This window comes from Ambystoma mexicanum, chromosome 7p, assembly GCF_040938575.1.
Source record: "Ambystoma mexicanum isolate Mex_15411 chromosome 7p, UKY_AmexF1_1, whole genome shotgun sequence".
NCBI classification, from domain to species: domain Eukaryota; kingdom Metazoa; phylum Chordata; class Amphibia; order Caudata; family Ambystomatidae; genus Ambystoma; species Ambystoma mexicanum.
The window spans coordinates 914,647,617-914,719,705 of record NC_090939.1 but is presented as its reverse complement, the minus strand read 5'-3'; positions in this window follow the sequence as shown (position 1 = coordinate 914,719,705).

Genomic DNA, 72,089 nt, shown 5'->3' with positions numbered 1-72,089 from the left:
GAACGAGAATGGACCTCTGGGTCCTCCATTCACTGTTCTATAATGTAGGCCTATTAGGCCAGAATCTAAGAGAAAGGAACAGGGTGACTATACGCTCACTGTACACTATACATAAGTATCACAACCAACACTGGGGTAAAGACAAGAAAAGAGGGAAGCCTTGTAACATCAAGACCACTATCTCCTTTGCACTGCGGATCAAGACCAATATGACGATTTACCAGAATTCATGGTGGAAGAAGCATATGGATTGAATGAGTATGAACCATGTCTAAAGAAATTAGACAAATACTAGGTGATGAAAGTGAGCACCATTCTGGAGAGATACCACTTTGGAAAGAGATTTCAGGAGGAGGGTAAATCAGTTGAACAATTCATCATCACACCCAGAGAACTTGCTAGAATACGAGCCCAGGATCTCAAAGTGAAAAGATAATGAAGACGTTGTTGAGTACATTGGCCTGCGACAAGGATGCTATTTCGAGAGATAAAGGCAAGGTACAAAGGGAATCCAACGAGCAGACCATGTACGAAGGACATCTTTATCAAGATTAGGAGGAACAAGAACATTTACAGTTGCCAAATATTGGACAATGAAAAGTACATAAAGTTTATAGGAGATAGAGTGAGCAAGTCTCTAAAAGCCAAGAGGAGCCATTGCATCCAGTATAAATGATTCAAATAGTGCTAAATGCACTGTTGGAATGGACATATTTGTGGTCTCTTGACACATGACAAAGAGCTCAGAAACAAGGGCTATTCATTAGGCTTCAAACTGGTGTGCCTACGCCCCCTGAATGTTCCGAGACAGTGCAGACTTGGCAGGGTCAGTCTTCAAACAGAGGACACTGGCATGAGTCCTACCGATGAGAGAGGGTAGACTAATTGGGAAAATAAGGTGAGAGTTCACGTTTCTCCAAGCACCTCGGTTTCATTTCTATGTACATGCTGCTAGCGAGCCGAATGCCTAAGGGTGGATTTGTGTGAGAAACCTGAGGTGTTTCTCCCATGCTATTACCGGGGATCCCTGACTCGGGTGGCTAGGCGAGGGCCATCGCTCCTGGATCCCAACCCTGGGGGCGGACAAGTGAGGCAGGATCACCTGGCAAAGTGACTCTTGGAGACTGTGGGAGGAATGCCCTTGGGAGAAACATGGTATGCCCCCCATTCCAATACATCCCTACCCGACATCCCCTCAGTCATTATGGGATATTATCCCCCAAAATCCATTCACACACAACAATACATCTGTCCGCTTCACCCAGACAAAACATTATATAGTTTTTCCCTCATCCCTAAGACAAACTACAACTCCGACAATCCCTTCATCCACTATAAAAACCATCATGCCCAATGTACCTTTCGAAAATATAGGCACTGCTATTCCATGTACCCCTCCCCTTTTTTGAACAAAAGTAAGAAGAAGAAGAAAAGGCAACTTGGAGGGGTAAAGATTACCAGTGAAAAACCTACTAAGACACAGAGGAGAGACTACAACACTCTGATAGAAGGCTGTCCCCTTAATGGTGACAGGCAATGTCAGGCAGGCACAACCCTGACCACACACACCTGCAGACAATCAACATTACACAAAAAAAAAAAAAATTGCACAGGTGCATAAAAGGGGACTGCAGAGGGAGAGAGGTCAGTTGCTCTTGGGACGCCAGGAGCGAGGCTGCAAGGCTGAGTCCGGCAGAGGTTACCTACCTAAATCTCAAGCACTCAGAGAGAAAGGCGGAAATTTGAGAGAGGACCTGGGAGCCCGGGGAGAACAGAAGGGCAAGGCGCTGGCCCGCTGCTTGTGAGGGGATGCAGCTTAGCCAAGGAGCCATGTCTCTCAAGGGCCAGAAAAGGCAGACTGCAGCCTTCTGGCTCTGTACCATGAAGTGCTCATCTCCCCTGGGCATGTCAAAGGAAACCCAGGTGTCTGAAGGGTAGGTGGTGAGACCCTGACCTCAATACACAGATCTTGAGGAGCTACCTGCTAGTGCCTTGCCACTTGGGTGGGTGAAAAGGAGAAGAGACCCAGTGGCGTGTGGGTGACTGAAGTGGGGTAGAGATCTGAAAGTGGACATTATTCATTTAAGAAAAAGTGGAAAAAACCTAAAAGGAAGAATTGCACTCTGGGAGATGTAGTAAACTATCTAGTGAAAGAAATGCAAATTTGTGGAAAGGCTCGAGCCTGACTGAGGAAAACCAGACCTGTTTTTAAAAGGAACTACAACTGCCAGAGAGCGTGATTAAAGCTTGGGCAAGGGAACCCCTATAAACAATGAACCAATAGGATTTATCAAGGCAGAGGGAAACCTGAATGAAAAGGTTCTCTTTGAACTTTTCCTGTGTTGGAAACTACGTGACCCAAGATGCTTTGATGTAGAAGGGAAAAGTGATGTTCAATGAAATGAGCACAAAGCGGCCATGCTGAGGTACTTGTAAAATCCTCGCACATTCGAAAGTTTTCGACAGCAAGTGAAAAGGGAAAGACGGCTTGAGCCCAACTGAGGGAAGCCTAACTGGAAATTGTAAAGTGAACTTTAAAAGACAAGACAGGTTCGAGCCCCAGTGAGGGAAACCTGAGAGGATTATAAAGTGGCAAAGTGAACTGTGCATATGTGGCAACAGGCTTGAGTCCGACGGAGGAAAGTCTGCATTGAATTGTGTTATAAATCAAGATTTGAACTATGCAGTTGTGAGGCTGAGAAGGCATAAAGAACTTGTTGAACTATAAGGAGCCAGATGACCAGAAATGAACATTTTGAATGGTACCAAGTGTTTTTGAAGTGGTGAAGCCTGTCAACTGTGAGAGTCAGCCACCTGGCAAAAACCCCCTTAAAAACTCCTGTGATTTGAACATAGGCAAGGGAGTCACACTTCATCCATACTGCTATCCTGAATTTATTTTTGATTCACATTATTTTTGTTTCCATTACATTTCTCCACACCAGTTGTTGTATAAGCGTGGTGGCAAGTATAGGTTTATTAGATATTTCTTTTATTTTGATTAGGGCAAATTTTCTTTTCTCGAATGGTCGAGAACACTCCCATTTTCGTTATAGGGTAAGATAGGATTTTTCCAACCCCATTCAAGTTACAATTAAGGTGTTGAAAACTTGTATCCCTGTGTTGTGGTCTGACCCATGCTACCATGTCTTTCTCACAGTTGCCAACCAATCAGAAAAGCCTGCCATGCACTTTTACATACAATGTTGCAAGTATTTTTCCACTGACATATTCTTTGCTGTAATCAGTGTGCTAAGTCTCCGGAAGATAGCTTAGCGGCAACGTGCTCGCCTTGGAAGCAAGACGACACAAAGCAACACATCCATCCCCGGGTTCGCGCTTAGAAACCTCTGGGTATTAAGCACATTATAAATAACCTATCATATCATATGTGTGTAGAAGTAGCTCAGGGCATGTCCTACAAACAAGGGACCGCCAATGGGAGATTAATATTCATGTATTATATATGTAGACATGTTCCCCTAATCCAATCCCACACTTTGATAGGTTTTTGTAATATGACGTCATAGATGACGCATCTAGCATTATATAAACTGAGTATAACCAAGAAGATATTGTGAACCTGCATGAATCAATTTGATGAATGACGATTTACCCTGCTTTCCTTCATTGAGATAAAAGCAGTATTTTACCATATTCTTTGAGTCTGTCCAGTTATTTGGTCTGAGACATTTTATTGGTAATTCCATCTAACACAAAGACGCTTCAAGTTGCTAGAGCACATGATACAAAGCAAACAGTGGACCAAGAACACTAACACGAGAAACAGACTGTTTGTGCCCTTAAGGCCATCACAATATACAACACTCAGCATGAGTCTCAATGAATTCACAAAGGAGCCTCCACATCAGTGCCAATCTTATAGGTGAGATGGTTTAGGACATCTAGCAAACAACCCAACATACACATGTCCAGCCATTTGACAAAATTCTGCAAATTCCCCACTGATGCAAATCTGGCCAATGACCAATGGGATGACTTTGAAGAAGCCATATTCAACATTGATGATGGGGAGAAAAATATTGATGGCCTTACAGATGTAATATAAAGAGACAACAAACCTGTGATTGACTAAGGTGCTAAGTACATGCTATCATAAAAGGGAATCTTTGATACCACATTTGGCCAAACACTAGACATCAACACATTGGTATATGGAGGCATAAGGATAAATCTAATAAGATGATTTCAAGCTACCTTTTCATTTAGAGGCAGAATGGTCACAGTAGAGATATATGTCATGAGCAGCGGATCCGCACTCCTCCTCAATTGCCTCCATCAAAAGAAATTAGACATACATTTATTATTATTATTTATTTATTTGTATTCAGTTTGAGAAGAACTTTTACAAATTGCAAGTTACAATTTACCAGTCAGATTACACATCAAACATTTTGAAAATCACAGAAACCTAAAATCCTAAATTCTAAAAACATGAAATCAAGTCATACTCATGCTGTACATAGGTTAACGTAATTTCTCAAATCTTGTTTTGTGTTAGTCACACCTAATCAATTTGTAGTATAACATATAAAATCTTGCAGCAAGTATGTCTGCGAATCATTTAAAATCAACTAAAATCGTTCATCGATCATCATATTACATGTCATAATGCCTATTGTAAACAGATCATATACATAAAAACATGAAATAATCCCTAACAGTCATGACATTACCATGAAATAAACCAGAGATAGCTCATGGGAGGCAACCCCATAAGATCGAATCAATTGCAATTAGGCAGGTGTTTTTTTTAATGAAACACCATAACCGGTACAGGACAATGTGTACACTTTCAGTCTCAGTACTGAGGCAGTAGTTCCAAAATGATTCCTCCCTTATCGACTCGTAGCTATGTACCATACAGCACAAAATGGCGATGTATTCATTGCCGAGAGGTGCTGATTCAGTAAAAAGGTGCATTGCCTTCTCCAATTTTCCAGGCAATTTGCATATATAACAGCCCCTGTCCTTGACTGGGATCCCAAATTGGACACCATAAAAAATATACAATGGCAACTGGCGTATACGTAGCCTGAGTAGAAAACTCTGCACTGCTGGATTCGGGCACTGTCTCAGGTATCTGAGGTTGAAAAAATCTGTGCACCACCCCTGAAAAATAAGTGTAAGTACGAAGTGTAGCCAAATGGGTATAGTTTTTGGTCCAATCCCTCTGCCTCAATTTACATTTAAAGATATGTTTTAAGACAACGTACCTGGTTCCTCTATTAAAGTCGGGACACCATCCTATACTCTTATATAAATTATCAATAAATAGTTCAAACCTCTCTTCCCTTCGGCTGTACCACAAATTCTGCTCAGGTGCCAAAAGCAAGAGTAGCTGACATTTCAGCTTGGTATGGATTTTCAGTTGTAATAAGCCCTGTCTGATCAACATTTGGCCCTTAAGAGAAACTAGCCACAACTCCAGTTGGAGATATTCAACTGTGGAGGAAGGGCTCGGCCTCAGAATACGCTTCCAAAAGGAACCCTCAATAAAATCCAGCCAGTGCAAGTCCCCCGTAGCCAGTGCTTCCAAGCCATACAATACCATCGGGGAAAAGCATTGGATGTATAGGGTAATTATCCCCTCCAAAGAGAACCCAGCAGTATTTCTCGCAAAATTGCCAATCAGTTGGGCCATGCGTTGAGCCTTGACCTTCTTGATGGCCACTATGCCAGAATATGTTCTTCTGACACTCATTTCTAATCCTAAGTATGGATATGAAGCAACATAGTCGCCCTTTCCAAGACTGGTAATGAAACTGGGGCACTTCACCCATTTGGGTGAGACCACCATAACCTTAGTCTTCCCCATGTTAATACTCAAGTCATTTTCCGCAAGTATTTGACCAACATGTCAAACATGGCTTTAGCTCGGCTATAGGTGTAATTTAGCATAACTAAGTCATCAGTGTAGAGCATACAAGGGAGGGTCCTTCCACCTCTTCTAAGGCAACAGCCCATGCCTGCAGCGAACTGAGCAGTGAGATCAGGCATATATATGTTATAGAGCAGTGGCGCAATCGGGCAACACAGCTTCACCCCTTTAGAAAATATAACTAGGACAGACACTCCCCTCTGTTCATTCAGTCGAACGCATGTTTGTGTATTCGAATGAAGATGATTTAGCACATTGACAGGCCATTTCAGGCACCCGAGGATGTCATTTTACACCACAGCTTTTCCTGGTTGACCCCTTTGAAGGCTGCTTGAAAATCCACGAAAGCGACATATAGAGTGGGCCCACCGGGATTATACATGAAGCTAAATCCTAATGCCCTATGCTGCAATGACAGAGCCAACCTAGATGTTTTAGGTTAGAAATAGGATGCCTTAACAGCTTTGTCCATTAAATAAGACTTAGGTATGATTCCACTCCAATGGTTCATAAACTGTGAAACATTCTACTTATCCTTATGGAGTGTAGTAAAGGAATGAATTTAGCAAATTGCAGGCTAAAGGCATCATCGAAAGAGTTGAAGCCTCAGACCGGTTTCTCTCTTCTCTTGGTTGTGGTGATTAAGCTCTTGGAGAAACTGCACTTCTGTATTGACTTAAGAACTCTAAATCACTGTATTATTCCAGATGGACACCCACTAACCATAATTTTAGAACTCTTATCAATGAAAGCAGATGCACAAATATTCTCCACGCTTGATCTAAGTTTGGACAACCATCAAATGCGACTTCACCCGACCTCCCACCAGTAGAAAGCCTTCATTACACCAGAATGACTATGGCAAATCTTTAGGATGCCGTTTGGGTTAGTGTCTGCCACCTCTGTGTTTCAATAAATAATGTACTACATTTTCCAGTCCAGGGTAGGTGTTATTTGCTTTCAAGATGAAATTGGATGATATCAGATGTACAGCGCAGCGCCACTGGTATTCAGTCTGGTATTATGTTGATTGAAGAGAAATGAAAGCTCAATAGGACAGCATCAAGGATGTTGGTAATGTGATCTCCCTGAGAGGCACAGAACCATGCAAAGACCTAACTAACATGATTAAAAGTTTTCCCAGACTCATAAACAAGGAAGAACCTTTCTTCTATTTAGGTATGGTAGAATTCTGCTCATGCTTTGTTGTGAAGGGGGGTGACCAATTTGAAAGCACTGACTTATGTAACTCAGAATTTAATGTAATAAAACAGGCACTGGATGAAGCACCTTCTCTTGAGACATTCAAGATTGGAAGAAGTAAAATTCTGTTGAAAGACACCAGCATTTTAGGCCTATCGGTAATCGTATCACACCTGGAAGGGGGGGGGGGAATAGCTGAGTATTATCTTTATTTCTCGTCTGCTTAACGGACCAGAATCAGTGTATTTTACCCTTATAAAGAAATATTTGGCCGTTGTGTGCCATTGAGAAATTCAGGTAATTAATTTTGTTTTATTGTTAAAAGAGTGGACCTAGCTTCAGAGCAGTAGGTGGTGTGAGTAGCCAGTGTTTTGTTTGGCATCTTATAACAGTAATACAGTACCGTGAGCTGCAGTTTGTACATTCTTGGTGTGGTGGTGGCGAAAAAAACACATTTTGAAAGACTTGTGGAATTAGCAAATTTTGGATTCATTCAGAGCCGATACCGGGATCGAGGCCCAGATGGTGGGTGGCATCACAAGAAAAGGATTGTTTACGGGTCCTCCCTTTATGGATGGGTTGTGATTCAAAGCCGTTGGTTGGTTTGCTGCGTGTGGGGCATATGCCAGCATGTGGAGTTAAGCTGCCAGTTATGCTGTTATGCCAAAAGTAGATGAAACTAGCAGTTCTGAACAGTATCCTGGAAGCCAATGTAGTTTGTGTAGGATGGCAGTGATTCGGTCACATTTCCACGCACCTGTAATCAGACATGCTGCAGCTTGGTTGACTGCTTTTAGGGGTGACAAGTGAGAGGCCCGGGGCTCCGTCAAGAAGGCATTTTCCCCATTGATGCACAAGTCGACAACATACCAGCTGACTTCCTCTCACTTCTCTCTTCAAGCAATGATGCTTCTAGTACAATACACAATGATCAAGCCATTGCCATTGAGCAACATGCAGTGTCATTGGTTGCTTAGAGCACAGTGTGAGAAACCTGAGAGTGTTCTCACTGGTATACCCCGGGGATCCTTTGTTCAGGTGGCCAGGGGAGGGCCATCGCACTTGGATCCCGACCCTTTGGGCAGACAATCGAGGGAGGATCTCCTAGGCAAGGGGCCCTTGGGGACCACAGAAGGTATGGCATCTGGCGTGATGCGGTATCCCCTTTTCTGCAATACACCCCTACCCGACAGCTCCTCAGTCTGTATAGGATATTACCACCACATTACCATTTTACCCCAGTGCTTTCCTTTTAGGAGAAAACCCATTCATTCACAATGATACTTCTGTTCCCCTCTTGCTGACAATAACCTGCCCTCCTCATCAGTTGAACACTACAGAACCCATAATCCCTATTCTTTTGTTAACAAACCTTTTTTTTAAATATTCAGCAGATTTTCTCCCAAAATCTGCAACTCACTACATTTCCCAGAATCCCCTTCATTCTCTCTGTCCTTCAAATACTGCGAAGAAGAGGAAGCAACAAGGAGAAATAAGGATTATCCATACAAATTCCTGGCCATTAACTCCTGCGGACAACTGCCATGCTGTTCCGCTAACGAGGACAGGCAGGGTCAGGCATTCCTTTGCAATCACTCACACCTGGATCCAATCACTACTCCCAGGAAGTATAAAAGGCGGAGCAGGAGAGCAGACTTTGAGCGAGTTAGGAATCCTGAATTAATAATAATGAATGATTTTGTATTTTATATAGTGCTACATACCCTCAGGCATCTGAGTGCTACTTATTATGACCCACGGTGTGTGGTATTTATCAACCTTAGAAGGATGAAAGGCTGAGTTTGGCCCTGCTGGGTTTGGAACTTGCGTCAGCAGGCTCTGCACGGATGTCAAAGCGAGCGCACCGATGTGAAAGGTACACAAAGCCAGAGGAAGACCAGAAGAGCTGCAGAGACCCTTGGAGACCTGAAGGAGGAGAACACCGCCCTGACACTGGTCCTGTGAGTCCAGGAGATACTGCACTGTGGAGAGGGAACTGTTCCTCCAGAAGGCAAGACCAGGGGCAGCTGGGGTTGCCTTGTGGTGCCCACAGTAAGACCCCTCCCCTTGGCCAGTCAGGCAAACCCAGGTCTCTGAGGGTCAGCAGAAGAGACCCTGACCTCAAACATTATCCCTTTTTAGCTCCTGCAGCTCCCAGTGCGCGAAAATGCCGTTTTGGGGTGCTGAGAAGTGGGAGCAAAATCCTGACAGTGCATTCTGGTACTAGAAGCCCCAAACCCCTTTTTTGTGGATTGTGAATTTTGAAAGGAGTCTTCAGCCGGCTCAGGGAAGCCTTCTTGATGAGAAGTTTGTGAGCTTTGTAAGAGAGTCTGAGCCCAGCAGAGGGAGGCCCTTTGTGAAGCTTGGCAGATGGGTCCGAGCCTGGCAGAGAGAGAATCCTTGTGGACTTTTGGAGAAAACTTTTGGGAGCAGGGTCCAAACCTAGAAGAGGGAGGCCCTTTGTGAACCCAAAGAGGAGTCCAAGCTTGGCAGAGAGAGACAATTGAGAACATTGTGAGTAAAACAGGTACCAGAGCTAGAGTTGTCCGATGCCATGTCGGCGCTCATTCAAAGGTCTCTGGCTGGTACCTCTCTCCTGAACAAAGAGAGTGTATTTAACTAAGATTGTAGAAACTACAAGTACCCAGAGGCTGGTGGGAGGTGTCAAAGTGGTCATACGAGGGTCGAGCCAAACCCCTTGTACAGTCAAAAGTCTTTGACACGTTGTTGAAGCAAAGTGAACTGTTATTTTGGCAAATGTGAATCCGGCTGAGAGATGCCTTTGAATTAGGGCGAGCAGCAATACACCTGTGAACATTGTGACGACAAGCTTGAACCCAATTGAGGGATATCCAGAGCGAGTCGTTGGTCTGAAAACGACTAAGGGAGGCTAACAATGAGAGAAGGATCGGCGCGCGGCTGAGGGGATCCAAGGGTGAAGAGTAATCGCCTGACATGAAGATAAATAGAAGGAACTTTTCTTTTGTTGTTTATGACACATCAGGCCCTCTATAGCAAGAGACTTGGGCACAGAAGACCCTGATATTGAGAAAATGAACTGTAACCCCGTGTCAGAGAAGCCCAGGAGTGTGCTGTGATCAAGAGTCCCGCCTTGTTCTGTGCTAAAACGTGGGGAAGGGAGACCCTGGCCATAACATCCTGCTTTATCATTTTGTGAACACTTCTTTCTTTTCTTGTGAACATTATCCCACACTATTTTGTAGCATAGTGGCAAGGATTGGCAATCGATTATTTCAGTATAGACCCTTTTCATTTGACTAGACTCAATTAGGACTGTATTATTATTATTATTTGATGGTCGTAGCTTGCTCCCATCTTAGATTTAGGTTTAGATTAGGCGTTTATGTGACCCATTTTACAGTTTAAAAAACACCCTGGAACTGTGATCACTTTGTCTGTCTTACTTTGATACCATGCCTTCCTTACAACAGGCAATCCAAAGATGAATCCCTTAGAAAAGTCAGGAGGGTGTTAGTAGAGAAAGGGTAACTGAAAAAATGTAACAGATACAATGGGTACATTTGGAGGGCCCACATATTTTAAGAGGGTATCGTATCATCCCCTCTATTAGACTGAGGGAGCTCATTGCGAAGATGATACATGAGGACACCAAGGCCTAACAAAGATCAAACAACAGTCTGTGCATATTTCAAAAAAAGGTAGCAGGCGCTCCTCGCCAGAAAGAACATGGCATGATAACCTGTTCTGAGATGAGAGTTTGCAGCACACGCTTTTTGCTCACTGTACCTTTCACAGATGGGAAATATCCATTTCCATATCAGTCTTTGCATAGTATTGGTGGCATGTCTGTGATATTCTAGTTGAGAGAGCGGTCAGGGGTCTTACACTGTGCAAAAACAGTGAAAGGGGCCTTCAATCACATTGCCCCCGCCCCCCCATGACCGACATCTCTGTTTCCAAATTACTGTGGGAGGGTAGGGGTAGCTTTGGTGTGTCCCATATACCCATATTCGTTCATCAAATGGATCAATGCACACCATGCTCTTTTGCCATTTTCACATATGTTGAGTGCCCACAATGCCAATTATCTAGACATAACAATTAACCATGAAAATGGTAGTGTGCAGGTTAAACCTTTTCACAAACAGACCAATAGGAACACTGTGCTACAATATGACAGCCATCATCGAGCGCATATCAAATTGAATTGATCTTGTGGCCAATTCCTAAGGCATAAAAGAAATAGCAGTAGTAAGGAAGCTTATAGGAATGAGGCCCTGACTTTAACTACCGAACTTCACAATAGCGGGCATCCATCTGTGACAGTGAGACGAGCTAAAATACAAGCTTGGAACAGCAACCATGAAGCTTTGTTGGAACATACCAGGGATAAGTGCCCATCTAATATACTGTTTTTTGTGAATACTTTTAATAACGTATCATATAAAATCAAAACCAGGGTGACTGAACATTAGAAACAGTGTTTTGAGAAAGGTTGTGAACAACCGCTAATTGTATTCAAAATTGGAAAAAAGTGAGAACCATGCTTATCCATAATGATCTAAAAAAAAGCCCACCCTTGAGAGTCACTACTTTACCATCTTTATGGAAACTTACACCTGTAATAGGTCATTTTGAATGTGGTAGCTGTACTATGTGTAACCAGACTTAAAATACAAAAACTATTGATTTTGAACTAACAAAACCAAACACGGGACCTAACTAATTGTAATACAAGAAATGTAATATAAATGCTTGAGTGTCCATGTGGCTTACGATATATTGGCAAAACCAAGCTCAAATATAAAACGCGCATGATTTAACATCGCAGCTCTCTTAAAAATTCAGTGGAAAATACTCCATTGGTACACCATTTATTAGAAAATAAGCATGGTTTTGATGAATTCCAATTGGCGATATTAATGAAGGTCAGAGGTCCAAACCAGGAATAGGTGAATCACAAATTATTGGCATTGGAACAACGCTTGATTTTTAAAGTACAAAGCTATTTAACAGGCCTAAATGAATGCATTGAATGGCACAAGGTCTAAGATGTACACTATAAATCAATGCAATCTTAGGACTGACATGTTATTATTGGTAAGAAATTTGGAATAAAGTTAAATGATCTTGTCTTTTCTTGTTATACTGCTACTTATCAGTATGGTTTTCACTATTTTATAGGGGTCTATACGCTGTGGCATTTAGGGCTTAGAATCAGTGAAGTCTGTATTATAGCATGGTTTCGGAAATGTATAAGTAATATATATATATATATATGCATTTGCAATTTCGACAGTATCAATTATTTTTCATGTCTTAACTTGCTTCAACAGTGAAATTATATATTTCTTGTGTATGATACTATGTCATTTACCCACATATTTACCTCTAAAATGGAAACGTTAATGACATATTAATGTTCTACATCCTCCATGTTTCACCTTTGTAAGTCCATATGTTCCCCTTTTTTTCCCTTCACTCCGGGCTACTGGTAACTCTTTTGAGATTGAATTGTTCCACGCTGCACTAGGTAGACGATATGGTCCAGAGATCTACCTTTATGTGAGTTTGTTCCATGATCACTGTTAGTGTTTTCCATTCGACCACTCCTGGTTTGTGGGACCACTGAACACGGTCAGGTCTTTGTAGTTTTCTAGATGCCGATCTGGCACACTAGCACGGGCTGATTGGCTATGTGTTCTGCACATCCTGAGCGGATGCCACTGTCACATGATGGATGACACGTGCTAAGTCCCAGTCTGTTGGGTGTACTACAGACCTCCGGTAGTGACGGGCACTGTTCTGTGACCACAGAGCATGGAATTGTGTCCACTTCAAGGTAAGGGAGCTCACACATATATATTTCTTTTCCCCGTGAGGTTGAACCAGGGTGAACGCACATGATATGAGCTATTGCGAGCTTGCTGAACTTAGGACATAATTGGGACACAGTGAAATCTCTTTTGCCTCGTGCAATGTTTTTCAGACGCTGCACATCGATTGGCTTGAGAAGTAAGAAGGAGGAGATTGGCTCCTCTCTATACCGGATGGGTGACTTTTGTCTTGTATATTGATTCTCTTGTATTTTCCGTCCATTAGATGGTGAAAGGTCTGTTCTGTTTGGAGGGTGGAGCATGTTCACTCTGGTGCCATGTACACTACAATGTGGTACTTGCTTGGAAATTGTCAACTTCCACTTTGCACTGGCATTCTGGTGATGGGATGGGTTTCCCCTGTTGTTATACCTTGGGTTGTAGCTAAACACCTCGCTTTTGTATAGCCCAACATCCTGCCTTCTTTGACATGCTGGAACAGTAGACGTGTGCATGCTCACAGGGTTTGTTTGTTGTTAATGTAATGGTCCCCGTCATTGATGGTTGGAGCTCTTTTCTAGGGTTTGATCTCACTGATTCTAGGAGTCTACTTGGTCCCTGTTGTATACTGAATGACCTACTGATGAGGTCCTTTCTGAATTGGCTAAGCCTGTCACAACTGATGAGTGATAACGGAATAAACTGACATGGTATGTTGGAGGCTGTTGCTATGGATTCATCCATGGATATATTACTTTTGGAGAGGTGTGGGGTAACGGAGTTAGGTGGAGTTGCACATTGATCGATATTAATTGGTTGTTTCATATTTGTGTTTTGTATTATGTTTCATTCTTGCTTGGCTTGGAATCACACTTGAAGATCATAGCACCAAAGCTACAGTTCTCTGGATTATCAGACATGAGCTCTCCCATTTATTGGAGCTTGTGGAGTTGGGGTGTTGAGTGTATTATTGTCCATCTCTACATTACATTTAACTTCTGGTAACCCTAGTAACCCTTCTGGTAACCCTGAGGAAGGTCCTCCATTCTAAGGACTATGGAATGAAACAGGTGGCGTAGACTGATGTGATTAGGGCATTAGGTTTTCTTGTGGTTAGGCCATTAGGCGTGGTCGTAAGGACCATTAATATGGCTTTTATAGGTGCGATCAGTTTGCACCTTGTTTATATGTATTGAATCTATGTGTTTAATGTGTGTGTCATCTTCTAATTGTTCATTGGAATGTTGTGATATTTATCATGAATTAAAAAGGAATACTTTTTTGAATGTATATTTGGTGTATTGCATCGCCTGTGCTTTTCTCCCTGAAAAAGTCTTTCTTTACACCCAGCCTGGTTTTTCTACCTTTTCTTTTGGCGGGTCCCATATACAGCCAAGGAGTTCCACACGTCTGCATAGTATTCATAGTTTTAATAAATCTATCAAGGTGGGTAGAGGTAGCCTTTACTAAAGACATTTCCCCAATGTTTGAAATTCAATTCCTGAATGAGGTTTTTAAAAGGAAGATTTCCCCTGCCTCTTCCTTGATAAGGTGGTGAAATTTAGGTCAGTTGAGATGTGCACATTTGTCCCAGAGAACAGGGTTGAACCTAGGTTCAGCTCAGTGTATAATCCCGAAACCAATGGTATGGTTGTGAGATGCAACAAAGTGATTAAAGACTGTATACGTTGGACATAGGCCAACAACATTGACTGAATAAAGTCAATCACAGAAAGTGTCATAACCGAGGGTTTCTCACTGAAGTCTACCACAGGAATTGTACAGTTCAAGCTAGCTAAAGGTGGGAAGCCCAACACCAAGCTGTGCCCAATAAGCCACAGAAGGCATCTAGAGCTTTGGCGAAAAATCAAAGCATGCCAGAAGTATAATAATGTCCACCATTACATAGCTGTTCTAAAAAACATTCAGCAAATGGGGAGTTATGTAAGGGTAAAGTTACCAGTTGCCTTGAGGGAAGGGCCCCTGCAATGGTCCAAACCTGTGGTGGTCTGAACCAGTGATGACCAAATGTGAAATTGTGATAGGGTGGCCTCTTCAGCACAATGTGAGCTCACACAGGGTGCAGGAGGACCCATATCTGGGCTGTAAGGGAATGTAGACAATTCTTTCTTTTTTCAGACAAGTAAGCCTCTAGAACACCACGCCACAGATTCATCAGACCACTGCATTTCCTCAATCACTACATCACCCAAGGATGCCTAACTCCCACATCAATTAGGTCAAGCAACTTGCTCCACATAGGAGAACATCGCCCAAATCTGCAAACCTCCCGACTACTTCCGGGAATATATCACTCATGGTTAAAGGGGGTGGGGCCACCACCTAGGTTGGCATACCTTTGCTTACAGAGCGGTGACCGAGGAGCACGGGGCATGCTAGAGCGAGGGAGGCCAATGAGGGGTAGCCATGGTCAGTGGCAACTATTCTCATGAATGTGCCACTACAATGAGTGAAATAAATAATAATTAGCTTACCTGGCCTCTCTTTTACATCATTACACTGTTTCTATCATCTTTTGTGTGAACGAAGCTGCCGGATTTGTCCAGATTGAGAGTGAAAGGGATAAGCGGAAGTGAAAGAGGGGACCATTAACAGCCCATTTATGAATCAACATTCAGTCTTCCCAATCTCATTAATGGGCTTGGTCCCCAAATGCCACTTGAATAGATTATTATACCAATTGCTTTGGCCTTGTAGACTTTGAGATCTTATTTCAGGCTTGAGCCCTTCTGCCATTTATGCAGGCTGATTAGTGTATCATTTCCCTGAGCTGCCTAAATACTACTTTGACCCTAGTGCTAGCAAATCTCAGCCCTATAAAATCAAAGGCTGGACATCCTTCAGTTCTCTACCGCTACATAAATATCTATCTTCTTACTTCTCTAAGGGCCAAGCCACATCTCTCCCGACTTCGTTATTTTTAAATTTACGATCCTGCTTTGAATAAAGTCTGAGTAGCCAGAGAACATGCTTTTGGAGGGAGGTGAGCATACAACCTAGCAAAACAATAGTGTCTGTGTATATATGGGAAAATGTCTACCCAACACCACAGGCATATCTACCCTAGGTATTCAAGCCATTATTATGTAGAGAAAGTAACATGGTTCCCAGGACACACCCATGTCTTGCCTCTGCTGGTTCTAAAGCATTCTGATATAACCTCTACTGTAATGTATCTCCCAGAGTGTCCATCCATGAATCATATTGGATTACAATATTTATCAGGGGGTCATTTGTGTACATGTCTTTGAGAACGCTCCATTAAATGGCTCCCACCACCATATCAAAAGGGGTGTTCAAGCCCTTAAAGCCCAGGGTAACCACAGAACATTTACCCTTGCGTATCTTTGCAACAGGAGTTGGTGGTTCAGCCATTGTACCCGGGGCTTAGGTGTCTTTCAAACCCACACTGGGCACCTACAGAGATGTAATTGTTGGCACAGCAATCCTCTAGATCGGTAAAAGGATCTTGCCCATGAATAGTGATTTACAAATTGTTTTAAAGGACAGGTAAAGTAACGAAAAATGCCAAAAACCATTATAAGGGTCTAATACACAAAAGGGCAGCATTGGAGAAAGCACCCACATTTAAAACATTTCTGAATTTTGGAAATATATAGCATCAAGGCTAAACCAGCAGAGTTGTAGGAGGCAAGTGGTACATGCTACTCCCTCTACTTGGATTGATTGAGCATGATAAGACTAATTATAATTCAGCCCCTCCTATCGTCACCACCATTATGTTTTATCATAATATCAATGTATGGGCTTCTAGTGCTACCAGATTGTTTTATCCAATGTGGTTTACTGGTGTAATTCTTTCTTCGTGGCATCAGGACCTCATATTACTAATTTATAAGAAAGGTAACAGGAAATCACATAACTCCTACAGGCCCTTTTCTCTCTTAGCGACTTAACTTCAAATTATTGGTAAACTGATATACTCCAAAGTGGGTGGCTTTGAACAACATCATGGCTGTTAGAAAGGGAGTGCTTTAGAGAGGTATACAAAATCGAGAGCAGGTTATTATCTCTACTGCCTAATATCAAAATATGATTATTATAAACAACCAACCAATTTGTCCTACATTAAAATCTCCTTTGATTTTCTACAATCAAAAGGTAAGGTTTGTGGGGCACTGGAGGAAGAATATGTTCCTCTCCATCTCCTGAATTTATTAAAGTTGTTTCATAGGAGCTCTAGGGTGAGTTTCCCCATCACTTGTACCAACCGTCAGGGCTGAGTGCTGGTGTCGCTCCTCTTCAACCATTGGTGAAAGAGGTATTGGATATTCCATTTGCATGCAATAGATCAGTGCCTTTATTAAGCAACTCAAAGGATTCTGTTCTACTGGCACAGACTCCTCCACCTCTACATACTCTCTGCAAAATGTAAAGTGCTATTGCCAAGAATCATTTATTCACAGCTTTGCCTTGAATGGATAACAATTAGCGTCAACAATGTTTTTTTAATGACTTAGGAGTTTCTCTTACCGAAACCTCAGATGTGCTGAATGCTCTACTCAAGTGATGTCAATGACGCACGCAAACAGAGCTTACCTTTACATACTAAAAAGTGAATGTAATTGGTTTATCACCACTTTTACTGTCTGACCCAATTTCAGAATTTCAAGATGAAACTCACAAAAAATGGACTTGTTTTTTATGGAGGACATTATTCCCTCCTCTAAATCATGTAATCCTCAATGGAGTACCATGAGACTTCAAAACATTGAATAACTGAAGCGACCGCACACTGAATCATGCTGCACTGATGCTGGCTTGGGTGATGGACCTGTGCAAATGGTCGTGCATATTGTCCAGCATTGATCTTTCATGGATTCACATCCTTTGAATATTCCCCACCAACAGACTCGGAATCCTTGGTAGCCCTAGTATTATAACGTATAGTAAAGCTTTTAGACTCACTTTAGTAGCCCATCATTATCCTTTTGGGTGTATTCGGCCCCCACCAATGGGACGTCTAGTATCTAGCCCCACCCAGGAGGCCATCTTCAGATTCTAACTGCACATTGTGCTGAGGAGTATTCTGAGCCATTTCTCCTGAGAGAAACTTTATTTTGTTGGAAAATACTTCAAGATACTGGGGGTCATTACGACCCAGGCGCAAAGGGATACCGGGCACCGGTAATGACACCGGTGCCGGTAATCCCTTTGTGCCCTATTCTGAGGTCCCTTTGTGGGTCCTTCCCTTAACGCCTGGTTTTAGAAGGCATTAAGGACGGGACCCGCTAAGGGATACCGGGGTCAATAACGGTACCGCAATTTGGGTACCGTTATTGCCGCCTTCCCCCTTCCCATTGAGCCCTATGGGGGCTCAAATGGGAATGGGGAATGGCATTTCAAATGGGGACTTACCAGTCCCCATACCGCCACGTCAGTGGTGGTACCGGTATTGGTGCTAGTCATAGCGCTAATAGCTAGTCATGGCACTAGTCATGGCGCTAATAGCGCCATGACTAGCACCAACCTCGGAATGAGGGCCACTTAATTTTCTTCAGGAGTCATCATCTTTTCAACAGATAAGTTTGAATGAAAGAGGGAAGAATAAAGGAAAGCCCTTTTCAAGGCATGCCAAACATGTGACATTAAAAATGTATATGAGGAGGAAGCAAGAAAAAGCATTGCAACACAAGTTTCGAATCCCAAACCCGTGCTTGGAACCATTTGCTGGTATTAAGCACATTATAAATGAACAATAATGAAATTAAAAATAAACAATATATATTGCCTTTACCCTAACCATATTCAGGAAAACTGTGAGGTTTGGGCTACATTTAGCGTTAAAACCCTTAAAAACAGTAAGAGAAGATTGGCTTGATGGTTAAATGAGGATAAATACACTCCTTCCGAGGCTGAAACTTCTAGAAGTGTGGTGTATTACAAGGTTGAACGACCGCACCCCCCTAAGGAGGCTATCTCTGAGGAAAAGCTGCCATCTCTTTCTTAAAACAAAAAGGAGGACAAATTGGTTAAATTGCACCACCCATTGACAGCATCCCTGTCGGAGAGACTGCCATTGACAAAATTGCAGTAGATGATGGGAGAGACAAGTTGTAAGATGTCTACAGCAGCTTTGTCAACGATAAAAACGAAATCCTTGTTGACGGCCAAAACCACTTCGTCAACCAGTGGTGAAACCCATTGAGGACGACCTGGTCAATGGCAACCCTGTCAACAAAGGTCCTGTTGACAACAAACCAGCCCACGAAGATGACAGTAGCAACTGTGTCGATGGTGCATGGCATATCGCCTATGCCAATGCAGTCCCCAGTGGGTATTTCCTGGTCGGTGACCAAGACGATTACAGTAAAGAAGGTTCTGGAAAGTCCACTTTGAAAGACATGGCGCAGAAGCTTGTAGCTGACAATTAAACGAGGAGGGGTCACAGAGACGGAATTGTCGAAAAATCACCAGAGAACACCTAAATCCATTGGGAAACAACCACTAACTACATCATCAAAGACACAAGAGGTTGCGGAACGAGAGAAGACTGGAAGCCGAGTGGAAGTCACGAAATCCACAGAAGACAAGCCCATAGTAATAAAGATAAACAGTTGCAACCCTCCAAAAAAGGGGACAGTCAGGTGGCCATAACTACAAGCAGGGAATCAGCCTTGTCACCATTGTCTTCAATACTGCCTGAGCAAATATTAGAACACCATATAGACTTGGAGTTCAAACAAGGTCATTCACCTCGATTCTCTGATTTTGACTCATACTCAAATCCACAATCTCCACAGGAAGCACCAATAAGGTCACCAGTATTAAGACACTGGCCGGTACCCATAGATAAAGGCCTCCAGTTAGGCCAATCTTATCCCAGACTACCGAGCCGATCATAAATCCACAATCTTTATTGTCTCTTCAAATATTGTCCACACAATAGTCTCTAGTGCAGCAACTAGACAGGAGGCTGCAATTAATACAAGACCAACAAAAGGTGTATTAAGAGATGCTGGGCCCTTCTGGGGTTCCTTCAAAACCCAGTAGGGAGCTGACACGAACAGGAGATCGGAGCAATCACTGCAAAGAAACTCCCTCCAGGCTTACTAGATCGTCCTTGAGACAGTCACCTATCAGACCATTAATACCTCTGCAAAGAAATAGGTCAAGAAGTCCAATAAGAACACAGGGTTCTAATCCGAGACCAACGCACTCCCCATATCGTGAGCATGAAGAAGGATAACTGCATTCATCAACCACAGATGATGAGGACAATAGAGACACAGACACTACTGCTACCCACTCTCCACAGCAGGATGACTGGGATAACGCTGATATGGGACTTGACTCAGCACCTGATGAGCCGACCAAGCAGTCTCCTCCTGATTAAGAAAGGCGCATTTCACGCCATCATGCAGAAAGCATGCAAAGAATGTGTACTCATCCCCTCTGAACAAAAGAAAGACTGATCCCTCTTTGATTTGATACATACACAAAGGAAAACATTAATGTTGACTCCCACTTTGGATCATGTTTGGGAGGAAGCATTACTACTAATGAAAGAACCTTTCTCAGAATCGGCTTTAAAAGGGTGTCTATAAAAGAAGTTAAGAGCTTTGGATGTGTCTCAAAAGTGCCTATATCCCAACCTACTCCCGAGTCGGTGGTTTCGGCGGCAGTAGGGAGAAAGTCCAATACACAAGGCCAAAAATGCACTGTCCCGCCAGTTAACGACAGCAGAAAGCAGGATGTGTTTGGTAAGACGGTTTTAGCCACAAGAGCCACTACGGTTAAGGCAGCTACTTCCCTGGCGATAATTACCAGGTGTTTCTTCGGAGCGTGGGAGAGCAGTCGCCGGTAGCCTGAGGGATCTGCAGGCTTAGGGAAGCCCTGCCTGGCCCTGCGGGCCTCCGTGAGTTATTGCTGCTACAAGTATTTAATTTTGCCTTCGCGCTCTGAGCGCGTTGTTGTGCTGCTTCCCCCCTCCCACTTCCTGGTCCCCCTCTCCCTTCCCGCCTCCCTGCCCGCCCACCCCCCCCTCTGATTGGCTGCCTGGCTGCCTCCCTCTTGGCCTACTCGACGGCTGCTCCCCCCGCTCGCTTCTTTGTTTCTTCGGAGCGTGGGAGAGCAGTCGCCGGTAGCCTGAGGGATCTGCAGGCTTAGGGAAGCCCTGCCTGGCCCTGCGGGCCTCCGTGAGTTATTGCTGCTACAAGAATTTAATTTTGCCTTCGCGCTCTGAGCGCGTTGTTGTGCTGCTTCCCCCCTCCCACTTCCTGGTCCTCCTCTCCCTTCCCGCCGACCCCCCTCTGATTGGTTGCCTGGCTGCCTCCCTCTTGGACTACTCGACGGCTGTTCCCCCCGCTCGCTTCTTTGTTTCTTCGAAGCATGGGAGAGCAGTCACCGGTAGCCTGAGGGATCTGCAGGCTTAGGGAAGCCCTGCCTGGCCCTGTGGGCCTCTGTGAGTTATTGCTGCTACAAGTATTTAATTTTGCCTTCGCGCTCAGTCGCGTTGTTGTGCTGCTTCTCCCCTCCCACTTCCTGGTCCTCCTCTCCCTTCCCGCCTCCCTGCCCGCCCACACCCCCCTCCCCTCCTCACTCTGCCTATATCCACCCCTTTCCTGGGCAGCCCCCTGCCCGGCAGCCCCCTCGGCTAAGGGCCCCTTAGGCAAAGGGCGGCTCCTACGGTTGCGGCTCCCTGTGTGCCTGCAGGTGTCCGCAGGGGACGCCAGGCGCCTGTATTTCTTCTCCACCTTCTCCCGGCCCACCCCATCTATTCCTGGTCACTTCTTCGCATGGTGTCTTCACCTCACTGTGTCCCACAGTTGTGTTAACTAGGGTTTTTTCTCCCCCCGCAGGATTCTCAAACTTAGGTGGCCTCTGTACCTAATACGCACTCACTGTTCTGAATTGTGGTAACCAGGGATTTTCTCCCCCGCAGGATTCTCAAACTTAGGTGGCCTCTGTACCTAATACGCACTCACTGTTCTGAAATGTGGTAAACTAGGGCTTGCTGCTCACTTCCTGCCTGCGTGCTCTCGTATCGTCTGTCTTCCTCCACCACTCCCTCCTACTCCATGGTGCTCTCTATCTCGCCTATCTTCTCTAACTGCTTCTCTATTGACTACCCTGCTCTCCTCACTAAATCTGGTAGGAAAAAGTTTAAAAAGGACATCCTGGTCTCCAACCCAGGCCTCCCTATCGCTGACACCTACACTAGTGCCTGCTCCAAGGAAACTCACTGACATCCTCTTTTTCGTGCCTTCGCCTGACCTATGGACCCTTCATATGGTCTCTGTGCTCTCTCCTTTCTCCTCTTCTCCCATTAATGGTGGCACCCGTTGGGATGTCCTCTTGGCCTCCTTCCACTCCTCTAAGGCCATCATTAATGTCTACGCTAATGGGACCATCTTGGTCCAAGGCCCTTAGGCCAACCTTCACCTCTTTGATAGACGCTTCCCATGCCTCATCAACTTCCTTTCCTCTCCTGCTGTCCCCCCTCCTCTGTCCTCGGCCACCTTGCCTCTACCCTCCCTCCCTGCCCCCTCTCTTGCTCCTTCTTCTACACCTCCACAGGGCGTACCTCTGATCTGTACCCCTCCCCGGAAGTCCTTCAAGGATGGCCACCTTCTCCACATTGCCACTCTTAACTCTCGCTCTGCAATCAAGCATTCTTCTGATATCTGTCACCTTCTTGAGGAACTGGACCTTGACGTCCTCGGTCTCACTGAGACATGGTTCACGGCCAGCTCTGTCACCAGCTTTGACACACTCCTACCTGACGGCTACAAGATCCTCTCCGGCCCAGGCCCAACCGTGCAGGGGGGGTGTAGCCCTTATCTTCCCTGAGTGGATTCCTGCCACTGTCAATCCTACGCAGTCCTACTCCTCTTTTGAATGCCTTGTCTGCGTCTCTCTCTCTCTCCTAGCCATTCCCTTACCATGGCTACTATCTATCGGCCACCTGGTCAAATCTCCTCATTCCTCTCTGAGTGGGCTGACCTCTCCTCCTCACTCCTGTCCTCAACCACTCAACTCCTCTTTCTTGGTGACTTCAACATCCACTTGGATGTCTCCTGTCCCCCCACAGGACTCTTTCGTGACCTCTGCGACTCTCTCTCACTCTCTATTCTCCCGTCTGGGCCTACTCTTGATGCTCTGATCTCTTCTGACCTTCCCCTCTCCGTCCCTCTCTCCACTCCTCTCTCCTGGAGTGATCACTTTCTCCTATCCTCCCACCTCACCCTCCCTACCCCACAGGCAAAGCCACCCTCATCACTGCCACCCACCTTCTCGGTCATCCGACCCATGAAGCGCGTGTCAGTTGAGGCTTTCGCTGCCACCTTCGCACCCCCCTCTCCTCCTTCGGCTGACTCCCACCCTGACACTGCCCTCTCCATGCTCCACTCTGCTATATCTGATACTCTTGATATCCTTGCCCCTGTCATGAGAATCCGCCTGAAGCCCAAAGCCAAATGTAACTTCTGGTATGACTCGGAGCTCGTCACCCTTAAACGCAAGTGCAGGGTGGCAGAGAGGAAATGGCGTGCTTCATGTTCATCCTCTGACAAACTGGCCTGCCGCCTGCTCCAAAGGCAATACCGTCTCTCCGTTCTCTCCAAGAGGAGAGCCCTTATCCAAGCCCGCATCTCTGCGACATCTAACAACTCGGTCGAACTCTTTAAAATCTGCAAGGAGCTTGCCAACCCTGCTGCAGTCTCTACCTCTCCTGTCCCCTCCCAGGCCCTCCGCACTGCATTGGCCTCTCACTTCATCTCTAAAACTCAGGACATCCTGTCCTCACTCTTCTCCTATCACCTCCCTCCCTCTCGTCCTGGCTCTTCCTCTGGCCCTTCTACAGCCACCCCTCCTCCCTCCTTCTCTGCCTTTCCCCTTTTTTCTGCTGACGAGGTTTCCAGACAAGTCCGATCTATGAAAGTCTCGTCTAAACAGGTTCAACCCTGTTACTCCAAAACTATCAAGGACCACATCGACTCCCTGGCTCCTGCCCTGGCTGACTTTTACAACCACTCCTTCGCCTCTGGAGTCTTCCCATCCCCCCTTAAGCACTCCCTTGTGCACCCTCTTCTTAAGAAACCCTCTTCTGACCACTCCTGCCCGGCTAACTATCGCCCAATCTCCATCACTCCCTTCCTGGGCAAGCTCCTGGAGAAACTGGCCATCTCCCAGCTTAACCTCCATGCTGAATCTGTTGGCAGTCTTCAGGACCATCAATCTGGCTTCAGAGCTGCCAGAAGCACGGAAACTGCTCTCCTGAACATCCGTGAGGACCTACTCTTGAACCTTAACTCCAACACTCCGTGTGTTCTCATTCTGCTCGATATCTCTTCTGCCTTTGACACTGTCAACCATGCCATCCTGCTCAACCATCTCCGTGATAACCTGGGTATCACTGGTCAGGCTCTGGCGTGGCTGACCTCTTTCCTCTCCAATCGACCCTCCCAGGTCCAACTGGGGTCCTTCCTCTCTGACATCCTTTTCTCCACCTGTGGTGTCCCCCAGGGATCAAATCTCTCCCCCTGGCTGTTCAACCAGTACCTGGCACTCCTTGCCCACCGCATCGCCGCTCTCTGCCCCAACTTTCAGTGCTATGCGGACAATACCCAGCTCATTTTCAGGCTACCCTCGGCCTCCTCCTCTCCTTCCCTCATCTCTGACTGTCTGTCTGCTATCCAGGAATGGTGTGCCGCCAATGACCTCTGCCTTAATGCCAGTAAGACTGAGATTCTACTCATCGGCACACCCACTCCCTCCTTCCCTGCAGCTCTCTGGCCGGCCTCTCTTGGCCCTCTTCCTGCTCCTACCTGCACGGCAAAAAACCTCGGGGTTATCTTCGACTCCACACTCTCCTTCTCTCCTCATATATCTGACGTCTCTAAGAAGTCACACTACCAGCTGCACCTCCTCAGAGGTATTCTTCCCTTCCCCCAGAAGCTCTCTGTCTCACGAGCCCTAGTTCTCTCAAAGCTGGACTACTGTAACAGCCTCTATCTTAATCTGCCTGCCTCCACTCTCCGCCCTCTGCAACTCATCCAGAACAGAACTGCGAGACTTGCCCTTGGCCTCAAGCTCAGGGACCGTATCTCTCCAGGACTGAAGTCTCTACACTGGCTCCCAGTGGCTGCGAGGATAAAGTTCAAAACCCTCTGCATTGTCCACAAGGCCTTCTGGGGCCTGGGGCCTAAATACCTTCAACTCTCTCTTCCTAAATATCTTCCTTCCCGAGCCCTTCGCTCATCCGTCTCCAACTCCCTCAGGGTCAGCCGCTTCTCGAAGCAACGAGCTGGGGGTAGATCTCTCTCTGCGGCAGGGGCCTCCCTCTGGAACAGCCTTCCTGCCTCCCTGAAACTTGAGGAGAACCATCTACAGTTCCGGAAGCACCTCAAAACCTTCCTCTTTGCTTCTGCTTTCTCTCTCCCCTGCTAATTCTTCGCTGAATCTGCACCGAATCTGCAACTGGGCCACTCTCGCCGATCTCGTTCCTGGGCCCAGCCACTCCCCACTTGCATTGCCTCCCTGGCAACCCCTGCACTGCGGGACTGTCTCTGTATCCCTACAGCCCCCGTTCCCAGCACTTGTCTGCACTTACCTTGCACTTGCCACCAGCTTGCCCTTATTTATTTTATTCTACTTACCTTGTACTGCACTTCCCCCCTCCCCTTGCTTTTTCTCCCTTCCCCATACGTCTGTACTTGCGCGATCTGAATGACACCTGGCCTAGTAGGATCACTGTCTGTCTTCCCCTGTTCCCCCCTCCCTGCCTCGTCGCGCCTTGAAACACTTGAAACCCTTGTGTATAGGCACGTTACAAATGCCATATCATATCATATCATATCATATGACCGCGAGATGTGAAAAAGAATGGCACCATTATTGGAGCATCTGCCAGAGGAAAAATGCAAACAAGCCATGGAAATCCTGTGAGAGAGAGAAGAAGCGTCTAATCAGGCCATCAACATTGCTGTTGATAATGCAGAGTCTTGCTTCAAAAAGATCAGCAATGGGGTTGTCTTGAGAAGGCAAGCGTGGTTGAAGTGCACTGATTTCAAACATGACTTGCAATCAAAGGTCCTAGACATGCCATTTGACGGAGACCAACATTTTGGACCCAAAATAGACGAGGCCTTAAAGTCAATAAAGACCAACACGGATATGGTGAGATCCTTCACAACTCTTACTCTGCAATGCACTTTTTGTTCATTCCGAGGAGCTTCGGGAAACACAGCAACCACGGAAAGAGGCTCATCCTATTCTCTGACAACTATCAAGGATACAGAAAGTCCTATCCATACAAGTAGAAGGACTACAATGCAGCACCAAGGAGATGTCAGGTGTCGACTGCCTCAAGAGTCAGACAACAAAAACAAGCCTGACTCCCATCACTTCTGGGCCTCCACAATAAGACATCTACAAGTGGGAGGCAACCTGTGATGCCACAAATGAAGTAAATCACCACAGACAGGTGGGTCATAGACATAATAAAGGAAGGGCATGTACTAGGATTCAGCAGAAAACCACCTCCAACGCCACCACGATTACAACACCAACCACACTTTCAAATTCTGAAATGCGAAGTGGAAAAACTACTAATAAAGGGCACAATCGAAAAGGTTCCAAGACGTCAACAGAACAAGGTAACGCATTCAAAGTTCTGTGTAGTCTGAATCCGGACAAATCATGGAGGGTAATTCTATACCTAAGAATTCTAAACAAATATGTCAAAAGCAAAAATCCAAGATAGTTACCCTAACTGACATTTTAAAGGCTGTATGGGAAGGAGACTTCCTGGCATTGTTGGACCTCAAAGATGTGTATTTTCAGTATTACCCAAGTTGACCGAAGGGAAATTGTTAGAATGAGAGATTTGATCAAAGATTTGTTCGAATACGATCATTGCGACCAAATCTCCCATTCAAACGGCATTATAGTGAATAAGGGGAGCTCCCCGCAGCTTTGTTCACTATAATGCCAGCAGGGGTTGCAGAGGTGTCCACAGCACCTGACGGCTTAAAGATTTCAACAACAAAAAAAGGGACCCGGCGATGTTGGATCCAACTCACGTTAGAGGGACGGATCCGATGCCGCAGGTGTGCAGGAGAAGTGATGGAGGCTGCGGGGAGAAAAAAGTGGCAGGGATAGAGGGCAGGGGTATGGAGTATGGCATGATTTGAGTTGTTTTGCCAAAGTGAACACGGATTTGCGGAAAAATCGACTATCGTCAATTCCGCCACATAGCTTTACCTTTTGTTCAAGCAGCCCAAATCTGTATTTTCACATCCACATTCAAAAAGTACATAGGACATTCTTAAGGTTTGTTGTGGGAACCAGCCGTTATCATTTCAAGGTACTACCGTTCGAGCTATGCTCAGCTACCAGGACATTCAACAAGGGCCTGGCTCCAGCAGCCATGTCTCTAAGAAGGGAGGTGTACCACATATACCCCTACCTTGACGACTGATTGATACAGCACCTTCATATGCCAAAACAAAAAACTCTGCACACCACGTGTTGAGCATCCTCTCAAACCTTGGCTTTGCCATAAACTCAGACAAGTCATGTTTCAAGGCATGAAACACTTAGGTGTTTCTAGGAGCTCAATTCAACAATGTCAAGGGGTGGGTTTGACACGCCCAGGAAAGGAAACTGGCAATTCCTCTTCTCTTGAAGAATGTATGTCCAGGCAACAGCGTATCGGTCTGGACATGCATGCAGTTGCAGTGGTCCATGTCCTCATGCATACCTCTAATCCAACACTCCAGGTTGCACATGAGACCGCTACAGGAGTTTCTGGTGGACCGATGGCCACATACAAATAGATACCGGAATGAAAGACTTCTAGTAACACCTTTACTGGCACCCGAATTGCAATTGTGGGCAATGCCACATCACAAAGGGGATGACATTTGAAGAGCTACCTTTTTAGGAAACCTTGATCACAGATGTGTCACTCACAGCGTGGGGAATGCACATCAATTACCTATATGTCAAGAGACATTGGAGTGCCCAAGAGACCACACTCCATATTAATGTCCTTGAATTGAAGGCAGTGTTCTGAGCACTCTGCTCGTTCCAACTAATGCTCAAAAACTAGGTAGACAGAGTGTTGACAGACAACACGACCCCCATGTATTATGTACAAAAACAAGAGGGCACAAGGTCCAGAAAATTTTGAACAGAAGCACAACACTTATGCACTGGGCAATCAAGAAAGACATGCAGCTCCAAGTATTCAATCTGCCGGGAAAACAGAACAAAGCTGCAGACCAGCTCAGCAGAGCAAGCCATCAGTCACACGAGTGGCAGCTAGCAAGCAGAAAGCTCAAAGAGGTCTTCACATGGTGGGGAACACCTCACATCAACCTATTTGCCACATGGGAGAACAACCAATGTCCCCAGTTTGCTAGCAGATACCCACACAACCATTCGCTGGGAGATGCATTTGCAATATCGTGGAAAGGGATGTTCAATATGCATTCCCTCCAATTCCAGTGATGCGCAAGGTCATGCAGATGATCACAATGTACAAATACACAATCATTCTGGCAGCACCAGCGTGGGCGTGACAGCCCTGGTTCTCCTACCTCCTTCATCTATCTCAAGACCGCCCAATTCCTCTGGGGCAGGATCCCGACTTACTCTCAATGTGCAACTAATAAGTTCTGCACCAAAACCCGGGTTCACTCTATTTAAAGGCCTGCCACCTGACTTGAGTGAATTTGGCCATGTCCTGAATGCAGGAACATTCTGGAATCAGCCAGAGCACAATCCACAAACAAATCGTTTGGATACAAGTGCGATTGTTTCTGCAAATGGTGCACTCAGCAGCAGATAAACCCACTCAATATAGGTGTGCATGAGCTCCTGTCATATTTGCATGAGTTATCTAAAGAGGGCTTGTCACATGCTTCCATTAAAGTACACTTGGCTGCAATTTCAAGATACAACAGAAAATAGAAAGAATCACCCTTATTGGGAGCTTGCATAGTTAAAAATGTCATGAGGGGTATTTTCCGCACTTATCCACCATAAGAGAAAGTACCTTTCGCAGTGCAGCCTGAATACAATCCTGGCAGCACAAATGAAACCGCCATTTGAGCCATTGGCTACTAAGGGCATAACATATTTTTCATGGAAGAAAGCATTTCTGATAGCCGTCACATCATTCAGACGAGTATCTGGGATACATGCTTTATTTGTCAAACCACATACCTGCATTTTGATACAAGCAAAGTCATCCTGAAGCCAAATCCTATCTTCATCCCTCAAGTACTATCAGAATTCCACCTGCAAGTGGAAGTAACACTACCAGTGTTTTTCACAAAACCCACTACTCCAGCAGAACAGTCACTACATTCACAAGATTTTAGGAGAGTGTTAAGGTTCTATATAGAGAGGACTAAAGGTTTCTGGCAAACGTCACAGCTGTTTGTAGCTTTTGGAGCCCCTAACAGAGGTCAACCCATTTCCAAGCAACGAATCGCAAGATGGGTCTCCTCAACAATCACAACAGCGCATACACAAGCCAACAGGCCCCTGCAAGGGCCCATTCAGGCGCATTCTACCAGAGCAGTGGGTTTGTCGGCAGCGTTATGGGCAGGGATAATCCTGTCAGATATTGCTGCATCAATGGTGCAGAGGGCGCAGACCGCTCCATTTCGTACAGGGGATTAGAAGTATGAGCGCTCACTTCTGGGCCTCCACAATAAGACATCTACAGCAATTGGGAGGCAACCTGTGATGCCACAATGGAAGTAAATCACCACAGACAGGTGGGTCCTTGACATAATAAAGGAAGGGCATGTACTATAATTCAACAGAAAACCACCTCCAACGCCACCACGATTACAACACCAACCGCAGTTTCAAATTCTGATATGGCAAGTGGAAAAAATACTAATAAAGGGCACAATCAAAAGGCTCCAAGACGTCAACAGAACAAGGGAATGCATTCAAAGTTCTGTGTAGTCTGAAAACCAGACAAATCATGGAGGGGAATTCTATACCTAAGAAGTCTAAACAAATATGTCAAAAAGCAAAAATTCAAGATGGTTACTCTAACTGATGTTTTAAAGGCTGTATGGGAAGGAGACTTCCTGGCGTTGTTGGACCTCAAAAATGCGTATTTTCAGCATTATCTAAGTTGACCGAAGGAATTTCTTAAATTTGAGAGATTTGATCAAAGATTTGATCGAATACGATCATTGCGACCAAATCTCCCATTCGAACGGCATTATAGTGAATAAGGGGTGCTCCCCACAGCTTTGTTCACTATAATGCCAGCAGGGGTTGCAGAGGTGTCCACCGCACGTGACCGCTTAAAGATTTCAAGAACAAAAAAGTGACCCTTCGACGTTGGCTCCAACTCACATTAGAGGGACGGATCCGATGCCGCAGGGGTTCAGGAGGAGTGAAGGAGGCTGCGGGGAGAAAAAACATAGCAGGGGTAGGGTGCAGGGGGTTTGGAGTATGGCATGATTTGAGGGGTTTTGCCAAAGTGAACACAGATTTTCAGCGAAATCGACTATGGTCAATTCCGCCGCATATCTTTACCTTTCGATCAAGCAGCCCAAATCTGTATTTTCACATCCACATTCATAAAGTACACAGGACATTATTAAGCCTTGTTGTGGGAACCAGCCATTATCAATTCAAGGTACTACTGTTCGGGCTATGCTCAACTACCAGGACATTCACCAAGGGCCTGGCCCCAGCAGCCATGTCTCTAAGAAGGGAGGAGTACCACATATACCCCTACCTCGACGACTGATTGATAGAAGTGTTTTCATATGCCAAAACAAAAAACTTTGCACAACACGTGTTGAGCATTCTCTCAAACCTTGGCTTTGCCATAAACTCAGACAAGTCATGTTTCAAGGCATGAAACACTTAAGTGTTTCTAGGAGCTCAATTCAACACTGTCAAGGGGTGGGTTCGACACTCCCAGGAAAGGAAAACTGGCAATTCCTCTTCTCTTCAAGAATGTATGTCCAGGCAACAGCGTATCGGTCTGGACATGCATGCAGTTGCAGTGGTCCATGTCCTCATGCATACCTCTAATCCAACACTCCAGGTTGCACATGAGACCGCTACAGGAGTTTCTGGTGGACCGATGGCCACAAACAAATAGATCCCGGAATGAAAGACTTCTAGTAACACCTCTGCTGGCACCCGAATTGCAATTGTGGGCAATGCCATATCAGAAAGGGGATGACATTTGAAGAGCTACCTTTTCAGGAAACGTTGATCACAGATGCGTCACTCACAGTGTGGGGAATGCACATCGATTACCTATCTGTCAAGGGACATTGGAGTGCCCAAGAGACCACCCTTCATATCAATGTCCTGGAATTGAAGGCAGTGTCCTGAGCCCTCTGCTCGTTCCAACTAATGCTCAAAAACAAGGTAGTCAGAGTGTTGACAGACAACACGACCACCATGTATTATGTACACAAACTAGGGGGCACATGGTCCAGAACATTTTGAACAGAAGCACAACAGGTATGGCATTGGGCAATCAAGAACGGCATGCAGCTCCAAGTATTTAATCTGCCGGGAAAACAGAACAAAGCTGCAGACCAGCTCAGCAGAGCAAGCCATCAGTCACACGAGTGGAAGCTAGCAAGCAGAAAGCTCAAAGACGTCTTCACATGGTGGGGAACACCTCACATCAACCTATTTGCCACATGGGAGAACAACCAATGTCCCCAGTTTGCTAGCAGATACCCACACAACCATTCGCTGGGAGATGCATTTGCAATATCGTGGAAAGGGACGTTCGATATGCATTCCCTCCAATTCCAGTGATGCGCAAGGTCATGAAGATGATCACAATGTACAAATACACAATCATTCTGACAGCACCAGCGTGGGCGAGACAGCCCTGGTCCTCCTACGTCCTTCATTTATCTCAAGACCGCCCAATTCCTCTGGGGCAGGATCCCGACTTACTCTCAATGCGCAACCAATAAATTCTGCACCACAACCCGTGTTCACTCAACGTAAAGGCCTGGAAACTGACTTGAGTGAATTCAGCCATGTCCTGAATGCAAGAACATTCTGAAATCAGCCAGAGCACAATCCACAAACAAATCGTTTGGATACAAGTGGGATTGTTTCTGCAAATGGTGCACTCAGCAGCAGATAAACCCACTCAATATAGCTGTGCATGAGCTCCTGCCATATTTGCATGAGTTATCTAAAGACAGCTTGTCACATTCTTCCATTAAAGTACACTTGGCTGCAATTTCAAGATACAACAGAAAATAGAAAAAATCACCCTTATTCGGAGCTTGCACAGTTAAACATTTCATGAGGGGTCTTTTCCGCACTTATCCACCACAAGAGAAAGTACCTGCGCAGTGGAGCCTGAATGCAATCCTGGCAGCGCAAATGAAACCACCATTTTAGCCATTGGCTACTAAGAACATAACATATTTGTCATGGAAGAAAGCATTCCTGATAGCTGTCACATCATTCAGACGAGTATATGGGATAACTGCTTTATTTGTCAAACCACATACCTGCGTTTTGATACAAGCAAAGTCATCCTGAAGCCGAATCCTACCTTCATCCCTAAAGTACTATCAGAATTTCACCTGCAAGTGGAAGTAACACTAGTAGTGTTCTCCACAAAACCAACTACTCCAGAACAGTCACTACAATCACAAGATCTTAGGGGAGTGTTAAAGTTCTATATAGAGAGGGCCAAAGGTTTCTGGCAAACGTCACAGCTTTTTGTAGCTTTTAGAGCTCCTAAAAGGGGTCAAACCATTTCCAAGCAAGGAATCGCAAGATGGGTCTCCTCAACAATCACAACAGCGCATACACAAGCCAACAGGCCCCTGCAAGGGCCCATTCAGGCGCATTCTACCAGAGCAGTGGGTTCGTCGGCAGCGTTATGGGCAGGGATTCTCCTGTCAGATATCGCTGTGCAGCAATCTAGGCAGTACCGCAAACCTTTTTGAAGCACTACTGCATGAAGGGGCAAGGGGAAGCAGAGGCAAGGGTCGGAAGAGCCTTCCTGCAACACCTGTTTCAATAAGGTATGCCTTTCTCCCTTTCCATCTCAAATCCATGAATGCAAACTGCTGTGTACTCTAATCAAAGCATGTGAAACCATGAAAGATCCAATGCTGGAGAAGGTCTATTTTGCTTACCTGTAACGCCTGTTCTCGAGCATTGGTATCTTTCATGGATTTACATGCACCCGCCTACCACCCGTAGGGAGTAAGGCAATTATACACTAACTCTCATCTCTCTGGGGTTAGAACTTGTAGATGGCCACCTGGGTGGAGCTGTCACAGCGGGCCACTGGTCCCTGTGGCATCGATGGTGCAGAGGGCGCAGACCGCTCGATTTCTTACAGGGGATTAGAAGTATGAGCGTTCCATCACGTTGCTATTCAAGCTACAGCAACGATCTAGTCTACAGCCAAGATGGCCGCCGGACTCCCAGAGTTCCTCATTTACTGGCGAACGCTCAGCGCGCATTACGTTGCAACACTGTTCGCTTCCGCAGTCATTGGGTAAGAAGCTAGTGCTAGTTTACTGTCTCTGCAGGCTTTGCCCTTCTCCCTCTTCTTACACCCAACCTGCCTTTTGAACCTCTACCGCGTTCATCTCCCTTTCTCCTGGATTCCTGCCTTCAGAATCCTTTCTCTGCTGCTGCAAACTGCCCCGCTCTAGAACTGCTTCTCAGTTCCTCCCCTTTTTTGCCTCTCATTTTCCTTTCGCTTGCAGTCTCTCTAATGCTGCATTCCCTGGATCTCTCAACTTCATCCTCCATCAGCCTCAATCATTGCCAGCAAGCTGAACGGTTCGTTCTCTCCACTTCTCTTGAAAGAGGGTTTGTGTGCCTTTGTGCTCTGTTTTGCTTTTCTTGGCCATGTGCAGGGACCTCGAACTTTCGTCCCCGCAGACCCTAACAAAACAAGTAATTGGACTCAGATAGGCAAGGAATCACACTTAGACCATTAATTATAAGGAAATAAAATGGTTCATTATTGGCCCTTTATTCACTCGTTCTACATACACACATAGCATATAATCAATTATATATAAACATAGAAAAAGATCTTCACCATTAATATGGTTGCAGAATACACCCTTCATCTCGGCCATCACAACATTGCTTAGTCCCAGAGCAGGTAGGCAGAGAGATCACTTGTACTAAGGGGGTCTGGAGTGAAGCTTCCTCTCTCTCAGAGAGACTGGATCACCCAGGGATCCAATTCTATCTGCTTTTGTTAAGCTGACCTGGTCTCTGGGGGGACGTTGGGGCATGATTGCAGCCCTCCCAGGAAGTAGGACCCCCCAATCTGCTTCCTTCTGCTGCTGCTGTGATTAATTGGAACCCTGCTATTGCGTAAATATGAGAGGATGTAAGTTTACTGGCCTGCAAGTGAATTCCCTCTCCAAACCTCCCTCCCATAGTGTGCTGAGCATGCATCGTCCCATTGAGAACTCTCCGGCCTGCTACTTCTGGCAGGGGTGCATGTAGAATGAGGACCGAGTTCCTACACTGGTCCTTTATACATGGTGTCCAGTCCAGCTGCGACGATTCCACGCCTTTCTGGTAAGTGTCTTTATGTTTTCTGTTTGTCGTGAAGTATTGGTATTGTCTTGTTCTCAGCCTGTTGTCAGCTCTGTAACAATGTCTATCTTTCTCCCCATATAGGTGTGAGTGTGGTCCAGCAGAACAACAGAGACCGAAGTGGCTTCTGATGAGGAGCAGAGGATTCTGTGGCGGTCCAGCAGCTGGTAAGTGTGCTTTTTAGGACAAGCGCGAATCATTTTGCAAGCGCAATCTTAAAACTGCAGGTTCGTATGTCTAACTTTGTCTTTTGTCCTTTTACAGGGTCTGTCTTCATGGAGGAAGAAGATGTCGCGCTGCGGAGTCCAGAGCTGGAGTTCTGCGTGCCAGAGGCGAAGAAGATGTTTGGTTTGGTGGGGGTTGTTGCGATGGAACTGCCTAACCAATCGAGGGGCATGAACATGTTCGCTGGGTTCCCAGGTTCGATCTTGAGGTCCATATCCTTTCCATTCTATGAGTTAGTATAATTTGGATCGGACTACCTTAGAGTCTAGGATAGTTTTGACTTTGTACTCTGGCTTTCCCTCAATTATCTCAGGATCTGGTGGAATGCCGATACGTGTACCCGGTTCCATTGGTTTTAGAAGTGAAACATGAAATACCCGATGAATCCGCATGTTGGATGGGAACTCCAATTTCATGGCGGCAGGATTGATTATGGCCTTGATTGTGTAGGGCCCCAATTATCAGGGGTGGAAAGCTTTTTGTCCTTTCAGTGGAATGTTCTTTGATGCCAACCATACTTTGTCTCCGATTTGGTAACCGGGAGCTTCTCTTCGATGTTGATCTGCAAATCGTTTCTGTCTTTCCTTGGCTCTGGTCAGATGCTCGGTTGCTTCTTTAAAAACCTGGGTGATGGTTTTGTGCAGGTTTGCTATTGCTGGCATTTCTAATGTGTCGAATGGATCAAAACCAGATGTCTGTGGGTGTCTCCCGTACACAGTATAAAACAGACTTTGCCCTATACTGGTGTGAATGGAATTGTTGTATATGTACTCCGCCAACCAGAGGATATCTTTCCAGGAGTCTTCAGATTGTTGTAACATGCATCTTAAGTAATGGTCTAGGGTCTGTTTGGTTCGTTCGGTCTGACCATCGGTTTGGGGGTGGTGACTTGTGGATAACCGAAGGTAGATTTTGGCAATTTCACAACACCTTCTCCAGAATACTGAAACTAATTGGGTCCCACAATCCGATATCAATACCGATGGGAACCCGTGCAGTAGCACAATCTGTTCTAGAAACACTGTCGCGAGAGTAGAAGCAGTGGGGAGCCCTTTCAAAGGAATTAAGTGGCCCATTTTGGAGAACAAATCCACAATAAACAAAATGGTGTTGTAACCGTTGCAGAAAGGGAGATCTTTAATATAATCCATGGACAGAGTGTGCCAAGGTGCTGGTGGTATCATCAATGGACGTAGTAAACCGGCAGGGTTTTGCTTTTGAGATTTGTGTTGAGCACAAAAACCACAGGTCGCAATGAAGTGGATAATGTCCTTCCTCCAAGTGGGCCACCAATAGTGTTTCCTTACTTTAGCTTGAGTTTTTGCTTTTCCAGGATAACCTTCCACCAAGGACTCATGATAGTTGGCAATGATCTGGTTTTGTAGTTTCTTATCCAAAATGTACAGTCACCCTTGGAAGTAAAGTAGGTCATCTTTAATGGTGTATCGGTCTCCTTTTCGAGGCCATTCTTTTTGGGCAGATTGATTCATGTGGTATCGCAAGTTGGAATGTAGATCGTCCACACAGGTTGCCGCGACAATCATATTGTGGATCCGCTCTTCAGGAATGATAGCCAAAGGGTCCGGTGTAGTGAAAGCTACCTTTTTCTCGCTCATGCGGGAGAGGGCATCTGCTTTCCCATTACAAATTCCTGGTCTATATGTAATGACAAAGAAGAGGGCCCAGCAAAGTTGGTGCGAAGATTTGCTTTAGCAGACTTTAGGTATTGTAGGTTGTGGTGATCCGTGATGACAGTGACTGTATGTCTGGCTCCGAGAAGATAATGCCTCCATTATTTAAACGCTGCCTTGATTGCTAGCAATTCTTTATCAGTGATTTCATAGTTCAATTCGGGAGGAGAAAACTTACGGGACCAGAATGCCACGGGGTGCAATTGTCTGGTTTCCGGGTTCCGTTGTGACAATACAGCTTCCATTGCTATTTTAGAGGCATCTGTTTCAACCACATATGGCAAATCTGGTTGCAGGTGTCGTAGAACGGGTGCTGTGGTAAATGCTCTTTTTAGTTTCTGAAAGGCTTCCTCAGCCTCTGGAGATCAGCAGAATTGTTTGTTTGAGAGGTAATGGGATGGACGATCTGAGAGAAACCGGGTATGAACCGACGGTAGAAGTTGGCGAAACCAAGCACACTTTGTACTCCTTTTGTAGACGTCGGTGAGGGCCATTGAAGGATAGCGTCCACTTTGCGTGTATCCATGTGAACACTTCGTGGAGTGAAAACAAAGCCAAGAAATTCGACCTCTGTTACATGGAAAGAACACTTCTCCAACTTGGCAAATAGTCGATGTTGCTGAAGCTTTTCTAACACTGCCCGAACATGACCAATATGCTCTTCTTTGGAAGTTGAATAGATGAGAATGTCATCAATATAGACAAGTGCGCAAACGTCCAGTAACTCACGGAGCACGTTCTTCATAAAGAACTGGAATGCCGCAGGGGCTTTACATAACCCAAAGGGCATCACCTGGTATTCGTAGAGACCATGTGCCTCATTACACAGTGGGCGGAGAACCATGGCGCTATTAGCGCCATGGTTCATGCCGGTAAAATACCGGCACCGCCTTGGTGGAAAGGGGAATTACCGCCCCATTCCAAGGTTGGCGGGGCGGTAATTCCCCCTTCTACCATTGCCCTTCCCCATTCCCATTTTTGACCCATAGGGCATAATGAGAATGGGGAAGGCGCTAATTACGGCACCGCAAATTGCGGTACCATAATTAGCTCCCTGGGTCCCTTTGCGGGTTGGTTTTTAACGCCTGCAAAAAGCAGGTGTTAAATACCCCAACCCGCAAAGGGACCTCGTAGTAAGGCGGTAAGGATTTACCGGTACCGGTAAAATACTGGTACCGGTAAACCCTTACTGCCTACCGTGTAATGAGGCCCCATATTTAGTGTGGAACGCCGTCTTCCACTCGTCTCCTTCTTTGACCCTTACAAGGTGGTAGGCCCCTCGTAAATCCAGTTTGGTATAGATCTGAGCATTTTTTCACCTGATCCGAGAGTTCTGGGATAATTGGTGACGGGTATCTATTGTTCACCGTGATCTGGTTTAGTGCTTTATAATCAATGCAAGTTCTTAAGTCGCCCTCCTTTTTAGGTACGAAAAAGAGCGCTGAGGAGGTAGGTGATTTAGATGGACAGATGAAGCCATTGGCTAGGTACTGGTCTAGGTAAGACTTTAGGTGTTGGTTTTCCTGCTCAGTTGGAGCATAAATACGACTGCAGGGTATCAGGGCTCCGGGTACGAGATCAATTTGGCAGTATTAGGACCTGTGCGGAGGAAGGATGTTTGCTTGTTCCTTTTGAAAGACATCCTGGTATTCTAGGGATTTGAGTGGCAAGGAGCCAGTGAGATCCAGTATGGTTCCTTTCTTAGTCTTTGAGTTGATGGGCCTTTGAGCATAACAGGTGTCAAAACAGATTTGGGGAAAGGTCAGAACACGTTTCCGCCAGTCAATCTTAGGGTTATGGGTCTCCAACCAAGGCATTCCTAATATCAACTGAGGAGCACCAATGAGATCTAAGGTAATATCCTCTTGGTGGCCGTCCTGACACAAGAGCTTAACTTTTTTGGTGTAATGTGTTACTGGGCCAGATGAAAGCTGAGATCCATCCACCGCTGTGACATTTTCCGATTTCAGCTTTTGCCGGAGAGGAAGGCCTTTTTGGATAGAAAGATCTTGGTCGATGTAGTTTCCCACAGCTCTGCTGTCGATGTAAGCTTCCAGAGCATGTACTTTTGACGGTTGCTTGTGGTTTACCAAAAGCACCGGAATGACTAGGTGTGAAGTCTGTACAGGTTCCTTTTTACCGCTCGACAAGTTGACCCCTACGCTTGCCGGGCATTGGAGTTTTCCGAGTCTTGTTCTCTTTCTTCGTCTTTGTCGGTTGCTCCGACTATTTTCCTGTGTGGTTTCACCGGGCATTCTCTAAAGAAAATGGCCTGCTTTTCCACAATACAAGCAGAGTTGTTGTCTCTTTTTGTCTCGTTGTGCCTTGGTGAGAGGACTTCGTAGGCCCCCAAGAAGCATGGGTTCGGCCTGTTCGTGTGACTTGGGTGGATTATCACAAGGCCATACATAGACCGATCGGCCTTCCGCTCTAGTTCGATCCATCTTTCGATCCTGCAGCCTGTGATTGAGTTGTACAGTTAGGTTGATGTATTCAGCACAGCCCTCTGGGGGATTTACCACATGAGCTAAAACGTCCTTGAGTTCTCCACGCAATCCACAGTAAAAGAGCGTAGTCCTCTTCCCTTCTGGCCAATTTGTTTGAGCTATAAAATGATTGAAGTATGCGATGTAGGTTAACAATTCCTGATTTCCCTGTCTGAGTGACAGTAATTCGTTGTCCAAGTCCTGTCCTTGAGTGTGTCGTGCAAACAATTTCTCCATTTCATGCTGGAAACCCACAGGTTTTGAAGTAGAGGATCATCTTGATTTACCAAAAGTATAGACCAGTCTGCTGCACTGTCTCCCAAATGTGAGAGTTTGAACGCCACTCTGGCTTGGTCATTGGGAAAGGCCCCAGGTCTCCACAAAAAATGTAAATTGCATTGGTTCATGAACATGGCGTACTTATTGGGGTTGCCTGTGAAACGTTCAGTCGGGGCCAGAGGAACAGGTCCTGGAAAAACAACCTAGACTGGTGGTGACTGTTGTGGTGTGGGAGTAGGTCCTGGCAATGGAACCTGGCCAGCTTGTGTCATGATGCCTACTCCCGGGGACCCAGACCAAGTCCAGCAACCCCGGAAGCAGGCATCAAGTTAGCCCAAGCAAGCCCAACAACCCCCGCTAGGGGCTATTTGGATGCGGTCCTGGCGCCTATGGCGCCAGGCTCATATGGAGAGTCAGTCCTGGTGCCATAGGCGCCAGGCTCATAGATTAAAACTTACCTGATGCAGACCATGCTGCAAACTTACCTGATGCAGATCATGCTGCAAGAGCTCCAAGCCAAATGAGCCTTGGAAAGGACTATTTTACCTGGCTACTATTTTTTTACTCGGGTGGGGCTGGGGAGGAATACTTACCTGGGACTACTTTGGAGGCTATTTAAACCACGCCCGAAGAGCAGCACACGCTTCGCGTTTTTCTGCATCCAGCAGCGTAACGCTCACCGTACCTGCAAGTCTGCATCCAGTCTTCTGCCACGCCCGCCTCGAGTTTGGAGCGCCTTGAAAAAGGGAGAAAGAAGGAGAAAAGGTTAGAACAAGAGCAATACCTTTGATCCTTACCTGAATTCCCGATCCATCGTGCCTTCGAGCTGGAAGAAAGAAGTTATTTTATGCGCGTCGCCTCGCCTGCTGCAGCGCCGTGCTGAACTCTCCGGCCTTCACCTCATCTTCACATTTCACTGCATCCTCCTGCATGTTCCCGCCGCACTCCGGCACCTAAGGAAAAGACAAGAACAGCAAGGTGAGCCAAGGGAATACACAGAGGAATACCCACCATAGACTTACCTGATTTTACCACCGGGGGTACTATTCTTCTTCACGGGTCGGCGCAGCTTACACTGCATCCTAGCCGAACCCCAGCCCCTAAGGGGAAACAAAAGGACAGCAAGGTGAAACAAGGGACTAACAAGGGGAACCCTCCTCACCACAAAAGACTTACCTGATTTTACCACCGGAGCCATTATTCCCCGAGACTTCATACTTTCTCTCAGCGCCTGAATAAGGGAGAAAGCAACAGGTTACATATGGACATTACTTTATCGAACTGTGTTGGATAATACAAATCCTTAGCAGAACATTACCGGTTGCCACGAGGAACTCTTCAGTAAGGTCAAGCTGCAACCTGCAAGGAATCGGACAAGAGTGAAAGTCAGGCATTTGAACTCTTACGAACTACATACTTACGGCGTCTTGCCGGGAATATCGGAGTCAATATTGTCCTGGAACTCACCAATTCCTTCGAGCCAGTGAAGCAACTGGTTATCTACGCGCCCCTGCACTCAATGCAGGATGGAGAGCTCATCTTTTCAAATCATCAGGTGAGACTATAAGAGGGGACATCCAAGGTGATCAGTGGGGACAACAGCGGGGTGGGGGGATTTACGCTCAACTCCACGGGTGGTTTATTCCCTTTCTCCATTGCAGAAGAATATTCCTACGGGCCAAGCAAACAAAGCTAGGTGGGCCAGTCCAGTCCGTCATCTCGGCCCTATGCGTCACATTGGTGGAGGCCGCAGCAGTCCAGTCCAGATCGACGTCTCTGTGGGGGCCAGGTGAGTGTAACAGCTTGTGTCTGGAGTAAATGTCTTTCCAAGCCATAAGTACGCTCTCGGTTCACAATAATGTCCCTTCTTACGGCATTGGTTTCCTGCCTGGAAGCATGAACTTCAGCCTGTAATTCACCCAAAAGTTGGGCCAATAGGTCAGTCTCTGAGATATCCATAACGCCCAGGCAGAGATTCGTAGAGGCTTCGCATTCTGTTACGCTCACCTGGTCTCTGCGGGGACGTTGGGGCACAGTTGCAGCCCTGCCAGGAAGTAGGACCCCCGATCTGCTTCCTCCCGCTGCTGCTGCGATGAATTGAAACCCTGCTCCTGCGTAAATATGAGAAGACGTAAGTTTACTGTCCTGCGAGTGAATTCCCTCTCAAAACCTTCCTCCCACAGTATGGTGAGCATGCATCATCCCATTAAGGCTCACATGTAGATTATTAAGGGCGAACTCTCTGTCCTGCTACTTCTGGCAGGGGTGCATCTAAATGAGGACCGAGTTCCTTCACTGGTCTTTTATACGTGGTATCCAGTCCAGGTGCGACGATTCCACGCCGTTCTGGTAAGAATCTTTCTGTTTTCTATTTGTTGTGAAGTATTGTATTCTGTTGTTCTCAGCCTGTTGTCAGCTCTATAACAATGTCTATCTTTCTCCCCATATATGTGTGATTGTGGTCCAGCAGAGCAACAGAGCCCTAAGTGGCTCCTGATGAGGAGTGGAGGATTCTGTGGCGGTCCGGCAGCTGGTAAGTGTGCTTTTTAGGACAAGCGTGAAGAATTTTGCAAGCGCGATCTTAAAACAGCAGGTTTGTATGTCTAACCTTGTCTTTTATCCTTTTACAGGGTCCGTCTTCGATGAGGAAGAAGATGTCGTGCTGCAGAGTCCAGAGCTGGAGTTCTGCATGCCGGAGGCGAAGAAGATGTTGTGCCCAGAGCTAAGTCCTGCGATCCGGAAGATGAAGAATGGATGCCAGGTTCAGCGGTGATGGATGCAGGTGTAAGCTGACTCCAAGAGGTAAGCGTAGGGACAGGAGACTGGATTCCCAAGGTAAGTGCTAGTTAACCCTATATAGTTAAACACTATATTCAATTCAACCTTGCAACGAAAAAAGGGTCCTCTAGACCCACCACCCCATGCCCAGCAGCCTTCGCAAGAAGTTCACGTCAATTGACAGCCGAAAACATTGCACCGTTTCTACGTGTGTCTGCTCTGCAGGCCCCATTTTCAAAAGACCCAGAAACCCTGGCTAACAACTTTAAACAGATCATCACCCAAGCAGTTGACACCATCGCCCCTCTCGCCCTTAAGAAAGCCAAAAAAGCCAAACACTCTAACGTATGGTTCTTGAAAGAACTGCTTGACCAACGCTTTCAGAAGAGGCTTGCCCTCTCTGCATGGAAAGCCAACCCCTCCGAAGCCACTAGAACTAGAAGTGCTTTCAAAGCCATCTCCATAGCTTACAAAACCAACATCACCCAAGCCAAAACTGCATCTTTCAACTCAAGGATTAACCATGCCAAATCAGGGTCAAAGCAATCATCACCATCTTTAGAGAGCTGGAAAAACCATCCACACCACCACCTTCTCTCCTCAAGGATGAAAGTTGGTGCAACAGCATACAGCCTGCCATGTTAGACAAGCTCAATTCTCTGAAAACTAAAATTTGCCGCCATCAAAAAGCTCTTAACCTACTCATAGTCAACCTGCATAGGAAAACGCCCACGCCCACCAAGGCTAATCCTCCCCACCTATTGACTTTAAGGATATGACAGACATGGAAGTTATAGCCTTGCTCAAATCCATTAAATCTTCGAATTGTAAGGGAGATGTTTGCCTGCCCAGCCCAACTCATCAAAGACTCGGCACACATCCTGGCACCTTTCTTAACCGCATTCATTAACTCATCCTTCCAGGCTGGCCACGTCCCAACTGGAATTAAGGAAGCTTGGGTACGCCCGCTCCTTAAAAAACCGTCCCTCGACCCAACGGTCCCAGGGAACTACAGGCCCATCACCACCGTCCCATTCTACTTAAAATTCATGATAAAGCAGCCTACCTACAAGTCCAAAAATTCCTGGAAGATAACCGTCTCCTCGGGCCGGGGGCAATCTGGCTTCCGCCCGTGACATGACACCGAAACGGCTCTCCTAGCCTTGAAGGATCAAATGGACGATCTTAGAGACACAGGCAAACCTGCGCTCCTTTTGCTCTTAGACCTCTCTGCAGCATTTGACTTGGTGGACCACGACACTCTGTGTCGCCATCTCGCTAATGAGGCCAACTTCTCCTCTAAAGCCTGTGACTGGATAACCTCCTTTCTCCAAGAGAGGGCCATGAAAGTCTTCTCTGACTAAGCATGTGCTACCCCCAGCCACATCAAATGTGGAGTTCCATAGGGCTCCTGTATCACGCCCACGCTATACAACCTCTTCACGAGGCCTTTGTTCAGCATCCTCGACTCCTTGTGCATATCGTATACAAATTATGCGGATGACACAGAGGTGCTTATCCCAATCTGTGGTGACTATGAAGCAGATATGAACACTCTCCCCACCATCTACTCCACCATCCAATCCTGGATGGCAGACAACTGGCTATGCCTCAACAGTGAAAAAACTGAGCTGCTCCTTATAGGGTCTCCCACCACCTTGGGAAACCTCGATCAGCAGTACACATCCTTTACCATTGATAATATTCCCATTAAGGTTTCCAACAACGTTAAGACACTGGGAGTCTACCTAGACTCAGATCTGACCATGGATAGACAGGTTAATACCATTGCCTCTTCGTCAGCCTACTATTCCAAAGTTCTAAACGCAGCCAGACCCTTCTTAACACGCCAGAACTGCCTCACCATTGCTAGGGCAATAATTGGATCTAGGCTGGATTATTGTAACACCCTCTTCACAGGTGTCACAAGTCTTTCCCCTTCTCATCTGCTTTTGTTGTTTGCTTGTGACCTTCTGTGATGTCTTCTTTCTCACGGTCCGGGATTTGTACAAATCCATGCGCTGGTCCTCGGATTCCAGCAGTTCAATTCCCGGGTACGTTCAATTGTCCAGGGCGAATACCAGGAAGAAATGCTGTTCGCACTTGGAGGCACGGAAGGCCGTCAACCGAGCGTGCAGTGAAAATCCAGGAAGATCAAAGGTAAGGTAGAGGAATGGGAGGAAGGAAGGGGAATTCAAGGAGCTGGGAACCAGGAATCAACAGAAAGCCCCGAGCGAACTCCGGCAGCACACGTCCAACTACAGCAAGCGGTAGCGTTGAGACGCACAGAGTCACGGGGGCGTGTCTGTTTTGTAGAGCATAAAGTGTGGAGCGTAGAGACTGGTAAGCAGCGTTCTGTTTCGAGCGGCCATGTTGGAAGGATCACTGTATTCAATCCCCTTTGGTTCAGGGACCAGGAAGTCCAGAAGGGACGCAGACGACAGTTCATGACAGCAGGAACCTCATGCAAAAATCTGGCCAAACTCCAACTGGTTCAAAACAACGCCCTCAGGGCAGCCACAGGAACCTCAAGAAAAGACCACATTTCTGAAATGAGAAGGCAGGCTCACTGGGTTCCTGTCAAAGAGAGAATTGTTTTCAAAACCCTTGCCCTCACACATAAATGCCTCCATGAACGTGTACCCCTGTACCTGGCTCAAAGAATCACAAAGCATACTGCTACTAGACCTCTGAGGAAGGTATACTCCAACATGATTCTCACACCGAACACGCGAATAGTCCGCGCTGGAGGCTCCAGTTTTCCTACATTGACAGCCATCCATTAGAATGCACTCCACACCTACCTGAGAATGATCGAGTCCCACCAAGCATTACGCAAAGCAATCAAAACCAAGCTTTTTGTCTGAAAGTATACTGTTAATGATCACTATGTAAAAATGACCTCACTGTATTAATTATCTGTGTGTAACTCTGATCTCTCTGTGTAACTCCGATCACACTTTGCTTGCCGTGTAGTTTGTACCTGTAACTAAGAGACCTTTCTGTCGCCATTCAACCTATGAATCCGAATTTCCTACAAAATTCTTGTAACAGCGCCTCGATGCATCCGGGCTGCAAGTACGCTATACAAATGCAAATAAATAAATTAAATAAATAAATAAACCCAGGCGGCGGTGAGCATTACGCTGTATTCTAATGCAGATTAACACGAAGTGTGTGCGTTGGGGTTGGGCTGGCTTTTATGGGTGAGCTCTTAAGGCCACGCCCACTAGCTCAGTCCTGCTTGCCACACCCTGCCACTCCTTAAAGTTGCACGTGCAGCTGAAGATAGATAGAAGGCCACACTCGGACTGGTTACACACCAGTGGAAAGTTCTTGAAAGCACTTCTGCGCATAAAGAGTCTTGCTTCTATTTCAAGCACTCCTGCCCATAATAAAGAGAGTCTTGCTTATGTTTTTCCATGAGCCTGGTGCCAAAGGCACCACGACTGAGCCCAACCGGGCCCCCAATGTATAAACGTCCCAAAGGGACGTGTGTGAACCATGGTGTTCCTTGCTCCCTCCACCTGCTGGTGTCACTCCTGTGATCCTGGGCAAGTGGCCATGACAGCTTTCCCAAGAGGAATACCTCTTCTCTTTATGGGGGAATCCCCACCCTTGATAGGTTACCAGACTGCCCTCGGCCGAATAGCAGACAATAAGCATGAGGAGCCAAGAGTCGAAAATTCCAGCTAGAAGTGGAAATACCCAGCTTCTCCTCCTTGCCTTCTTTCCCAGTACCCCTTATCACTGCACCTGCAGAATGCTTCGACTCCCTTTCTGGCTAGTCCTTTGGCGGACAATACAACAACTATTCTCCACAGTTAGTTCAGCTGACATCATTATGTGACCATGCCTCCATTGCAGAAATGCACGTCTACTTACTGAGCCCATGAAAACGTAGGCTTTCATTGCAGTAATGGAAGTGAATGTCCAAAATGGCTGCCCATCGGCGCCATGTTCTTTTAGCGCATATTTTGCACATGCACTACACTCCACCTATTGGACAATCAACTACCATAACCCAACTGGTGAAAAGATGGTTCCCAAAACTTACGGAACATCCTTCACAAATTTGGAATACACAAAACACAACAACAACAACAAACTAAAGTAACTAAAACCCCAAAAACCCAAAAGAAAATGGAACGCAATGCCTCGGGAATCCATGTAAACAACTGACCCAACCAGGTCCCATCCTGATCTTGTGTGACCTGGGCAATAAGATCTTTCAACCCACCAATATGTTTTTCAATGGAACGAGAATGATCCTCCAAATTAAAACAACACATCCCTTCTACGGCATCACACCCTAAATTATGCTTCAGAACCAAATAATCAATAGCTGCCCTATTTTGCAAAATAGCCTTTCTAAAAAGTCTATTATCGAACAATAGCTGTGTTAAAGCCTGCAAAGTCTTGTTAAGCCCTTTAACTACCAAGCAGGCTAGTTTAATTGTTGGTTTTATATCCCCAGAAGCCAGAACCCAAATCCCTATTAACAAAATAGCTAAAGCCTAACTTCAGTTTCAGACAAAAAATGCACATCAGAATTACAATCAGGTGACAGGGCGATATAATGAATAACTCGCGTAGACTGCCGAACAGGAGGCTGTAAGGGAAATATCATCAAGCTAAGACGTGTTATAGCAGAGGGGCCACGCAAAATATTAGCAGGGATATACGAATATGTATATTTCCCACAGAAAAACAACCAACCCGTAGGAAGTTTCACATGGTTCAGGTGACTGGCAGTTAAAACAGTATAATTACACAACATGTTATTTAATACATCAACACAAACACTTGTAAGTCGCGCACATGGGTGCTGCTCAAAACCAGTGTTTCCCTCATTATTGTTCAAATCCATCTGTTGACATTTACCGATATAGTTCGGATCACAAGCCATTTGATAACAAACATCAGCAGGAGGAACATCGTAGGTGATGATGCTAGTCATGTTCCTCCAGTTGCAGTCTGAATCCACACAGAACTTACAATACTCATACATGGAAAAAGAACTCTGTACGTTGGATTGCTCTACCAGAGAATCTTCATGCAAGACCCTGAATAGATGTTGCAATACCGGGGTAGGCGTTAGTATAGCCACAAGGCAGGTGGAAATCAGATTTGCAGAATCGTGTACATCCGCCAGACAGAAATGTGAAATGTTTAACACTCGTCGTGCCAGGTAAACCCATATATTCTCAGGTTGCCCGACAATGGCTGAATAGCCATGTTGCACAAAGGACATAGAAAACGCAGAAGAGTGTGAGGCGTTACGCTTACGTCTTTGTCGTTTCCTCGAAGCACTGCAATATGATTTAATGGACGCATCATCCGGTGCAAAGGTGGTAGCAGACGTGTCAGTCCTCATCCAGATTCCCAACTCCATCTGTAGAATGTAGACATTTGCCACCTCTTCCAGCATGTCCTTGAACTCTCCCGAAGATACTCCACTGCGCTCCACAAAGGCAACCAGCATACTCAGGATCTAAAAAATCGGAATTAAAAAACACGATATCAGTGGAGTACATCACTCGCGCAAATAACATTTGTCAGTGGAAATATGAGTCAATTTTCTTTTCCCAGGTTCCATCACAAGACCCACCTGATCCTCTCCTGATGCAATCACATCTGCCGGAACAGACGGACCATTCGGCTTTTCTACCCTCACCTTGGCACCGGGATCATTCTATATGATGAGCCAAAATCCTTGTCCCTACGAGTTGTCACTACCGTAGGTGGTTCCCGTTTCTTCACCATGGACAATTTCACAGGTACCAGTATCAATTTTGCCACCCTATCCCACTTATGGATGGGCAACATATTCTCTCCACTATTCATGAGGATTACCTTAATTTCACCTTGATAGTCTGCATCCACAATCCCTCCCAATACCTGAATACCTCTCAGATTTAAGGCAGATCTAGGGGCAATTAATCTCATATGGTCAGACGGAATTTGCACCCCAATCCCTGTATCAAAATGTTGTCAATGTAATGCACAATTTGCATATGCGGTTTGCACAGAATTTTATCCAAATGTTCTGCCACCAGCCGGTGACAGATTGACAGGCTATGCATGTATCCCATTGGCAGGCGTTGGAACGTATACTGCCTCCCATTCCAGGAAAATGCAAACTGCTCCTGACATTCATCAGCAATCGGTACAGTGAAGAAGGCATTAGCCAAATCTAACACCGCATACCAGGTTCCTTCAAACTTTTGTATGTTTTCAATCAAAGTCACTGCATCAGTGACTGCTGGTATTAACGGAGGAGTGCATTTATTCACCTCACAGTAATCTACAGTCATCTGGTAGCTCCTGTCTGGCTTCTTAACAGGCCAGATCGGATTGTTCCAAGCTGTAGTTAGGGGCCGCAATACACTGGCTTTGACATACCAGGTGTGGAAATGTCCTTCCACCCCCCGCCCCCGGGAATTCGATATTGTTTCATGGACACACTTTTGGTGGCTATCGGAACCTGCACCGGGCGCATTTTTTATTTCCCTACTGTTAGGGAGAATTCTCTTATAAGGTTAATTTCCCAAACCTAGTGAGTCCCCCAGCAGCTTTGCTGGATTTATTTTATTTTTTTTTTTCTCGTGCTAAGAGTGAGCCTCTTTTCCTCCCACTCTTTGGCATGATTTGAGGTATGTCTTTGACTTATTGTGTGCTTATGGGCTATGGGGTATTTTACTCCATAGGGTATCATCTGTGTTAGTATATGGGTTACAGAGCACCCTCATTGCAGTAACACAGGGGTGTCATAGTGGCCCCCAAACATAGACTCCATACCCTGGGACTGACTACTGTCTCCCAGGTCATGTAAAGTCACCATTGACTTTACTAGTCCCAAATTGTGAACAGAACCAGTACAAACCATCATATTGGATGGGTTAATTAGATTACCCCTGTGTCTATTTCCAAGGGGGCACTGTCCAGTCCCCCCTTGTCGAGTTTCTGGTTGGTGGCAGTGGTTACCACGCAAAATATTCCACCAGAATATTTCCTATGGGATGTTCCCATTGATTTTAAACGCACCACTTTTGTGGTGCAATGTTAAAGATACCGCCGGTTTAGTTATTTAATATAAAATCACTGGTTGGGTCTTTTCGCCAGAACTCTTTTCCAAAATGGCGTTTGATGTCCGTCTCTGTAACTCTAACCAAGGTCGAGCCCTTTGTTCCACTTTTTGGCGGGCTTCTCCACAGAAGCCATCCAACTGGTGCCACTCTGTCTGGGTTCCACAGGATGTGTGGGTGGGGGAATTGGCACCCTGGACAGCGTTGCCTTAGCAACTCAAGTCGCACTCTGTTCTGATTGGCCCAGTGGTGAGCCGCCCAGCTCACCACTTAGCATGTATGAGTGACAGCTAGGCTGTTGAATGGGGGTTTTTCTGCATAAAAGCAGGGCTTTTGGGACTGGAACTCCAGAAGTCGCCACAGGACCTAAGAAATCCGAAGAGGGGAGAAGCTGAGCCATCTGCAACGACGACACCACCGGTGGAGCCCTGCTTCAATGACCTCACCACTTTCCCGACGACAAGAGAAGCTTGTAAGAGCTTCTGCTGTAAGAGTCTTCTCCCTTTGAGCTGGTGGGGACAACCAGTTCGCCAATCACCTTCCAGGACGTCCCTTGGTCGAATCGCCTGTGCCAAGCACCCTGGCGGCCGGATAGGCAAGCTTCACCACTGTGACTGCGAATAAAAGGAACGCACCTTTTAATCGACAAACTCTGCGGCTGGTCTCTTCTCAGGGCAGTGCAACGACTCCAAGTTTCCTCCTCGATGAGATCTTCTCTTCCCCTGGTCGAAACCACGAACTGCACCCGCTGCCAGGAACAACTTCCACCGCTGGAGCTTCCTCACTCTTTAAGGTACTGTTTTCGCCTGGCCTCCCTTTCTGCGGATTGCTAAAGGTGACCCTTAAATCCTTGGCTTTCCTACTGGGTTGGCCCCAGACCTTCTAACTTTATCTTTCACATCAAACCAACCTCCTTTGAACATTTCTGCAAAGACTTGAGTGCTTTTTAAACTGTGTGATCTTGGGCATATTTCGCCTTCCTCCATTTAAAGTGGGCCTGGCCTATGAATGGCCTATGAACTTTGGCTCTACAGTAGACTCTGCCTTTACTAACTTGCTCTGGTCTTAGAAAAGTGTTGGGATAGTTTTATTTTCATGACCTGCATTTTTCTCTCCCTTTAACCTAATTATTGGAGTGCCATCTAAGTTACGCGCTCACATCTGTTTTTACAAAAAGTAGTGTTTTGACCTAGACTTGTCCAATAATTATTAAGGGAGGTGTGTATACTTTATTTGACTGTGTTTGAACTTGCTTTGATTTAGAGTGCTTAGTGTATTTCCTAAAGTGTGTTTTAAATAAATAATTATATACTTTTGATACCAAGCTCTGGTCAGTGTCTGCTTGCTCTGCTGTGTTTTTAGCCCTTTTGTGTATCCTCGGTATACTGCCCTACTCATCTTGAGAGAAGTCTGACTGCTCAGCCACAGCTACCAGGTAAATCTGGGTGGTGCAGACTGCTACCAATTGGGTTTACTGCTTACTCCTGTAGTCTTAATCTTCTTGCAGTGTTCCCCAAGGGAACTGCACAGGATTCTGCCTAACACCTACAATCACAGGGGTACAAGTTAAAGCACTCACCCCAAAAAGTTTAGCTTCCAATCCGAGGGTTAACCCCTCTAAAATGTAAAATCCAATAATATATTCAGGGATTGGAACAACTAACACTTGATAGGTGTCCCTTTTCAAACTTCAAATTTCCGTATACATTTTAGTCTGAACGGCAGGGCTCTATTTTCCCCCCAAACCTGTGATCGTAAAATGTCATCCCTTAAACCTTGAAGGATTCCCATGTATCAATGAGGCCTCCGCCCCGGTATCAATTAAGGTGTGTACCTCATGTATGTTTCCTGACTGTCAAAATAATTTCACCTTTACATGAGGCCGTCTGTCTACCTTAATTTGGGCAGTTGTTTCCAGTGTTTGACCACCATCCTATTCGTACTTTGAGTGCGACTCCATTTCCACCATCACACTCACCATTTTCCTCAAATTCGTATACGTTGGCTGGGATTGGGGGGACATACCCAAGGACTCATCGTCCCGCTCCTCTGGAGGGGGTGCAGAAGGAACCTATTCCCTCCTCGGCTTATGTACCTCCTGTCTGTTCACTTGTTTCTAACGCTCGTTCCAATCTAGTCCTCGCTTTTTTTGCAATTGTTACATTTCCATGTCTCAATCCTGTCAATGTCTTCCTGCGGAACTCCATCTTTTAGCAGTGCTAAAAACATATCTTTTCTGGATATGCGAGAATCTCGGCTGTCAAACCTCTTCCCAGGGTTGCGTCTTTCACTCCGCCCCTCCCTCTCCCCCTATCAGGGTCTTTCCTCTGCCTTCCCCTATTCTCCTAGGTCTGCCAGTTGCCTAATAGCATCCACCACCTCATCTGTCATTCGACCAGTCATCCCCACAAGGGGGTCATCATGACATTCGTATACGCCGGCAGGGCAGTTTGAACAATGGCATTTCTGGCAGAAACAGATAATGCTACGATTCCCATATTTTGAGGAGTGTCGAGATGAATTCGCTCTTTCATGGCATGGTCACTCACTGTTTATATGGCCTCTCTCAATGTGTACCACTTCTTATCCTCGCTCGGCCAATCTGAGGCGATAGGATAATAACGGTTACACCATTGGGCTGCTAGTTGTAAGAAAGACATTTGCACCTCTTCCCCATCGTCCTCCCGAGGAGGACCTACATGTAATATTTCTTGCATCTGTGTTTCCTGCGTCAATGGTAGAAACCGGGCAAAGTCTGTGGCATCTACACGGAGACCCGCCGCCCCTCCATCAAATAGCCTGACCATCCAGGTTAACAAAGATTCACCAGCCCTTTGTTTCAATCGGCTTATGATTTCCCCAACCTCTTGCTGGGAATAGTCCTCGAGCGTTGTCAAATCCACCATCCCCCCTCTAGGATTATTCAGATTAGGACCGGCTCATCTAGGCATCACGGGTGTGGCTGGTAACTCCTTGTGACCAGACTGTCGCCTGGGCAAGACCTCTGACTCTGAACCACTCTCTGTACTAGTGCTGTCAAATACATCTCCATCCCACTGGTAGGAGTCCCAATCAACCCCTGCGGAAGCAATCACAGTTGCCACCTTACGAGAATTCACTTTCCCTCTCCTCTGTCGATATTTGTAACGAGCAACCCTCACAACAGCTTGCTAGGCTACCACTTGAAATATGTCTGCCTTATCATGATACAACTTCATTTGGAGCTGCTGCTTTAACACAATCTGTTTTTCAGTGGACAGCTCCTTTTCCAATCTCAGGGCACTCGCCTGTAATTACACATTCTGTTGGTGCACCTTTTGAAAGGCATGCAACAGAATCCAGCCCCTTGTACCCAGGGCCGAACACTCCTTCCCTTTTTCCACAGGCATCTGTTTCAGGCAGCCCACAACTTCAGTCGGACTCGCCTCTCCTATGTGTCCCATGTCTCGCTCAGACCTGCACCACATGCCCAGGTCTGTGCGACTTTGTCATACAGGCCCATGGTCCACCCTGGAATAGTCACCTCAGGACAGTCTCTGCCTGCGGAGCTTCCTTTTTTTCCTAAATAGGGAACTCATGGTATCCAATGAATATTTAACGTCCTTATCGTTGATACCTCACAACACACACTTTTCACTGTTCAAATGATTGTCGTGGTCATCTATAGGAGGGCACTGTGGCGTCAGGTGAGGATAGGCCCTATCTCTTCCAAGAGCGGCTTCGAGATAAGACCAGGACTAAAACAAAGAAAGGAAAGGCCAGAACATCCCAGAAGGATTCCGATTCCTCAGACTCAAGTGAGAGTTTGCAATGCTAAAAGGACACTAACAGGATGGTGCAGATGCAAGAATTGATTAATGGTATCCAAGGCCTTTCAGCTGAAGTACAGGCCTTGAAGGCCGAAAATGACACCCTGAGACATAGGGTAACTGCAAGAGATGCAGTTACTCCCAACGCACCAACTGGGATCTTGACCTCAGGGAAGTTTGATGGCTCACCTGGATGACTTAAAGAGTAGTTGGACTCTTCTACAGTACATTTTTAATTTTGAGATAACACGTTTTCCACAGACAAGTCTAAGATTGGTTTTATGATTTCAAACATGTTTGGAAATGTCTTATCTTGGTCTACTCCTTTAGTTATCTCTGGAAGTCCTTTAGTAGCTTCATATGCTGCCTTCGTACAAGCACTTAAAGACATGTTTGAGAGACAGGAAATAACTTTTCATGCTTACGAATTACTCCTTGACGTCAGACAAGGAAATCAGGAGATTCTGGCTTATGCAGCAAGATTGGGAAAAAGAAGCTTTACGCAAAAAAGATAGTAGTGAACTTAGACCATGCATTGACTACAGGGGTCTTAACGAGATAAAACCGAAAAGGATCATTACCCCATGCTACTCATCAATGATATTGTTGAAGCAGTTCAATCAGCAAAAGTATTTAACAAACTCGACCTACAAGGGGCATATCATTTACTTCGCATTAAAGAAGGAGACCAGTGGAAGATGGCTTTTCGCACACTAATTGTCCATTTTGAATATCAGGTCATGCCTTTTGGTTTGGTCAATACGCCTGCTGTCTTTCAAAGATTTATGACATTCTGTTTCATTACATCATGGTCTAACTGGATGACATTCTGTTTTTTTTCTCCTTCACTTTCCACTCACTGGATTCATCTAACTGAAGTATTGGACACACTTTCTAGAAATGATCTTTTCTCCAAACCAGAAAAATGTTTATTTGAAGTTCGGTCTGTGCCATACCTCGGATTCTTTCTCTCTAACAAGGGCATAGAAATAGATCCACAAAAGACTTCGGCCATACAAGGGTGGCCGGTTTCGACCTCAGTAAAGGAAATTCAACGCTTTCTAGGAGTAGCCAACTTCTACAGGAGGTTCATTGATCGTTTACTGATACTGTCCTTCCCATCACTGAGCTCCTAAAGAAGGACGTACCATTTTACTGGGATGAAGAGGTGAGCGTGCCTTTGATACACTCAAGAGAGCCTTTTGTACGGCTCCCATCCTTAGTCAACCCAATCAAACCACTGTATTTATTGTTGAGACCGATGCCTCCTTATGTGCTTTAGGAGCAGTTCTTAAACAACTGGGAGACGACGATCTAGAACACCCAGTAGCCTTTTTTCTCGCACTTTAGGTCCCAGCAAGCGGAATTATTCTGTGACAGAAAAGGAACTGGTGGCCATCCGAGAAGCCTGCATGGAATGGTGTCACCTCTTGTTGGGGTCACTGCATGAATTTTAAGTCTGCACTGATCATAAGAATTTACAGATCTTCACGATCACCTATATCCCAGGAATCCAAAACAGCATTGCTGATGCTCTTTCAAGAAAAGAAGAAGAAAGAAGGGAGGAACCCCTGTCGGGTGAACACATTTGGGGTGATAAGACTTTCGTCTGTACGGTTTCCCCTTTTCTTGATCAAATCAAGCCAATTCGACTCCAGAAAATGAAGAGACTCTACAAGAAGATACTGATCTATCTCTTCGAGGCGCATTATATTACCATCTGGACCGTCTGATTTTCGTACCTCCTCTCTACAGATTAAAGTCATGACCTGGGGTTACAATAATCCCACAGCATGACATAGGAGAGTCTCGCCCACATTTGATCTAATTTCTCGTACATTCCAGTGGTCATTTATGAAAGAAGATATAAGAAGATGCGTTGAATCCTGTCCAGTGTGTGCCAGAAGCAAATATTCGACTTCCAAACCAATCAGAAAATTGGGACAAGCACCCGTGCCTCTAGGGCCTCTGACCCGCATCTCTTCAGATTTAATTGTGGATGTTCCCCCATCTAACGGATACACAGCCATCATGGTTACCATTGATGCTTTCACAAAGATGGCCCACTTTACGCCATTACCATGGGTTCCATCCATTCCCAACATGGCATCAGCCTTCCTTAGAGACATATTCCGTCTACATGGTTTACCGATGTGAATAAAAACAGACCCGGGATCTCAATACACTTCAAATTCTGGAAAGTCTTTGTGAATTGCTAGGCATAGAAAGAGCTCTGTCCTCCGGGTATCACCCCCAAACTAATGAACCGATGGAATGTCTGTATCCACCTTAGAACAATACTTACATTGTTATACCACTGGTGCCCACGATGCTTGGTCAGATCTACTTGCCATGGCAGAATGCTCCTACATCAACACAATGAACACAGCTACAACCATGAGTCCATTCTTTTGTAATTCCGAGTTTCATCCAAAGACACTTCCAGGGACTGCAAGTTCACCTTCCAATATTCCAGCTCTCAACGATTTCTTGAAGGGAATACAAGATAACCCCAAGATAGCTTATCAACAACTACGTCTATCCAAGAACGGAACAAGAAATACGAAGACAGACATAGGAAGGAAAACCCTACCTGGAACGTCGGAGATAAGGTATGGGTGTCCATAAAATATCTTCCCAAACGGATACATCCCTCTAAGTTTTCTCCACGGTATGTAGAACCTTTTGTCATCTCCACTAAAATCAATCAAGTGGCCTTTAAACTGAAGTTACCCTTTTCACAGAAACAAATTCATCCAGTGTTTCACTCTACTCTCTTAAAGGAGCACCGACCTGATATTTTTCACTGCTCTACCAATACGGAAGGACAGGATCCCCAAAGTTCCGAACCAGAAGAATATGAGGTAGCAACAATTTGTGAATCCAGGTACTATAGAGGGTCTGTACAGTATTTAATCCACTTGAAAGGATATTTCATACAGGAACGCACCTGGGAACCTATAGCTCATCTCCATGCACCTATTCCATGGAAACCCAGACCCAGTCGATTAAAGAGGAGGCATTCTGTCACAGAGGCCTACTGGTCCCTGTGGCATTGATGGTGCAGAGGGCGCAGAATGCTCCATTTCATACAGAGGATTAGAAGTAGAAGTGTTACGCCACGTTGCTATTCAAGCTACAGCAACAGTCTAGTCTACAACCAAGATGGCCGCCAGGCTTCCGGAATTCCTTACCTACTGGCGAACGCTCAACCCGCATTGCACTGCAACCATGTTCGCTTCGGCAGTCATTGTGTAAGACGCTGGTGCTAGTTTACTCTGTGTGCATGCTTTTCCCCTTCTTCGCCTTCTTACAACCGACGGGCCTTTTGAATCTCTACCGCTTTCAACTCACTTCCTCCTGGATCCCTGCCTTCAGAATCCTTTCTTTGCTGCTGCAATCCCCCCCACTCTAGTACTGCTTCTTGGTTGCTCCCCTTTTTTCCCTCTCATTCTCCTTTCGCTTGGAATCTCTCTAATATTTCATTCCCTGGATCTCCCGACTTCATCCTCCATCCGCCTCATTTATTGCCAGCAAGCTGAACGGCCTGTTCTCTCCAATTTGCTTGAAAGAGGATTTCTGTGCCTTTAGGATTTTCCCTCAAGACTTTGGGCATGTCCTGCTGGGCCGTCACAGTGTCCACCCAGAGATCATTTATAGGAGGCCACTCTGGCGTCAAGCGAGGATAGTCCCTATCTCTTCCAGGAGCAGCTTAGAGAAAAGACCATGACTAAGACAAAGAAAGGAAAGGCCAGAACGTTCCGGAAGGATCCCGATTCCTCAGACTCAGGGTGAGAGCGGCTAGATACTTGATGTCCCATTGGCTGGGGCAGAATACACCCAAAAGGAAAATGATGGGCTACTAAAATGAGCTTAAAACGCTTTACTATAAGTTATAATACTAAGGCTACTGATGATTCCCAGTCTGCGGGCGGGGAAGATTCAAAGCATGTGAATCCATGAAAGATACCAATGCTGAAGAACTGGAGTTGCATGTAAGCAACATACTCCTGCTGCGGCGAGAACCACACCCGACTGCTGCAGTGTCATGTGAGAGGACATGCAGGAGCACCCCCTCTGCATATTCTGCCCTGCAGTACGCGAGACTGCATCCCCAATGTGGCATGAAAGACAGTTGAAGCAAAATGCCCCCTGCCTTGCATTGCCCATTGGGAATATACACTGCAGTACTGAAGCCAGCCCAGGAGCACTCCCTCAGCCACTCCAGTTTAGGGAAAACTCAGTATTTTCAATGAGCTGGCGTGACGCGACCATAATGGGTAGCAGGTCGGTGCCCTGCCACCCATTATGAACGTGCCAGCCATGGTAAACACCAACCTGTGCTTTAAGTGATGCAATTGCATGTGTTCAAATGGCACATACGCATCATGATTTGCACACAGGCATATTTCTATGTGAACATTGCAAATGTTTTGACTCACTATATGGGAACTGCTTGCGCAATTTGTGGTAGCCATAATTTAAACATTGTGCCGTCCCCACTTGAATGTATTGCAACGACCATGCTTTGAGACTCAGACCTAATATGTTATTTATGTAGCACTTGCTACAGCAGTGGTTGCTGTTTCATGGCTTTGTAAATAACAGATGTTTTTATTAGACAACGAAGTGAACTTACTTTATCGAGCTACCTAGGATGGATTCAGTGATAGGCCAACTTGTAACTGGCACGTTGAGCACAGATCACCGTATTTAGCACATAACAGACTAAGCTATCTGACCATCTATGAATGCGTTTATACTTTTAGAACACATACCTTCCGCTCACAGAAATTGTTTGTAATTAAAAACATCCCATCACAATGCGAGCGGTTGTCACAATTCTACTACCATGCATCCAATAGTGATTAATTAGCATGGGGCCAACAGCCCTTTTCCACATATCTTGATAAATTGCAATACTTCTTTGATGGTACATACCATCAGAAAGCAGAACTGTTAAATGATGTTTACCATTAGCACGAGCACAAAGGTCAGGATGTTTAACAGAGCCCATAACTCTACTTTTGAGAAAAGGCTTAAATGATCTGCCCCACATTTTGAAATGTAAAATTCAAAGCGGACAGTTTGTTTCCTTGCAAATCCTCTTTCCTAAAATTAGACCGGCTTTAATTTTAGACATTTCATTCATTTTTGACAGATGATGGTGGAATCTAGTCACACACCGTGAATAGCTGGTGAATAGGTCAACATCGTGAATAGCTGGGGTTGTACGAAAAGATCGAATCTAACAAGCCGAATGCACGTTTAGTGTGTATTCGGCATGGTAGATTAGCTCAAAGCCCATAATACCGAACAGGGGAGCGGGGGTTGTGGTGGTGTCACCTGCTCCCCCAGTTCGCTATTATGGGTTGTGGCTTTGCGGGGGTGTCCCCTGCATACATTAACGGCAGTGTGGGAGACAACGGGCAAAATCCCAAAGGATCGGATAAATGCGGGCATGTGGGCTCTGCTATTTTGTAATTCCATCTTTTGGGATATGTTATTTTACAGTGGAGTAACTTTTCAGAAAATGTTGGGGGGTGGGGGGCATGACATCTGAAGAAAAAGTGCCCAGCCAAATGAATGGGGACAAAATGGTGTGTCATGAAAGTTGGGGGGACGACAAACACCCCTGTCCCCCCTAAAATTACACCCATGTTATTTTAACGTACATCCGTGTTAGCTCAAAGTAAAAGCTCATAACAGACGTTTCATAACATTATTGATGTGATCACAGAAAGTTATACGTTCCTACAAAACGTCCTGCCAATATAAATACTATATCTATTTGTTAAATATTGAGATATAAGACTCTAGAAATCAGTCAACTAGCAGCATAGACGTATTTCCATGCTATATTAATAATGTATATTTATCATCTTCATTTTTTCCCAGGTTAATGCAATTATAAAACTGACCCGTGTTCTCCACCCCAGTCATATTTCTTTTCCAGGCTCTACAGTAAAGGCTTGCTACAGATCCTAACTAAGGAAACAGGACTTTGCAGCTACCCTTGTGCAACTATTCTTAGCTGTGCTTGCACAGACAGGCCTAGCTCTCAGAAGTGGACACTTTCAAGGTACAAGGTACCACTTCGTAAGAGTGGTATCACTGATCAGGCTCTGGCTTGGTCACCCCCTTTCTCATCCACTGACCCTCTCAGGTCCAACTGGGGTCATTCCTCTCTTCTATCTCTCTCTCTTCTTGTGGTGTTCCTCAGGGATATAACCTTTCTCCCTGGCTCTTCAAACACTACTTAGCACCTCTTGCCCACTGCATTCCTACATTCTGCTCCAATTTTCAGTGTTATGCGGATGACACCGAGCTCTCCTTCTGGCTCCCCTCCTGTGAGGCTAAGAACCTTAGTGTCACCTTCGACTCCACCCTCTCCTTCTCTCCTCAAATCTCCCACGTCTCTAAGAAGTCAAGCTACCAGCTGCACCTCCTCAGAGGTATTCCCTCTTTTTTCAATTTCCCCTAGAAGCTCCCTGTCTCCAGAGCTCTGGTCCTCTCTAGGCTGGACTGCTCCAAAAGCCTCTTTCTAAATCTGCCTGCCTCTATTCTTCGACTTATCCAGAACAGGACTACAAGACTTGTCCTTTGTCTCCCTCTGGAACAGCCTCCATGCCTCTCTCAAACTTGAGCATAACCACCTCCGGTTCCGGAAGCAACTCAAGACTGTCCTTTTAGTTTTTTCTGCTTTCTCCCTTACCCTCCCCTGCTGATGTCCCTGACTGCTCCGCGTGCTGGTCACCTGGCTATCCTCTGAACTCTCTGGGCCCAGGCTCCTGCATGTCCAGTTTCCCATGCACTGCTTCCGGGATCATGGAATTTCTTGGACGGTTCAAAGTGACTTTGCACTGCTGAAAAGTGATTTTGCACTGCTGACACAATCCCTGATTCATGGAACTGTGTAAAGTGTATTTTTGCAGTGCAAAGTTGGTGCAAAGTCATTCTGTACCACAAAAATGACTATGCACTGACTTTGCACAGACTTTGCACAGAAAAAATACACTTTGCACAGTTCCATGAATCTGTACCACAAAAATGACTATGCACTGACTTTGCACAGACTTTGCACAGAAAAAATACACTTTGCACAGTTCCATGAATCAGGGTTTTTGTCGGCAGTGCAAAGTCACTTTTCAGCAGTGCAAAGTCACTTTGGACTGAGAAAAAAACTCCACGAATTGGGACCTTAATATCTTAGAGACGCTCTAAATAGTTTCCCACAGAGAAGAGTAGTGTCAAATGTGGAAATGTGGAAAACTGGACGTTTCTAAGTGTAGGTATTTGAGAGTCAGTCAAGCATGCATGGACGTCAAATGTCAGGGGTAGAGGAAGTGACATCACACGGCCCTTGACCTCTGATGAAATCACCGGAAGTGATGCCATTTGACTCCACCCCGAAGTGATATCACTGGAAGCGATGGAACATGACCGTTCAACCCTTGACAAAACAGGGAGTGGCATCACATAGAATTGTTGCTAACCACACTACGAAAAATATACTTACAATATTACTATAATTTGATATACATTTCATACAAGAATGTATCGTGAAGATCAGTGTGTGTAGGCCCATATTACCAAATTACTGTGAATGCAAGCAGATGTCCATGACCAAATGATAATGATGTGCTTTTATATAGGGCTTACCCTCAAGTGCTTTATTTAGAACAAATATACATCCAATATCACCCAACCTGTGTTGCTACTCATTTATCGACCTCAGAAGGATGAAAGGCTGAGTTGAGGAGTTTAAGAACAGACTAAATCAGTGACTCACTCCCTGAAGTGGGCCTGAAATAAAGCTTTAATGAGTCTACAAATTATTGTCTAGAATTCTAGAAAGACAAATCATTCTTTCTTATTTAGGATCACTGCTGAAAGTGTTAGACTTGTGGAACCCCTAGTCTTTTTTTTAATATATTTTTTTTAAGAGGCCTGAACAAGAAAGCCAGCCACTCCAGAAGCAAAGAGCCACATGGCGCTGGCCACAGCCCAGGACCTTGCATTTAAAAGAATTGTTTAAGTGACATTCCTTCAAGCACGAGGTCACAGTAGTTCAGGAACTCACTGTAAATGTTAAAGGTCCATACATGATCAGGTGATATGATATGATATGATATGGCATTTGTAACGCGCCTATACACAGGTGTTTCAAGGCGCGACGAGGCAGGGAGGGGAGGAAACAAGGGGAAACAGACAACGATCCTACTAGGCCAGGTGTCATTCAGATCGCGCAAGTGCAAGGGTGGGGGAGGGGGAAAAGTGCAAGGGGAAGGGGAGGGGGGGGAAGTGCAGTAAAGGTAAGTGGCGTAAAGTAATAAATAAATAGGGCCAACTGGTGGCAAGTGCAAGGTAAGTGCAGAACAAGTGCTGGAAAAGGGGGGGGCTGTAGGGATACAGAGACAGTCCCGCAGTGCAGAGGGGTTCCAGGGCATCAGTGCAAGTGGAGAGTGGCTGGGCCCAGGACCGAGGCCGTTAAGAGTGGTCCAGTTGCAGAATCAGTGCAGTATCAGTGAGGAATAATTGGCTGTTTAGCAGGGGAGAGGGAGAGAGAAAGCAGAGGCAAAGAGGAAGGTTTTGAGGTGCTTCCGGAACCGGAGATGGTTCTCCTCAAGTTTCAGGGAGGCAGGAAGGCTGTTCCAGAGGGAGGCCCCTGCCGCGGAGAGAGATCTACCCCCAGCTCGTTGCTTCGAGAAGCGGCTGACCCTGAGGGAGTTGGAGGCGGATGAGCGAAGGGCTCGGGAAGGAAGATATTTGGGAAGAGAGAGTTGAAGGTATATAGGACCAAGGCCCCAGAAGGCCTTGTGGACAATGCAGAGGGTTTTGAACTTTATCCTCGCAGCCACTGGGAGCCAGTGTAGAGATTTCAGTCCTGGAGAGATACGGTCCCTGGGCTTGAGGCCAAGGACAAGTCTCGCAGTTCTGTTCTGTATGAGTTGCAGAGGGCGGAGAGGGGAGGCAGGCAGATTAAGGTAGAGGCTGTTACAGTAATCCAGCTTCGAGAGAACCAGGGCTCGGGAGACAGTGAGCTTCTGGGGGAAGGAGAGGAAGGGAAGAATACCTCTGAGTACCTAGGTGGGTATCCCACATGCCCAATGTATGATTTACAACCCAACTGCATTGTTGGGCAATCTGTTGGTGCACATCAGGAACCAAGGAGATAGACAAAGGATGCTTGAATAGTCTAGAGGGTGATAGTGTGGCTCAAAATGTGGGGAGCCATTCTGAGCCAATCTGAGCCATTCTGAGGACCACCCGAAGCTCATCAATAAAGCAAGGATTGTGCCTGGACCTTCGCGCATGCGTAATGCTCATGATGATCATGCTGCTGCAGCGGTACGCCACGCACTGCACTACATGAAAGATGTAAGTATGTTTTTCAATCAAATTTTATATTTTTCATCTAGATTAGAAACAAGGGTGTGGTGCCTTGCTCCTGGCACGCAAATGTACAAGCTATGAGTGGTGGCTGGTACATTTTTTAATAGGGAGGTTGTAAATATGTGCTGCAAATATGTCAGAGCAACTGAGCATAGCGATGGAGCCCAAACCAACCAAAGGGGGTTTGGGCATGTTCTCCCCCACTGAGGATCTTTTTTTAAATATTGGGTTAAAATAGTGCATTTACAGTGTAAAATTGGATAAAAAGCCAGACTGTTTGTAATCGGTTTTGTAGAATAACTCATGAAAATAATGGATGCAAGTCACAAGCAGTGCACAGGAGCATTTCCCAATGCATTTTCATGATGCATTTCCCAACAATATATGTCAGTATAAAAAACTTCTTCAGGCTGGCTGTTCCCATACATGTCGATGCTGGCTGCACCAATATATTCCAGTCTATAAACATAGTCATATTTGCTTAGCACACACTGCCAGTAATGAAACTATAAGGAAACATGTCCAAGCCGGCTCTGCAGATATCTGCCAGTATCCCCACTTAAGAAAAAACTGATGTTTGTTTGCCATTAAAAATGCCATGCAATGATAAGAAAACATGTCCAAACTGGGTGCACAATGTAGGCCAGTCTATTCACATAGTTACACTTATCATCTTTGGTTTATCATAGATGGCCAGTAAAAAACACCATGCCACAGTAAGATATTGTAGGTAGACTCACTGCACCAAAATACCAGTCTAACCATGTAATAATGCTTATCATGCTTGCTTTATCATAGATGCCTAGTAAAAAAAGTCATGTCACAGTAAGAAATAGCTAGGCTGGCTGCACCAAATGCTAATCTACCCACATAATAACACTTTTTATGCTTGCTTTATCATAGATGTTCAGTAAAAATTGTCATGCCACATTAAGAAATGGCAGGGTTGGCTGCACCAAAATGCCATTCTATAAAGGTAATAACACTTATTTTTTTGTTTTTGTATTTATTTTTGATTTATAGGGTGCTTTCACCAAAGCGCCTCACAGAGAATATAAAAGTGGTAAAAACCATCAATGCATAAAACTTAATTTTTCCAAAAGGAGGAAAATTATGTGTGACAACTCCTAGGTTATTGTCACTGCTTCCATAGTGGGAGTCCCTTCCCATGAGGCAAGGGAGTTGAGGCAGCTACACAATAGTCTCTCTGGGGGTGGTACTCAGCGAGTAGATCTCATTGAAGGAGGAACCCCCTTTGGGACCATTGATGACCAAGGAATGCAGTATCCCTGTCAATCACCTGACCCTAGACTCCCTTCCTACAACCATAACAACAACCCCTTCCCTAATAGGGTCATGAGTTATTGCCACCTTATCATTTCCCTAGAAAGTACTGGGACTATGAGGAGCACAACTGACACAACAGAGATCAAGGGTAGAAGTAATGAGATGAAGAAGAGCTCTATTGACACTCAGGAGAACATGCAGATTACAAGTACTGAGATGAAGAGGAGGTGCAGAGATAGAGAGTACTCCTAGGAACCATAATGAGCAGTCTTGTTGTTGCCAGCTGCTCATTGGTCAATATAGAGTAGAAAGGAAGAGAGACTCAGGAAGCAGTTGCCTATTCCTCCCTGGAGGAGCTAGCACTGTGCAGGAAGGTGAAAGGAAGCAGACCAGGAAGCCAAGAGGGGAGCTGGAAGGAGTAGGGTCAGTCCATAGTGAAAGGACCAGAAGGCGAGCTGTCAGAGAGAAGCTCCCAGTGTTTCCGAAACCTGGGAAGTGCGTGAAGAGAAGACTGCACTGCCCAGAGGAAGACTGAGATGGCGGTGTACCCGGAAGGACCAGAGCCCACCGCAAAGCTCCCTAGATTAGGGGTAGCACTCGGGCTGGCTGGTGGGAAACTAAGAAGTGCAGTCTACATCTTCATAGTCTTAGTACTTGGCAGGATAGTGAACCAGGTCTGTCCCCCAACAAGAGAAACTTAGGGGTTTGGGACCCAACATACAAAAGTAACACAAGTCATCTTCCTCATGGCGGTACTTGGGAGGAGAGGGACCCAAGTATCCAAACACAGTGAAGAGGGGTCTGGGACCCACCGCACAAGAGTAGCACGAGTAATCTTCCTCAAGTGAAGTACTTGGGAGTAAAGGGCCCTAAGTATCAAAAGGCAAAGAAAAGGGATCTGGGACCCACCACTATGTGAGAACAAAATGAGTCATCTTCCTCATGGTGGCACTTGGGAGAAGAGGGCTCCATGCACCCGCACACAAAGAAGAGGCGTCTGTGAACTCCTGGAAAAGCTGGCCATCTCGCAGCTTAATCTCCACACTGAATCTGTTGGATGTCTCAATGATAATCAGTCTGGCTTCAGAGCTGCCAGAAGCACAGAAACTGCTCTCCTGAACATCCGTGAAGACCTGCTCTCCAACCTCGATTCCAACACCCTCTGTCACCGATCTGGCTTAGCTGACTCCTTTCCTCTCCGATCAACCTTCCCAGGACAATTTGGGTCCTTTCTCTCCTCTATCTCTATCTCTAGCTGTGGTGTTCCCCAGAGGCCTAACCTCTCTCCCTGGCTGTTCAACCAAACCTGGCATTGCTTTCCCACTGCATTGCCGCTCTTTGCCCCAACTTTCAGTGGTATGCGGATGACACTAAGCTCATTTTCAGGCTCCCTTCAGGCACCTCTTCTCCTTCTCTCATCTATGCCTGTCTGTCTGCTATCCAGGAGTGTTGTGCCGCCAATGATCTCTGCCTTAATGCCAGTAAGACTGAGATTCTCTTCATCAGCACACCAGCTCCCTCCTTTCCTGTTACTCTCTGGCCGGGATCTCTTGGCCCTCTTCCTGCTCCCACCTGTGAGGGGAAAACCCTTGGGGTCATCTTTAACTCCACACTCTCCTTCGCTCCTCACATCTCTGACATCTCTAAGAAGTCATACTACCAGCTGCACCTCCTCAGAGGTATTCTTCCTTTCCTCTCCTTCCCCCAGAAGCTCACTGTCTTCAGAGCTCTGGTTCTCTCTCGGCTTGACTACTGCAACAGCCTCTTTCTAAATCTGCCTGCCTCTACTCTCCGCCCTCTGCAACTCATCCAAAATAGGATTGTGAGACTTGCCCTTGGCCTCAAGCCCAGGGATCGTATCTCACCAGGACTGAAATCTCTGCATTGGCTCCCAGTGGCTGCGACGATTAAGTTCAAAACCCTCTGCATTGTCCACAAGGCCTTTTGGGCCTGGGGCCTAAATACCTTCAACAATTTCTTCCTAAATGTCTTCCTTCTCGATCCCTTCACTCATCTGCCTCCAACTCCCTCCCAGTTGCTTCTCCAAAGAACGAGTTGGTTGTAGTTCTCTTTCTTCAGCTGGTGCCTCCCTCTGGAACAGCCTCCCTGCCTCTCTGAAACTTGAGGAGAATGATCTCCAGTTCCAGAAGCACCTCAAGACCTTCCTCTTGGATTCTGCTTTCTCTCCTCCTCTCCCTTCCTGAACTCCTGGCTGAATCTGAAATTGCACTGGTCACCTGGCTACCCTCTGTTCTCAGACCCGGGTTCCCTCCCCACCAATTGCACACCTGCACTGCCCTCCTGGCACCCCCCTGCACTCAGGGGCTGTTTCTGTATCCCTACAGCCCCCTAACAGCACCTGACGCCTGATGTCTGCACTTACTCATGCACTTATCACCACTTGGCTGCACTTCTTATTTATTGTATTCATTGGTTTATTTATTTTATTGTTATCCTATGTACTGCGCTGCCCCTCTCCGTCCTCCCCTGCACTTGTGCAATCTCAGTGTCACCTGGCCTAGTAGGATCACTTGTCTCTGTCTTGCCTCTGTTCCCTCTCCCTTGCCTCGTAGCACCTTGAAATACTTGTGTTATAAATGCCATATCATATCATATCATATCAATACACGAGAACCACACAAGTCATTTTGCTCATGGTGGTAGTTGGGAGAAGAGGGCTCCAAGTACCCGAACATAAAGAAGAAGTGTCTGTGAGCAACTCCTATGAGAAGAAGGGAAACCACACAGCAATTTTCTAAGGACCATACTGGCAGGAAAGTGAACCAAGTTGGGCCAAGCAGGAAGAGAGAGAAGCAAAGGTCTGCAACCTGCACACAATTTTTGCTAGGGATCCGACTTGCCAGGGAAGTGAACCAAGTTGGCCTAAGCAGACAGAGAAGGAACCAGGGCAAGGGAGGCATTGCCCCTGGTTGTTGTGTTGCAAGAGACAGAGAACTGCCAAGAGAAGGAACCAGGGCAAGGGAGTCATCACCCCTGGTTTTTGTGTTGTTAGAGACAGAGAATTGCCAAGAGAAGGAACCAGGGCAAGGGAATCATTGTCCCTGGTTGTTGCATCGCAAGAAATAGAGAATTGCCAAGAGAAGGAACCAGGGCTGGGGAGTCATTGCCGTGTGTTACTGTGTTGCAAGAGACAGAGAATTGTGAAGAGAAGGAACCAGGGCACGGGAAACATTGACCTTGGTTGTTGTGATGCTTGTGTTATGGACAAATATCTAAGAACTTTATGGACATTTGTTTTACATTTAAGAACCTTGAGTTTGGAACTTTTGTTGTTGGAAGCTGTCTTGAAAAAGAAAAGGTGACTCGAAGGAGGACATTTTTCCAGAACAAGTCTTCCCCTACTTTGATTAGATCAACACTTTATTCTTCTGAGTCAAGAAGATCTTCTGTTCTATATAGTTTAGTCAGTAGTGTGAGGGATATGATACGATAGGTTATTTTTAACGTGCTTAATACCCAGGGGTTTCTAAGCGCGGACCCAGGATTGAACCCGTGTTGCTCCGTGTAGTCTTGCTTTCAAGGTGAGCACGTTGCCCCTGAGCTATCCTCCCGAGACCATAGGCATAGGATAGAAATAAGCTTTGGAATTGTGATAGTGGACTATTTCATTTAGATAAAGACATCCTGACAGTTTCATTAGTTTTGGTTGAAGACAGGAAACCCCTCATAGATATAGGGACATATAGGGTTTTTCCTGATTTCCTTGTAAATAAATGTTTATGACAACCAGCATGAACCAACAGTGTCTGAGTCCTAATTTTACTCCCTTACATAAGATATGGAGGCAAGAAGATGCGATTTGAGAGTGGTGCAGAACAAAGAATAGGAAGGGATAGATCGTATATGCTGCGGCTTAGTATTCCAATACTAGGAAGTCAGAAGATCAACAGAGCAGAAGTGGGACTCGGCACAAGGGGACTTAGGAACAGAAAGAAGACATTGGGATTGAGAGCAGAGAGGATGAGAGGGGATATACATAGAAACCAAATAGCATAGATATACCGGTGCTAGCCGATGGACACATTAAAAAGGAATTCTGAGGAAACAGAATTGAAAACAAGCTTTGCAGGATAGCCAATGAAGAGAAAGAAGAGCAGATGAAATAGAAGAGCGACAGAGATCAAAAAGAACACCTATGTTGTGGGCAGAGGATGAAAAAGGAAAGAGAACAGGGAGAAAGTTAATAGAAGGAGGAGAAAGAGGTGGCCAGTAGATGCTAGAAAAAGAGAATTTTAATTTTAGTGTAATTTCATATGAAGAAAACGAGCATGCATTTATGCTTGGATAGGAAGTAGACAATCAGTAATGACAGAATGGAAAGAATCAAAAAAGGAAGAACATTGAGAGTTGTCTGCATAGAAATGTGCAGGCAAACCAAAAGAGGAGAAAACAACAGAAAGAGTAGCAGTATATAAAGAAAAAAGGAGAGGGGGTAGCACTAAGCCTTGTGGCACACCATAGGCAAGCGGAAATGGGGGGGACTTAGGTCCACCCTAAGAAATAGAAAAGGAATGGTCTGAGAGATAGGACTTCAGCCAAGACAGAGCGGAGTCCGACAAACAGAGAGAGTAGAGAGTCTAAAGTAATGTGCAGTGAGCCACAGTATCAACAGCCGCTGAAAGATCCAAGAGAATAAAGATAGAAGAGAGTTTAGTGTGCCTAGTGGATAGTAAAGAGTTATAAACAGAGAGAAGCACCATTTCCATTGAACACTGGAGAGGCTTTTGTCCATCGGATTCCACTGTCCATCCCATTTTTTTCACCGTCTTTGAGGACAGCAACATTCACTTGGTGATTGCCTTGCTCTGCTGCACTTTATTTGTGTTCCTGACCCAGTACTCCCTTTCTTTTTCCTGTTCCCTACCCGCATACAGGTCCTTCCAGTCCCTCCTCCCTCCAATCCCCACTGCCTGCCTCCCTCTTGGCCATTGGTCTGTGATCAGATAACATGACCAGAACTTCTCCTGAACACCAGAGAGGCTTTTGTCCGTTGGATTCCACTTTCTGTCCCATTTTGTTCACCATCTTCAAGGAGAGCAACCTCCACTTGGTGAGTGCCTAGCTCTGCTGCACTTTATTTGTGTTCATGTCCCAGGACTGTATTTCTTTCTTACATTCCCAACTGCATCCAACCCCTTCCAGTCCCTCCTCCCCCCACTCACCCAGCCCGCCTCCCTCTTGCCCACTAGTTCATGATCAGATCACACGACCAGAACTTCTTCTCTTCAGAGGCCTTGCCAGGGCAGCCTTGCCCGTGCAGCTGGCGAGTAACGGGCAGCTTCATTGGACAGCTCCCTCACATGTTTGCCTGTTCGCTGTGGGCACCCGAGCCAAGTCCTTAAAGTAATGGATGGTATGGTTCTAAAGGAGAGAATATTAGGGTGTGAGAGGAAAGTGCTTGAAAAGATGAGCAGGGAAAGGAGATGAAGTGGGGAAGGTCTATTGGAGGTTGTTGTTTGTTTGTTTGTTTATTTATTTATTTGTATTGCACACCAGATTTAGGGGTATCAGGGTGCAGAGGATACATGAATACTTTAGGCTTAGCGTTACACAGTTGTGAAAAGGAAAGGCAAAAATATGCAGAGTGGATAACGTCAGATAGTGCAAACAATAAGAGGAGTCAATGCATCATTACATAATACATACTATTTACATACATGGAGTCAAAGGGTACATAAGAATAATTCAAACGTCGATATAAATTAAAACTAGGTTCACCAAAGACTAGGTATTGTGGTATCTATTACAATGCAGATACAGAGTGGGAATATTAGGATAGTAACTGGAGTACATTAGTGGTAGTTTTCTTTGAGCCAATTAATGATATTGGGCCTCATTACGAGGTTGGAGGTAGCCATGCCCTTAATAAGGGCATGGCTACACCCAAACTCGGGTCCGGCTCCGGGTCCTGCGAAAGGGGAATTACCGGGCCATTCCGACCTTGGAGGGCCCGGTAATTCCCTTTTGTGGGAACCGGAGCCGGTACATCCCCATTCCCATTTGAGCCCCCCACAGGGCTCAATGGATATGGGGAGGATGGTAGCAGCGGTACCGTTCATAACGGTACCGTTGATACCATCCTGGTCTGCTCGCGGGGACCGCTCTGCATGCCTGGTTTGTCCAGGCGTCCAGAGCGGAACGCGCAAGCAAACTCGTAATGTTGCGGTATGGCAACAACGGCACTGGTAGCACTACCGGCACGGTTGTTGCCTTAACGCAACAGTCGTAATGAGGCCCATTGTGTCTAAAGTTCAGATAGGTTTGGTCCCCCCTCAGGGAGTGAGGTAGGGAGTTCCAGAGCTGCGCTGCTTTGACTGGCAAGCTACTCCCTCCGGCTTTAGTCAATCTGAACCTCGGTACCACTAGACAGTTTGAGTTTGCAGCTCTGGTAGACCGACTGGAGGATTTTTTATTGATTCTTTCTATTAGATAGCGGGGTGCAGCGTTGTTTAGGCACTTGTGTGCTAGCCAGGTGGTTTTGAGTAGAATTTTGTCACTGGTCGAAGCCACTTATTCTGTCTCCTTACCTCTGGGATGTGCTCTTTTCTAGCAATACCCAATGCTGCTCTAAGGGCATTATTCTGGAGAATCTGAATTTTGTTGATGATATGCTTCTTGGCGCCAAGGTAAAGGGAGTTATGATAGTCCAATTTAGATAAAATTAGAGCTCAAGCAACAGTGGAGCAGATATTCTTGGATAGGAATGGTTTACCGGCTCTAATCGGCTTGAATGTGTATGCAGAGGCAGAGGCCATGGAGTTAACCTGTTTGACAAAGGTGGGGGTGGAGTCAAGGTAAAAGCCTAAGGTTTGTACCTCTTAAGCAACTTTAATAGTGTTGCCATCAATATTAAAGGAAGTGTATTTGTGGCCAAGTTTATTGAGGTTGGACATGGTTCCCAGAATGATGAGCTCAGTTTTGTCATCATTCAGGATAGACCGTGGAGAGCCATCCATGCCTGGATGATAAGGTAGATTTATTTACCAAGGCCAAATCCTTGTCATAATCCCCAGTAAGTGGTATGAGAAACTGAGTATCATCTGATTAGTTAGTGTAGGTGATACCAAGAATGTTCAGATCATCAAAAAGGGACTTATAGTAAATATATTGTACATTGTGGGTGAAAAACAGGATCCCTGCGGCACTCCACAAGTAATAGGGATGGGGTCAGCTGCTGCTGATGGTGAAAAGACTCCCATAATCCTATTGCTCAGAAAGGATTGGATCCAGACTATGGCCTCTTGAGAGAAGTGGGCTGCTGAGCAGTTGTGGCTGGTGAATTCTGTAACTGGAGGGGCGTAAATATTTGTCCCAGATATGCCACAGAAACCAAGCATAGCGAGGGACCCCACACCAATCAAGGGGGAATCGTTTTTTAAATAATAAGTTAAAATGGTGCATTTTAGAGCGCACTTTTTAGAAAAATTGGGTAAAAATCTAAACAGTTAGCAATTTGGTTTTGAAGGGTAACTTGTGAAAAAATCCAATAGATGCAAGTTATCGACAGTGCAAAGGAGCTTTTCTCCAACACATTTTCATTATGCGTTTTCGCATAATATGTGCCAGTATAAAACATTTTCACAATGGCTGTGCCCAAACATTTCCATGATGACTGCACCATTATACTCTAGTCTTCCCATATAAGAACATAACCATGTTTGCTTTGCGCATAATGCCAGTAATGATACTATAAGAAATCATGTCCATGTTTGTTCTGCCAATATATGGCAGTATCCCCACATGAAATCATACTCCAGTTGGCTTTACCATTAAAAATGCATGTCAGAGTATGAACACATGTCCAAACTGGCTGCACTAAAATGCAAGTCCAGCTACATAATTACACTCATCATGCTTGCTTTATCAAAGCTGCCCAATATAAAATGTCATACCACAATAAGAAATGGCTAGACTGGCTCCATTAAAATGACAGTCTTGGTCAGAAACATCAATGCAGTACATTATTAGCTCAGTCGACTTTTATCTGGCAACCTACTTATTATTATGACCCCCAAACAGGGTTGGTTAGCCACTTATCTGGAGCCTCCCAATAGACAACCCTATAAAGCAGCATTTTAATGACCTTGTGTTGTAAACAAACCATTGTAGGGGTGCATGGCCGGTCGGTCTAAGGTGGGGTGGGGGAGAGGAGTTTCAGTGTATGTGAAAGATTAAACTTATGTTCTGCTCTATGCGCTGTGGGCTGAACAATAGACTTTAAGCAACTGTCCGATGTATGCCACAGTGGTTCCAATCCTGTGTTGTGCTGCCCGAGAGTGCCAGGCAGAGTCCCATTTAGGAAAGGGTACGCAGGTAGAAAGTATGTGGGGGGGGGGGTGCTAATGGAGGAGCCGAAAATTCAACTTTGTAAATAATGAGCATCACCCCTGTGGGCTGTGCATTTACAAAATGCATTGTCATAAAATTAAGATTGATGTTAAAGTCAGGTGTGCATACGAACAGTTTGACTCAAAGTGTTACATTTGCAGTGGACTTTGGAATTGGCGTACAAGCCCTTCTGAGAAAGTG